This window comes from Hibiscus syriacus, unplaced genomic scaffold, assembly GCF_006381635.1.
Source record: "Hibiscus syriacus cultivar Baekdansim isolate YM2019G1 unplaced genomic scaffold, ASM638163v2 tig00111215_pilon, whole genome shotgun sequence".
NCBI lineage: Eukaryota > Viridiplantae > Streptophyta > Magnoliopsida > Malvales > Malvaceae > Hibiscus > Hibiscus syriacus.
Genome location: NW_024063023.1, coordinates 51,544 through 123,632, shown reverse-complemented (window position 1 = coordinate 123,632; position 72,089 = coordinate 51,544). Strand labels below are relative to the sequence as shown.

At 33.3% G+C, this 72,089-nt stretch overlaps 3 protein-coding genes and 2 pseudogenes across 4 annotated transcripts; all 5 read right to left on the bottom strand.

The window, feature by feature from the left end:
* Nucleotides 1-17,917: 17,917 nt before the first annotated feature.
* On the bottom strand, nucleotides 17,918-19,602 carry LOC120156358 (cytochrome P450 71A1-like). The gene is made up of 2 exons (XM_039167676.1): nucleotides 18,718-19,602; nucleotides 17,918-18,572 (listed from the first exon to the last, which is right to left on the bottom strand). The coding sequence occupies exons 1-2, from the start codon at nucleotides 19,600-19,602 to the stop codon at nucleotides 17,967-17,969; spliced, it is 1,491 nt and encodes a 496-aa protein (XP_039023607.1). The 3' UTR covers nucleotides 17,918-17,966.
* A 6,095-nt stretch (nucleotides 19,603-25,697) lies between these two features.
* Nucleotides 25,698-28,958, bottom strand: LOC120156365 (annotated as a pseudogene).
* Nucleotides 28,959-36,942: 7,984 nt separating this feature from the next.
* On the bottom strand, nucleotides 36,943-39,844 carry LOC120156348 (receptor-like cytoplasmic kinase 176). The gene is made up of 6 exons (XM_039167669.1): nucleotides 39,677-39,844; nucleotides 39,272-39,567; nucleotides 37,809-37,944; nucleotides 37,589-37,731; nucleotides 37,374-37,497; nucleotides 36,943-37,307 (listed from the first exon to the last, which is right to left on the bottom strand). The coding sequence occupies exons 1-6, from the start codon at nucleotides 39,726-39,728 to the stop codon at nucleotides 36,958-36,960; spliced, it is 1,101 nt and encodes a 366-aa protein (XP_039023600.1). The 5' UTR covers nucleotides 39,729-39,844; the 3' UTR covers nucleotides 36,943-36,957.
* A 3,509-nt stretch (nucleotides 39,845-43,353) lies between these two features.
* Nucleotides 43,354-48,794, bottom strand: LOC120156359 (annotated as a pseudogene).
* Nucleotides 48,795-61,412: 12,618 nt separating this feature from the next.
* On the bottom strand, nucleotides 61,413-65,806 carry LOC120156351 (triosephosphate isomerase, cytosolic). Of its 2 annotated transcripts, XM_039167673.1 has the most exons (9): nucleotides 65,688-65,806; nucleotides 65,391-65,466; nucleotides 64,258-64,381; nucleotides 63,888-63,972; nucleotides 63,623-63,755; nucleotides 63,011-63,105; nucleotides 62,757-62,835; nucleotides 61,670-61,752; nucleotides 61,413-61,579 (listed from the first exon to the last, which is right to left on the bottom strand). In XM_039167673.1, exons 1-9 carry the CDS (start codon nucleotides 65,724-65,726, stop codon nucleotides 61,529-61,531), a joined length of 765 nt encoding a protein of 254 aa, XP_039023604.1. In that variant the 5' UTR covers nucleotides 65,727-65,806; the 3' UTR covers nucleotides 61,413-61,528. The 2 variants fall into 2 exon arrangements, with proteins under 2 accessions (XP_039023604.1, XP_039023605.1); XM_039167674.1 differs by lacking the exons at nucleotides 61,413-61,579; nucleotides 61,670-61,752 and adding an exon at nucleotides 62,536-62,687 and having other exon boundaries at nucleotides 62,742-62,835.
* Nucleotides 65,807-72,089: the final 6,283 nt, after the last annotated feature.

Genomic DNA, 72,089 nt, shown 5'->3' with positions numbered 1-72,089 from the left:
CGTGACTTCGTCCTCATACCTATGTGACGTGAATGATGAATTTAAATATTTATTATCTAAGTTTATTTTGTAAACAATGGACATTCGAATCTATTATTAGTTTTACTTTTCTAAAATAAATATTTTATATTTTGCTTATTTAACGAATTAAGATAGATATAATATAATGAATATAAATTTAGTAATCAAAATTTAGTATCGACAATAAATATATTTAGTTTTTAAAATAAATTTATAAATTTGAATTCAATTATATAATCTCTATACAACTCTACAAATATTTAATTTAAGGTTGACGGACTATTAAATTTAATAATTAGAGTCTAAATTTGTAAATGAGTCAACTCAGTAATTTAATTTTATCCACAATTAATTTACTATGTTCACATAGATTTAATACTCCAACTAATTTGATTAAATAAACCCATTGGCAATTGATCAAGTAAGTCATTAATTAATCATTGGACTCATATCTTTAAATTTGTTTCCTCTTCATCTATATTAATACTCCAACGAATGATCTTAACGATAAAAGAAAATATTATTCTTTTTAGATGATTTGTGTTAAAATTTTTTAATAAAAATATATTGTGTCAGACGTAATTTTATTTTAGGCTTAAGGATCACTTTGCCTCTATAATAGATCTAATTTATCATTTTTGTCGCTATGACATTTTCGCATCAATTTAACCATAGAAGTTGCTCAATTACGTCAATGTTTAAAATATTAACTATTATTTAGGATTTTAAGTTAGGGATTAAGGGTTAGAAGTTTAGGATTTAGGGTTTTAAGTTGAGTTTAGGGTATAGGATGATGCAATTAAACAACTTTGAAGGCTAAATTAATGCGAAAATAGCATAGGGATGAAAATGATAATTTGGGTCTACCACAGGGGCAAAAGTAACCCTTAAACCTTTATTTTTGATAGTATAAAAGTATACCATTGCAAGAAAAATCTAAAATAAATGTTAATCTTAAAAATAAAATTTAGGGTAAATTATGTGTTTAGTACCAAAACTATTAGTTTTGATCCATTTTAGTATCTAAAATTTCAATTTTTCAAAACCATACCTAAAGTTTAGTTTTTATTTCATTTTAGTATCTCGCTATTAAAAACTTTAGTTTTTGTTTCGTTTTAGTACCCGTTCGAAATTTTAACATTAAGTTTTGAAAAGTTGAAAGTTTAGGTACTAAAACTGACCAAAACTAATAGTTTAGATACTAAACATGTTAAATTTTTAACGTTGGGGGTAGTAAAATGAAATGAAAACTAAACGTTAGGTATAATTTTGAAAAAAAGAAAGTTTAGATACTAAAATGGACCAAAACTGACAATTTAGATATTAAATACGTAATTTACCCTAAATTTATTATATAGTGATATTTGAGTAAAAAAAGTTAAAATATTGATTATTATTCAATAGAATTATTGATTATTTTAATTAAACCATTTAACTTTATGAGATTATAATAAGGCAAAATAATCTTTAAATTTCATACTTTTTATTCACGCATGTGATGTTATGGGGAGGCAAGGCTTTGAAGTATCCGTAGGTGGTGAAATGGGGAATCTTTTGAAATAAAATAATAATTATATTATTAATTTTTAATCCCAACAATAATTGCTTGTAAGAAAGGGAATCTAATGTGGATAAGACATGTCCAAGGACCATAGGCATTAAACTTCACAATTGTAGGTCATAGATGTTTTAGGTATGCTCCAATATCTATATTTTTGGATCTTAATTTCAATATTTTAATATTAAAAGTATTTTTTTAAAATTTTATTTAACAAATAATTATAGGTGAAGTGGTGGGAGATTTATATATAAATATGTTAATTTTATCATTGAGCAATGAATCTTATAATAATATTCGAGTATAATATTCCTTAATCTATCATTTAATCTGATTTAGATTAAAAAAATTCAATCGACCTGAAACTAAATTCGATTTTTAAAGTAAAAACCTGCACCGATTCGTCATAAGTAGACATAAATATATACATAATTCTCATTTTATTAGATAAAACAAGAACCTAATTTCAAAAATATAAACAAGATCAAGAAAATTATCATGTATATAAATATAAATCCGAATAAAAATTATTTAAAATAAAAAAAATAAGCCTAGTTATAAATATGTGTTGTGTTGCACCACATCATACATCTAAACACATACAAAGTAGAAATGTTTTTTTAAATATAACATTTTATTAAATTTTATTAAAATAAAAAAAGAATAATAAATTATTCCTTAATGTATGATACTATTCCATAGAAACCGTGGTAGTTATGCTATACGGCAGCCTTAATATATGGTTAAAAAAATACGTTACCGAAAATATTATTATTTTTTTAACATTTCCGGTAAAACACTACCTAAAATATTTTTTTTCTATCGAAAATGTTGTTTTTGCTAGCTCATTTCCAGTAGAACTCAATATTAACATTTCCGGTAGAAAAAAAATAATATTTTAGGTAACATTTTACCGGAAATATTAAAAAATAATAATATTTCTGATAACAACTTTCCTTAACTGTATATTAAAGTTGTCGTACCTGATACATTCCCTAGAAACCCACATGACATTTCCAAGGAACAAGAGGGGGAATCCTTGTGATTTGGGGGAGATCATCAAACAAAAGCAATTAATTAATTAATTAATTAAAACATGTGACAATCTTGTGAATCCAGCATGTCTTTGTGAACCAAGCCAGCTAAAATGTATAAATTTATAGTGGTAAATAATACAAATTTATTAAATATATAGTGGTAAAAATCTAATTTTACTTAAGTTTAAAATGATAATTGATAGGGACCTAAAATACTATTAGACCAAAATATGTGAGAGGGATAAGAACTCCAACTCTCTATGCACCTTGGTCCCTTATTTCAATATGTTGTCTCCATTATAATCGAAGAAATTTTACATCTTTTATACGAGTAATATATAAATTAACAACGTTTGTTAAGTCAAGTATCAAACGAATTCGATATCTCTTAAGTAATTATCGAATTTTAATTTTTATAACTTGGGAAAAATGATATCAGAGGAGTTTTATCTCATGTTCAAAATTCAATTCGATTCAATTTTAGATATAATCATACCTGTGTAATTGTCGAAATTGAAGATTTCAAATTAAAAAGAAAAAGAAATTATGGATCTAAAAGATATTTTGGAACTATGGAGGGAGTAATGAGTAGGCAACAAGATCTTGGGTAAAAAGTGCATCAACTTGCACATGCCAATGCCAATGCCAATGCCAATGCCATTGGGGTTGGCATTGTAGCTGTGTAAGCTGTAAATAACATGCATTTTGCTGGGACTTTAGCCCTATGGGGTTGGTTGGCTTCTTCTATCTACGTAATAAATACTAACGCATTAATACGATAACGGATCTAAAAATATTTTTATCGATTGCCCATCCAAATACAATCAATGTCATACATAATAAGTTTAATATGTATATTCGTTCGTACTTTAAGAAGAAATAGAGACAATTTTTATCGATACAAATTTGAAATATTATCGGCGGAATATATCGTTACAAGGTAATATAGATTTAATATGATCTAGAAGATCAATAAACCCTAGCTGCTTTACCCTGTTGATTTTGTTCTTTGATTTTGTTTAGCTGACAACGACATTGATTTTATGTTGGTTTTGTCCGTCGATTCTATTTTCTCTATGTTTCTTTTTTTACTTTTTTAATAAGAATACTTTTACTTTTGTGGCACGTTTTTTTCACCTTTGTGATACGTTTTTCGTTTTCTTTCTAATTCGTTTGATCATTCTTTTAATAATGTTTTCTCATGATGAGATTGACAAACTGCGAATGATCAAGATGATGTTTACTTGTAATTCTATTTATCTTCCCTGCTATGGACCATCAGATTGAATTTGGATGCACGATTTTGCATTCGTAGATAGTTTCTCACGACAACTTTGATTTGCGATTCTAGATGGTCTTTCAATTGCTTAATCCTCTTTTGTGGATCGTTTATCGATGCAGTCAGATTTATTCGTATCTATTATTTGTTCGAGTCTTTTGGTTAAATTTTTTACTTTTTTCATGTATAATCCTTATATGATCTAAAGAGTGACTAATTTCAATATTATAAGAAAATGTCCAAATTATATATTTAGTTGAGTAGGATAGTTATAAACCCTAATTTTAATTTTAAATATTTTCATTATTTTTTAATAATACTATTGACTTCTATTATATATATATAATATTGAAGATTAAAATAAATCTTAAAAGAGTCCACACATAATTTATGTAAGATTAAAATTTGAATAAAATACTAAAATATAGATATCTCCGAACATTAAACCTAAATACGATTAATTTTTTATTTAAAAAAAATAAAAATAATATGGTTAAATTATATTATAGGTCCTTGCACCATACAGAAAATTTTGATTTAGTCCATATACTTTATTTTGGTCTATTTTAGTCATTTAAAATTTTGAAATTTCAGTCCCAACTCAAATGGTTGAAGGACAATATGGATAAATTATAGGGACTCAGAAAGATCAAATTTAAGAACATGAACTAAGTCTATAAATGATGCATGGTACAATAACTAATAGCAGGGCTTAGTTTAACAAATATAGTGACTACCCTTTGAATTAGGACATAAATTTTAAAATTTAATGAGCCTAAGAACAAAAAATGATTAAATTAAGGTACGCTCAAGGATTAAACCCATAATTTATGTATAGTATAGACACTTTGAGATTTTAGACAAAGAAGTATTAGTTAAAGGGTTAAAAGAATGAAGTTATTGGTTCAAACTTTAAAGTTCAAACCCCAAATTCTGAGGTCAATTTAATACAACTATTACCTTTTCCAATAAGATCAAAATCTAAGTTTATATATATATATATATATATATTGTATTTGCACGAATCATGCAATCTCGGTGGTAATGGAGTTGTCGTTATTCTTGAGATCCCGAGTTCGAGCACCAAGAGTACTAGGGGTGTGAACGTTTAATGTCAAATGGTTGAGAGTTATTTTTGAATATATATTTCCTTGTACTTACCTCAAATTAATAAAACAAAAAAAATTTATATTTACGAATTATAATAAATTTACATAATATTTAATTTAATTTAATTGATTGATTAATTAAATAAATATAAGGGATTATATTAAAAATATAAATTATTTAAATGCCCCAGTTCCCATTGACCATAGGATGCAACTTATACACAAAGACAACCTTTTATAATAATTGTCTTGCTATTTGATGGGTAGTTGAGTAACCCTTTTTAACATCCTAAAATGTATATTATATAATTTGTTTTAGCTGATTATTTTTAAATAAATTTATTTAAAAATGATTTTCAAAAGTTAAATATAAACATAAATATAAAATAAGTTATTCTTTAATTTATTAAATACTTTTTAAAATTTTAATATTTCATGTTCTTTGACCTAAAATTGCAAGTCAATGAGAGAGATAAATGCAAGAAAGATATTTTGAATTTTCTTCAATTTTATGGATAAGAGATATTTAATTTCATTACAACCCAAAGTGGAGAACAAGAATTCAAACGACAGCAAGCAACCTACGAATAGACATTGAACACTCAACGTTTCTTGGCTTTACAGTTTGGTCCAATGAAGATACAGTTTCAGGCTTCTACAACTCTTTCGACTCACGAGAAGGTTTGATTGATGGACACATCGTAGAGATGACAAACGGGTCGTTTGGATCGAATCCAAATTGTGTCTACGTTCTATACAAATTAATTTTGACCGGGTTGAATCCGATCTGGATGAATTATTTTCAATTCAGATTACTTTTGATTCGTGTCTACATATGTTAAACTAGAATTTGGATCAATTCTGATTTAGATTGCTTCGATCCAGGTTCTAGATTAAATTTGAGACATCATGTTTGATTCAGGTGTATAAATTCAATGTGCCCAATTTTCATTAAGATCAACGTGAAAAAAATCAACGAAGTTGTTTTGATTTTTCTGTAATTTAATGGACATGAGATATTAATTTCATTACAACCCAAAGTGGAAAAATATGAATCCTAGTGACAACAAGCAAGACAAATTTGGCCCAATAGGTGAGACGCGTAAAAAAGTTAATCCATTAAGTCATCTCCAAAATTAATTTGAGATATACGACATTTATTATAATGAATTGAAACTCGTAACAACTAGGAATGACAAACGGTATAATTTCGTGGATTTCGCACCGTATCCGCTCCATTTGAGACGGGGATGGGTATAACTTTAATGGGTAGTGGGCGGATGTGAATTTAGAAAGTGGTATCCATCGGGTAGTGGGAGGGTGATGGGTTTGAGACCTTACCCGCTCCGCATCCACCCGCTCACTAAATACCCATTAAATTTTAGACTATTATGAATTTAGGTATAATTTTAGGGGTTGTCATTTATGTGTGGCAAAGAACAAAAATTTTATGTGTTTGTCATTTATGTTTTTAAGCTTTAATTATGTCTTTTATTATGGTGTTGTATGTACTTTAAGATTTATATTAACACTTAACTTAGATAATCATTGGTTTATTTTATTATGTAGATGGAATGTAATGAAATCATGTACTTAGTCAATGCAGTATATACCTCCATATTCCTTACCCATAAGCATATTAGATTAATACTCATGAATTCCTATTAATAAGTTTATTGGCACATGATATCATACTGAGAACCTAAGGTATGTGAGTACTGTGAGGTTGTGCACTATTCTGTCACCACAGCTCGTATAAATGCACCGAAGTGCCACGTAGAATTACACCGAAGTGCCGCATAGAATTGCACCGTAGTGCCATATAAGATGTCCCAATAGACCACGTAGAAAATTCCTTAAGAATCATATACATATGCTAAGGACCAAATATGTGTCCCAAAAGACCTCATACATGTTCCAAATAATACATATATGTCCCGAAGGACTGTGCGTAGACCTTCTACTCTTAACATGCCAACTATACCTATAGTTCTTATCTACATAACATTGGTTTTTCTCAATTTACATAGTATATCACATAGACATATCCTTTTCTTACCTTCATCACATAGCTCATATAACTTTGCATACATATTCATTTAAAACATATTACACAATGCACATAGTATGAATTTCTATTACATTTTATAATATGAAATGAATCATGCATCAATGTATTGAATCTAGACTTATCACAAGTCTAGAACTGGATACACTACTATAATCATGTTATGCATATGCACTCACCTATATTTCTTTGCTTTTCCCTCGATCGATCTTACTGGGCAATTGTTCTGGAACTTGTTTAGGCTCTGAATCTACATAAATATAATTTTAAAAATGATTATCAGATGCCTAAACCTCGTAATTAACTTCTAATAGCTTAAACAAATTTAAGGAATTAATGTTTCATTTTTCCTTTAGGGGGTATCGATACCCTACTTAAGGTATCGGTACCCTCATGACATTCTGTAATTTTTCGTTCAAGAGAGGTATCGGTACCCAACTGGGGGTATCAGTACCCTTATGGCATTCTGTAATTCTTCTCGTTTGAGAGGGTATCGGTACCTGTTGAATGGGTACCGATACCCCTAGCCCAGAAATCATGTTTTGAGCTCGAAAATCACTTCATTTACAGCTCCACACTTGATACTTCACTTCCTTTAATATTCCTAACTTTCATATACATACTTAAACTCATTTCTACTCCATAATCACTTCTTTAAACTCAAAATTCTATCCTTTACATGGCATTCAAAAATCACACTAAATTTCCAACATGTTCTAAATTCAATTCTAACACCTCATACTTCTTAATTAGCTTGATGACAAGTCAAATCCAACTTCCAATTCTTATTCTAAACTCTAATCCAAGATTTCATTTAATAACTCCTAATCTTTAATCTCCCCTAACTTCATCATCCTTTGATTTTAAGACAACCTAAGCTTTCCTTAAGCTTAGTTATCATCTAATGATCAATAAGCAACCTTAAATTCATCAAGAATTTAATCACAAGAAAACTCACCTTTAGCTTGGCTTCACGGTGGAGAAGAAGAATGAGGAAGAAGAGAAATCTGGAAACTTTTGTTCTCCCCCAATAGCTTTCCACGTGGGTATATAATTATCCTCAACTAATATTTAATTACTTCCCTGCTAAAAGACTCTTTTACCCTTGTAATTCTTCCTTCTTTGCTAATTGACCCTACACAAAACATTTCAATCAAGTCCTTGAACTTTTCAATTTATCCAATTTGGCCATTGAATTTTTTTTAAATCTCACAATTTAATCACTAACTCGGTATGGAGGATGTTACAGTACGTGTCGAAGACATGTAACTACGATGAACCATATTAGATTTAATTTTGAATATTCCTAACATATTTCACTCTTTGAGGTCACTTTGTGCACCCTTGATCTAAGTGTTCAATTTCAATAATTTCAGGATCTATTTGTAGTAGGAACTGATACCACAACAACGACAACTGAATGGGGAATGGTCGAGCTTCTAAAGAAACCAAGTATCATGAAGAAGGTCCAAGAAGAGGAACCGTGGCGGGAAACAAATCTAAGGTAGACATGGAGGACATCAACAGAATGGAATACCTAAAGTGTGTGATCAAAGAAGCTCTAAGACTACTCCGCCCGTCATCATTCGAAAAACATCGACACCCATTAAATTGGGAGGCTACGACATTCCGTCGGGTACCACAATCATGGTGAATTCATGTGCCATTCATCGAGATCCCGAATGGTGTGAAGAACCAGAATAGTTTATCCCGGAGAGATTCGAGAACAACTCGATTGATTTCCAAGGTCAAGATTTTCATTACATCCCTCTCGGTTTCGGAAGAAGAGCATGTCCAGGGATGTCGTTCCCAGTTACGCCAGTTGAGTATGTGTACGAACCTTCTTTATTGATTCAATTTGAAGTTGCGGGTGCCATCACAATATCTCCTGCATCTTTCTAGTTGTCATACCCTTAACAGTGGGTAACACGAACTTATTGAATAGTCTTCGTAATAAACAAAAATATTATTATCTTTTGATAAATTAATTCAAACAATTATATTTGTAAGATATGTGTATGTTGTCGATAAATTAAAAAAAATCATATAATAATAATCCAACATCACAAACTTTTGAGATATATATATTCTTAGCTTGTCTAGAAGGTCTCAAAATTCAAAAGTCAAATTTGAATTTAAACAAAAAATTTAATGACGTGCGGAAGCATGCCACAAATTTAGCCAAGTGAATGGTTATTCAATAATACACACACATATATATATATATATTGTCATGATGTCTTGCAATAATATTTATTATTTTAAATAAAGTATGAATTAAAACAAAAGCGAAGGAAGATAACAAGGGAAGCAAACACTATTTGATCTAATCATTTGAATAAAGTTTCTTTTAAATGAAACATTTTAAAAATATATATATAAAAATAGATTTTCATCAAATAAAAGGTAAAATATAATAAAGGAAATATGATTTCACCATGAATTTTAAAGAGCTTGAAAAAAAATAAAACTAAAACCTTTCATTGGATACATGGGTTAACTTCCGCAAAAATCTAGCAACTATTAATAATCTCTTTGTATCTATTTAAGCTTAGACGCAATATTGATGAAAGCGTGAAGATTGAAAGAAAAACTAAAGTTTAGTACATAAATTATCAATTTTTGTCTGTTTTAGTACCTAAACTTTCAATTTTTTAACGCTTAACATTAAATTTTGAATAGGCACTAAAATGAAATAAAAACTAAAATTTTTAATGGTGGGTACTAAAATGAAACAAAAACTAAACTCTAGGTATTAAAAAAATAAAGTTTAGGTACTAAAATATACTAAAATTGATAGTTTAGGTAAAAAAAACGTATAATTTACCCATAATTTTAACACGTTATATAAATATTTTTTATGTTGAACAGATGAAGTTTTATTTTAAATCATTGAGATATTTTATAATAGCTTAAAGATGTCATCATGGATGAACTAAGCAAGAGCGATTGTTCTATTATAATTTTATAAGTTCATCATCCTTTCTAATTTATAAATTCACTCATTTTTAACATAAAATTTTATCTTTGTCCTGAATATCATATTATTAACCGATAAAGAAAACAAGACTAAAAATACATGTTAATAATTAGAAATTTCATAATAATAAAAATCCACTTGTAAATTTATAACTGATAATAAAAATATTTGAACTTTTGTAGTTTGTATGCATGTCCCATACAAATAATGGATTGGGAAACTAAGGTGACTCATATTTGCCGAGATCAGAATACTGCAGCAGATAAGCTGGCTGTTATGAGCCGTGGAACCCCGGTGGGTACTCTTGTCTTCATGGAACTGCCTGTTGACCTTGCTCACACCTTGCTGCAGGATCCTCCAGCTAGTTGATTTCTTATTGCCAGATAAAAATAAAATAATGAATTGATGATTTGCATCTAGGGATGGGATGGACCCGAACCCGAGGGGTTACGACCCGACCTAATCGGGTTAGTTTTTTTTTAATTTTGGTTCGGGTTGAGTCGAGTTTTTTAAATGTGATGTTCGGGTTGGGTTCGGGTTTAGGGTGAAAACATCCGACCCGATCCGATCCAAAAAAAATAATTTACCTTATATATTTAGGAATAATTACAATAATACCCCTCTATATATTATTTTTTTTCAATTAAGTCACTGTTTTTATTGAATAAAAATAATATTTTTTATTATTTCAAGTCGGGTCGATTGGAATCTCGGGTGAAAGAGTCATTTTTCTCGGGTCGGGTGGACCAAAAATCCGACCCATGCCCATCCCTACTTGCATCTTAGAAAATTTAGTCTAATTAATTAATTTAGTCAAAACTAATTGGAGTCGAAACTAAAAAACGAAACACACGTTATATGTGATCCTAATTAATACTGTTTTTCATCTCAATTTTTTTTTCAAGGTGAATCTCTACCTCTTTCCTACGTGTAAATAAAGAGTTGACAGGTATTTGAAAGTTATTTTAAAATTAATGGATGTGATTCACTGAGACCATAGATGACGTGGTGAGTCAGGTCTATAAAATAATTTCTCGTGAAGTTGTGGTTTTGATCTCATTGTTTTTTTTAAAAAACTAAAGTATGTTATTTGTACCGAGTTATCCCATAAAATAATTTTTGGAATGTTTTCCCCTGAAATTTAAATCGTTACTTCGTTTGTCTCAAACCGTAAATAATAAACAACATCTTAAGTTGTTTGTACTTGAAATTTCAATAAAAGTAATATTAAATGTTAAATTAAAATATCATACATATTTTAAGAAATAAAAATATGAACAAGTCATCATTCATTTATGAATATACTTGTTTGGTAAAATTTAGATCTCGTATTTTGAATCGGACTTGTCACAACCCTATATAATAATAAAAAATAATTTAATGAAATTAGGGGCCAAAGTGTAGGATTTCAAAACTTACAGCATGTTTTAGAAGATGTGGGAAGTTCAGGGACTTAAACCTAAATTTATCATTTTTATGTCGACTGAGAAAAAAATAATAAAAAGGAGTTATTGGCCGTGGGGTTTGAACCCCTGTCCCTAGGTTAATCTCGCACATCCCTAGAGGTGCCCAAAAAATTCGAATATCAGATTTTACGCAAAAAAATATCTGAAATTTGATTTGAGAAAAACCGATTTTTTTAAATCGAATCGGTTATTTAAAAATCAGATAGTATAACCGGTTTGGGAAAAAATTAGACGATCAGTTTTTTTACCGGATTAAAAACTGGTTTTTATCCGAAAAAATCCGGTATGGGGTTTTAAAAACTAGCCGTTGGGGGTTTAGTGACAGTTTGACACTTTTTTTTTTCTAAAAAATCACCATTTTACCACCCTAAACATGTATAAATAGGTTGGAGATGTATTTGGTTGATTACAACTTTCTCAAATCGTATTACACAACACCTAAACCGGTTTTTTTATATCCGATTTTTTTAAAAAACTGTTTTTTTCAAACCGAAACCGGTTACACCATCCGGCTCTTCAAACCGATTAGGATTCGAACCGGTTTTTTTTTAATCTGGTTTTTTGGCTAGGTGAAAAAACCGAATCGATTTTTATCCGATCCAGATCGATTTTCTATCCGACTTTGTGCATGTCTACCCATGCCCTAACCGTTTAGGCTAGCGTACTGTTAGTGAATTTTATTTTAAATATATACTTAATTTGTTTTAAGTCATGATATACCCAAAATTGATCCCCAAAATCCCAAAAAATCCTTACTATAATCGCCCTCTCTACCTCGATTCCCCGCTGTTCGACCTTCATAACCGCCGCTGCCACCTCCAGCTGATTCGTCCCCGTCCGACACACACCGGAATCGGCCACCAATTTTCACAAAAAAAGTCGAAGAAGTTTCGCCAGAGAAACCCCTCTCGTCGCCTCAGTTAATTGCAAAATCCGACAACCACCGTTGTCCTTTCGCCTTACTGCCACCGTGGCTCTGATCGTCGTCCTCAGACGCTCGAAACCTAACTGGCGAGCCATTGTGTCATCATCGTTTTTGATGCTAACTATTTTAAGTAAGTCTCGATGGTGTTTCATAATAGTTTGGCTTGGTTTTGGTTGATTTTGGGTTAAATTTAGATTGAAATCGGTGTTGGGATGCTCCTAGAAGATTCGATCGACCGACTCGACCTATGTCACCACCGAACGCGTCGACAGTGCACGTGGGATTCATTCGTCGAATCAGGAGCCTTCTGGAACTGGTCCAGTTAGACTGATTCGGGTCGAACTGAGTCAACTCGGACATATCAACCCGTTGACTTTGATCAGAGTTGACCGTTGACTTTGACCAAAGAGTATTTTTTGAAAAGTCATATTTTATGTTTTTCGACGTTCTAAGACTGAATCTAAAGTCTGTTTTGCCAAATTAAAATCTGAAAGCCTTCGAATTGACTGTCAAACCCGAGCATGCATATATACTTAAGTGATTTATTTCGAATAATTAAACTAAGTTTAATGACTGATCAATGATATTGTTATTGAAGGTACATGAGACTCTCACGACCGTTCGACAGCTCAACCCAACTCCTCTCGATCTGTTCAATCTCGTGAGCCAGTAGTTACTCGTATGACCCGTAAACTTTATGATTCCATAGATTAAAAATGTTACTTCGATAGTAACCCAATTTTATTATGAATTAGGTTCGAACATTGCTACAGAGCGTGGTGAAGAATGTGCTTAGTAGACACCTTGACCGACCCCATTTTACAAAGTGTGTTCCTTATGTGCTATATGATGGTTTTAATTGTTCTTGAAATGTGATTTTTTTTTTTAAATTTCTGAATCTTTTATCAACTCAATAACATGATTTACTGATTTGCTGGATTACTGATTATGAACTATGACTGTTTGATATATGTGTTATCTGATTATTTGTTTACATTGGACATATGATTATGCTATTTACGAATCATGGAAATTAGTGTTTACTATGTGAACTATTTTATTGAGATACTATTTTGGGTAGGATACTGGAGTATGGAGGTTCAGTTCTGATCAAGCTGGTAATACCTTATGGGCCTAAGATAACCCTTAGGTAGGCCCCGATAACTTTCTTGGGTAGGCTCTCAAGCCCCAATGTACTCTCTTAGGTTGGCTCCTATACCCAATGGGTATAAGGAAATCCCTTATTGATTCAATTATGCAAGAACTACATTTTGGTGTACAGGAAGATGATATTGATGAGTTTTAAATTCTACTTATCTATGACTTTTAAGACACCTTACTGAAGCACTCTTAATTAGTTTACCTACCATGTTTTATTTGCGTATTGGGACACAATGAGCTCTCTAGCTCACCATTTTTCAAAATGTTTCCCCCCTTTCAGATACTTTTGGATAAGCACCCCTAACCATACACTTAGAGGATCAACACATTCTTACAGAACCTTTTGTTGTAATGTTTCTATCTTCCGAACTGCTTTTATTTCTGGTGACATGTGTCTTTATTTTGATATACTTGTTTTTATGACTTTTACTGCGATATGGATATTTGAAGTATTTTATATAACTCTGTCACTGATGATTTTATATTTACTCGATGAAATTTTTATCTTTTTAACTATACATCCTTTTTGTTAAATAGTGCTTACAATATAGTTTTAAATTATAAAAAATATTCTGGAAATTTTATTGTAATCTGTTAGACCTAGTCGTAACGCATAGACTGAGTCTAAGGGATTACATTTATTTGGTATCAGAGGTTTTGATTTTTAAACCTCAGATTATGAATGAGTCCTAAATAAATAAAAACACTATTTTGAAAACATTTTACAACTTCTTATAAGGTCATGTCACCCCCCCTTTACAAGTTTAAATATGTTAGGTACTTCGGGTACCTAATTTGACCCTAAGTTTAAACTCTTGTGTAGTGAGCCCTGAGATCCTTCTGTATGAGTGTTAGACGTGGTCGTCAGCCTAGCCGCGGGTAAGGTCAAGCTGCTAGGATCATTGACCCGATCGACGATCCAATGGTGGATCCGCCGTTCGCCCTTGGTATAGATATGACGACACCTGTCAGGGGTAGACAATAGAGCCAGATACCAATAGAATAGAGGGTCGGTAACATTAGAGGCCAGACAGCCAACTCCGGTGTATACCACCAGACGTCGGGATGACAGAGACGAGCCAAAGGTTATTGCAGGTACATTTACTATTTATTATGTTCCGTATTTTGCATTACTAGACAATGACTCCACCCACTCCTATGTTTCGAGTTCAGTATCCCGAGACCTTCAAATTTCGATAGAGAACACCGAGCGTATTGTTACAGTGATGACTCCAGTAAGATAGTCAGTGGTTGTGAATATGGTATTCTGGCATTGTTCTTTGGAGGTTCAAGGTGAAATATTCTTTGTCGACCTTATGGAGCTTCCTTTAGAGGAGTTTAATTTTATTCTGGGGATGGATTGGTTGAATGACCATCGGGTCAATCTGGATTGTGAGTACAAGAGAGCTACTGTGAAGACTTCTGATGGACAGACTATTGTGCTAGTTGGTGAGTGACGAGGCTATCTTTTTAATATAGTATCAGTGTTGGCTGTTGACCGTATGATCCGAAAGGGTTATAAGATATTCATTACCTGTATCTTAAATATTAAAAGCTCTTTGTCCAAGATTGAGGAGATTCGTACATTTAGCAAATTTCCCAATGTTTTTCCTGAGGAGTTGCCATGATTACCTCCGAATAGAGAGGTAGAGTTCGAGATTGAAACTTATCCTGGTTCTACACATGTTTCTATGGCACCATATCGTATGGCCCCAAAGGAACTTAAGAAGTTGAAGGTCCAGTTGCAGGAATTACTTAATCAAGGTTTCATCAGACATAGTACCTCACCTTGGGGAGCTCTGGTCCTGTTCGTGAAAAAAAGATGGATCGCTTGGGCTATGCATTAATTATCGAAAGTTGAAAAAGTTGAAAGTTAAGAATAATTACCCACTACCCAGGACTGATGACTTATTTGATCAATTGCGACACTCTACTGTATTTTCTAAGATTGATATTCGCTCGGGGTACTATCAGTTGAAGGTTAAGGGGTCAAATGTTTTGAAGACTGTCATCCGCACTAGATATGGGCATTATGAGTTCCTGGTGATGCCATTTGATCTAACAAATGATCCCGCAGCTTTTATGGATCTAATGAACCGTGTGTTCCGGTCCTATTTAGATCAGTTCGTAGTGGTTTTTATTGATGATATTCTGGTCTATTCCCGAACTAAGGCAGAGCATGATGAGTATTTGAAGATTGTAGACACTCGTTTTTTGCCTGAGTTTTAATTTACTATTATTATTATTATTATAATTTATATTTTTTGTAGGCCCAAAATCGAGGCCCAAATTATAATCGACCCAATACTACAAACAACACCAAGTCCAATGGAGATCCAGACCCAACGCAATGGTTTCAGCCCAGTAAGGAGCCCACTCGTGTGGCCCAAACCCAATTATGGTTTTACCCTTTTTGCTTCAGCCACCTCATGCCATAACCGTTGGATCAAATTTGATCCAACGGTCTAAGTTGACCCAGATTAGGGTTTTGACATAACCCTTAAGATACTAGAAGCAAGCCACTGTCGACTGAAGATGAACCATCCGTCATCGGAGCGAGTGGTACACACGCCCGACCTTTTGCCTCCTCGTCGCATGAGCCGCTTCCGATGAGTTCCCGAGCTACCTTCTCTAGTAAGAGAGCCAAAACAGTAACAAAAAAAACCCTTTCAGTCAACTATCAACCCTAATCCAAACCCATTTAAAAAATATCAAAATCCCACCAAATCTGGGATATTAACTAATTAAATCATTCCCATATAGAAAGACTTCATGATTTTATCTGAGAAATCAACCATAAATCAAGAAAAAGGGAAGCATTTTAGGGGGTGATTCGAACAACATCAACAGAGATCAACGAAAAAAAAAGGAAAGCCTTTTTAAAACAAAAAAAAAAGAAGAGAAAAAAGTTTACCCTTAACAAGATCCGACCACCGCTGCTTCATCGGAGACAAAGCTTACCCCCATAACCGAAGGTAATGACCTTACTCTTATCTAGGTTTTGGGGGGCTCATTATGGTGTTTGAGATGTAGAAAGAACCATTTTTTAGGAGTTGCTTTGGGATTTAGAGTTAAAAAGGTGGAGGGGTCGAGGTAGAAGAAAAGAGAGTTCTTTGGTTCGTTTTTTCTCCCTAGAGCCATCGATTTAAGGCGTCAGGGGGTGGCTTTTGGCCTTCACAGCCGGAGTGAAGAGAAAAGAGAGAAAATGAGATTTCTAGGGTTCATATTTTAGGTGCCTAAAAAATTATAACCCAAGGGGAATTTTAGGCCATTTTTTATCGTGATCTTTAAGATATATTTCAAAAATCATACGACATCGTTTGAAAAGGGGAGGGCATTAATGCTTCAGCGCATGGTTATTTGCAAGAGAGGTCCTCTATGGTTTGTAATCTTTCTATTTTGGTCATCAATGAAACTTTTACCTTCTTTTATTTTGAGCTTACGAATTGTTGAGAATTTTAATTTCATCCTCATTTGTTTATGTGTATATTTATGTTTATATTCAAGTTTTAGCCATCTTACTTTAATTTGTTCATGTTTAGGTATTGTATTTTTTTTATTAATTCACTTTAGTCACCTTTTTCACATTGTTTTGCTTTTGGTCCAGTTTATGATATTTTATTTTATTTTAATCTTGAACATTGTTTTGTGGTTTATTTTCCTTTCTAGTATATCTATTGTTCGGTAAGTTCGATTGTTGCCCCGATTTGTTGTTGATTTTTCTATTTAGAATTACAAGTTATTGTTAATACCATTTAGCCCTTTTAATCACTATATATGTTCAATTACTTTTGATTGTATTCTGGTTTTAGGATTCCATATTTTCCTTTTTAGTCCTATACATATATATACACATACTTATATTACGGGTACTACATTATATATATATATATACAATATTATGGTTTTATATATATTTTGTATGTAATAATGTATTTTATATTTTGTATTACATGCACGTGTTATATATATATATTATGTATTTTATATTACGTGTTTTATATAATGTAATAATGTATGTAAACGTTGTTCTTTAACATTTAAACATTTTGTTTTGTGGTAGACGTACGGGTAATATCCTAATTTACAATATTTGCAATATTGTTTGTTGTAGTAACTTGTTGCTTTTCTTTGGATATATTAAAATCTATTTATAAAAAAAAGGTAAGCGATGTAGATGGCAGAAAATCAACTTTGGTTGAGTGTTAATTATGTGCTTATAATGGTAGATTGTAATTATAACTGTCACACTTATTGAAATTAATTAATACAGTTCCATGCTTGTAACTATTGGTATAGTTCGTAATGATCTACACTTTGTCACATATTATTCCTTAAACTCCGCTATCGAGTGTGTGACGTCTAGAAAGATGAACGAGGCACAGGTACAACACAAAGTGGGTTCTTCCTGGTGATCGTAAGGCCGTAGAGCTCGGTCATGTCAAAATTCTCCGCAGTTTCACCAGCAGGCAACTTCCAATCGAACCAATAAAGAAGGTTCGCTATCACATACTCAACAGACGCAACTCCGAATAACATCCCCGGACATGCTCTTCTTCCGAAACCGAATGGGATGTAGTGAAAATCCTGACCCTGAAAATCGATGGGATTGTTCTCGAATCTCTCCGGGGTGAACTCTTCCGGTCTTTCCCACCGTTCGGGGTCTCGATGAATGGCCCATGAGTTCACCATGACGTTGGTACCCGACGGGATGTCGTAGCCTCCCAATTTAACGGGTGCCGATAATTTTCGAATGATGTTAGGCGGATGTAATCTTAGAGTTTCTTTGATCACACACTTTAAGTATTCCATTTTGTTGATGTCCTCTGGGTCTACCTTAGATTTGTTTCCCACGACGGTTCTTACCTCTATTTGGACCTTCTTCATAGCATTTTCGTTCTTTAGAAGTTCGGTCATTGCCCATTCATCTGTCGTTATGGTGGTATCGGTTCCTGCTACGAACAGATCCTGAGATTATCAAAATTAAACACTTAGAAATGTTAAAAATATTCAAATTTAAATCCCACAGGATTGATGGTATTACGTGTCTTCGACATGTGCCGTACATCACAAAAATTTATGAGAAATCGAAATTTAAAATTGAATAACTAACCATTAAGATTGCTTTGATGTTGTCCTGAGTGAGGTCCATCTCCAACATGCCATCCTTTTGGAGCTGCATAATGATGGAGACGAAGTCTTTTTTACTGGTAACTTGTTCATGATTTTCAAGAGCTCGATGCTCCTCGATTACTTCATCGAGGAACTCATCGAGCTCTTTTGATAACGATTTCATCCTTGGAATATATCCGGTGAGGACATCGAGCCACCACAAGTAAGGAAATATATCGCCGATACAGAAAGTGTTAATGATCAGATTCATTATATTTTTAGCCAAATGTCCGAACCGGCTGCACCCGTCTTCGTTTTCGCTCTCGTGACTAAGAACACACCGAGACACGATGTTACTCGAAACCGACGTAAGCATGTCGCTCAGTACAACCGTCTCTCCTCGTTGACAAGCACGACGGATCTTGTCGACGAGGTGATCGACTTCCTCATCTCTTACGAACTGAAACGAATGCACTCTCCGGTTGCTGAGGAGCTCGACAACGCTCATCTTCTTAACCTGCCGCCAGAACTCGCCGTAGGGAGAAAACCCGAGACCTTTTGCATCGTAGAACATTTCTTTCACCGCCGTCGTCTTTGGCTTGTCGGAGAAGGCGATGTCGTGGTTTTTTACGATCTCTCTAACCATTTCAGCCGATGAAACCACTAGCGTTGGGTTAGAACCCAATTGTAGAAGCAAAAGGGAGCCGTAGTTTCTGGAGAGTTGCCGGAAAGAGCGGTGGGGGAGTTTGCCGAGTTGATGGATGTTTCCGATGATCGGAAGCTTTGGCGGCGACGGAGGCAGATGAAGAGGTCGGCGTTTCGCTAGTTTTAGCAAAATTAAAAGGGAGAAAATGAAGATTAGAGGTAGAAGAAACAATGGATCCATTTTTGCGGAATCGGATGATCATTAATCTTCACTACTTTGCCTTCTTTTATAATATTAAATTATGATAGTGACGAATTTTTACGATTTTTAAAATCAACGAATTAAAATAATTGTATTATAATAATTTCAAGTAATATCATAATTTTAAAAAATGGCAAAAAGTATTAGAGATCCCTGTATTTTAAAAAAAATTATTGTGGTCCTAGTATTTTTTTTCTTAATGTGGTCCTCTAATTCATAAAACAAACTCAATGTGGACCTTTGACTAACATTTTTCGTCGTTGACCATTACAGTACTGACGTAACAGTCCACGGTGCTGATTTGGCAGTTCATCTGTCATGTTTGAACTACCAATTTAGTCAATCTATTATTTCATCCGTCACGTTAATTTACCACCTTGGAAACTCATATCAACACTGTGAAATACCATGTCAGCATCGTTTATAAGCGCATTTATAAACTCGTTTATGAGCTTGTTTATATGTCTGTTTATCGATTTTTTTTCGTTTATAAGTTTATTTATCGACTTGTTAATTTAAGTTCAAGAACAAGTTAATTTATAAACTCGTTTACTTTTTATTTTTATTTTTTACATTTTAAACATTTGATTTTCAACCCAATTGAAGTTTCATTTGCATTTCTTTTCAACAAAAACAATGACATTAGCTTTGAAATCCAATTCAATACAAACCAATTTCTTTAATACTTTTCAACAGGCAAATCATACATCACCTGATCAACATCAAATCAGGCATCAACGGATTAATTTATAACTTCTAATAATTGAAGGACTTTAACAAAGTGATATCCTAGAGAGATCATTCGTGTACTTTACCCTAATTTTTATTTATGTTTAAATAACATATTTATAATTTTATTTTTGAATGATTAGAGTTAAAGTCTATACATATGCATCATTATCGTTGTTCAGTTTAGTTCATGTTCGTGTTAATACGTAACACAGATATTTTAAATAAAATTTAAATTTAATTATAAAAATTTGGGACAAGTCTAAAATATCGAACTTCATCATCAATTTTGAAAAATTATATCCAAAAATAAGATCGATGTCAAACTTGACGAAAAAGAAAAGATATTGAATTCAAAGCCCCAATATTGACTTAGTTGAACTTTGATAAATAGCACCTTACTTGTAATTTTCATCCACTCTACGTCAAAGCACTAAATTCAATGTCTTGCTTTTTTTAAGGGTAATTACATGTTTTTTATCTAAACTATAAGTTTCGGCACATTTTAATACCTGAACTTTTAATTTTTTTAAAATCATATCTAAATTTTAGTTTTTACTTCATTTTAATACCGCTATTAAAAATTTTAGTTTTTTTTTTCATTTTAGTATCATCGTTCAAAATTTAACGTTAAGTTTTGTAAAAAAAGTGAAAAGTTTAGGTATTAAAACAGACCAAAACTGATAGTCTAGGTGTCGAATGTGTTAAGTTTTTAACGGTGAGGTACTAAAATGAAATGAAAACTAAACTCTAGGAATGATTTTGGAAAAATTAAAAATTTAGATACTAAAACAAACTAAAACTAATTGTTTAGATATTAAAACGCATTTATCTTATTATTGGTCTTTAAGGCTTCAAAAAATTATCCAATAATAATAAATGTCTATTAATACTTTACAAATAGATAAATTAAACAAGAAAAAAATAATTATAAATAATTATTACTTTATAATCACTTTAAATTATAAATAGATAAATTAAAAATAAAAAAATAAAATATTATAAATAGATATTCACTTTAAAATATTTAAAAATAAATAAAGACATAAATAACAATGTTGTTATTTTGGGCATGAAATTTCATATTTTAGATCAAGTAGGATGAGCAAAACCCGACTTACTTAAAAAAATTAAACTTTTTTTTAGTTATTCGATTTAACTCAAATTATTGAGTTGGTTTTGAGTTCGATTCGAGTTAAAATTTAAAATTTTCAAGTCACTTGAGAAATTGTAATTTTGGCCGAGTATTTTGATAATTTTACAATTTAATCTATGATTTTTTTATTCCTTCAATTTCTCCATTTTAACTATACTTTTTACTAAATTCGAACCACGTGATCTTAAACCATTATAGAATACCGATTTACTTTTAATTTATCTTTTTGATAATAAGTTTTCTATTTTTTAATTAATCCCTAAACTTTGCATGATTTTCATATTTCTTCAATTTTTTGACTAAATTTGAATCACATGCTCCCATACCATTATAAAATACATATGTAACTTCAATTTCTACTTTTTAAACTAAAAATGTACTCTTTTTATAAATTTAGTCCTTTAACTTTACATTTTACTCAATTTGATCATTTGAATGCAATTATTTGTATTTTTCTTTCCATCAATTTCTTTAACTCTTTATACTCTCATTAATACTTGACCCTCAAAATACCTTTGAAATATAATACTGTAAATATATTTTATAATTTTTTTTATTTGGTATATTATATAATATTATAATGTAAATGAAATATGAAGATATATATATGGTTAAAGAAAGTCAAAAATTGGAATAAATCCGTATCATACACTATAAATAATTGCAATTAAATTTGTATAAAAACTCAAATAACTTTACTTAAATCATAATTTCATAAACTTGACTCGAAAATATTAAATTAAGTTTTAATCATAAAGTACAATTCATCAACTTAAATAATTCAAATTTTTTTACGACTCGATCGAATACTACCCTAACAACAAACATAAACAAATCCTTAGCCCAGAGCCCACGATTTGGTAGGCCAATTATAGGCTGCAAATATAAATCAATTTCCATTGGAATGCAAGTGGGCCTCTAATTAATTTCTGTTATTTTATTTCTTATTTAATTATTTTTTATTATTACTTCTACAAATATTTTAATTTCTTATTTAATTATTTTTTATTATTACTTCTACAAATATTTTAATTTCATTTATTTCAAAAAAAAATGTGCATATGAATTTTTCTCAAAACAATGTTATTTTTTTATGATAATTAATGAGTGGTGTCCAAAGTAAAATTACATTGTAGTCATTTTAATTTCATAATAAAATGGTTTTCTTTTTTTTTAAATGAAAGTTAATGCAAATATTTACATTTGAAATATTTTCACTATTTTAATTAAATTTGAATCCAAATTCTAATTTAAGAGATTATAGATTAAATTTAAAATTGTATTTATAACTCTTAAAAATCGAGACGATGTATAATTTTAACAATGTCAATTTTTAGACGTTGTGAGATGTTTTAACTTTCATTCCACGTAAATTCTGCAGACATAACTATGTCATTTTAAGACCACAAAAGATTTACAAATATCTAGATTGTCAAGATCTGTCACTGATAATCACTGAAATAGTAAAGTATGTTTGGAGTTGAAATTAATTTTGTATGAATTATCAAATTACGTTGTTCGGATTATTCATTTTTCTTATAGTGTTTATATTTAATCCTCTAATTTAGAAAAAAAAATGGATGTTCTCATTTCGAATTTATACTTAATTTAAGGTTCACATCCGAATTCGAATAACATAGTTAAATTATTAAATGTAAAAGGTCTATGTAAATTCAAAAGCATTTTAATGGCTAAGGTATGCATTTAAATGTTTTAATTATGATTAATTTTCTAAATCAAACTACCTAACCCATATTTTATTTATTTGTCTGTCAGATATCTTAACATGGATATAAAGAAGAGTTAATTGCATCACATATCCTCCAAATATGCCCCTTATTTTAAAATCACTCCTTAATTTTTTAAATATTCTAATTTCATCCCTAAATTGTGACTATCATTCTAAATTAATCATCAAACTTTTGAACATTTCAATTTCATCCTCAGACTACGACTTTCATTCTAAATTGGTCCCCAAAATTTTTGAACCAATTTCATCCCAACCTATATACTAATCATGCTCCTGTTAATAAAATCTTTAGGTCAAGTTATTATATATTTGAAAAACAAATTTATATTAAATTATGGTTGAAACTAATTACATATTTGCATGAATTTGGGGATAAAATTAGAATATTCAAAAGTTTAGGGACCAATGTAGAAAGAGAGCCATAGTTTAGGGATGAAATTAGAATATTCAAAAGTTTAATGACTAGTTTTGAATGAGAGTCATAGTTTGGAAATGACATTGGAATATTCAAAAGTTTAAGGATCAATTTAAAATGAAAGTTATAGTTTGAGAACATATGATGCAATTAACTCTAAAAAGATATAAAGTAGTATATATTCAAAATTTCTTTTATCTATTAATAATATATATAAACTCTGTAGAGACATCTGATCGGACTCGAAACATTTCCATGATTGTACACAAGGACTAAAAACCTACTTAAGCGATATCTAATTATATGTTTTTCTTTATTTATCTTTCAAAATTGAAAATTTATATTTTAGTTAGTAGTATATTTATTATCTGAGTGATACTGTTAAAACACATTATTTTCATGATTAAAAATTAAGTATGCAATTTGTAAAAAAATATAATTAGATGTTAATTTTAAATATTTATTTATTTAGAATACAAATTATAAAATAAATTTCAAAAAACATATTTTAGTTTCAAATTTTAAATTACCTTTTTTGGTGCTTTTTTCCTCATCATTGTCCTTCATGTGCATGCATTATTTTAGGATATGCTTTAACTTTTAGGCCAAATTGCCCTTTCAATAAACATTTCCATGTTTTTTATTATCTGAGTGATACTGTTAAAACACATTTTCATGATTAAAAATTAAGTATGCAATTTGTAAAAAAATATAATTAGATGTTAATTTTAAATATTTATTTATTTAGAATAAAAATTATAAAATATTGAATTTTGTTGACATGACATTCACGTCATTTCTTTATTCCGTATTTTATTTTATCTTCTTCATCCAAAGATGGCACTGCAATTATTATTCTCCGACGTCTTCTTTAGCCATTCAAGATATCGATGAACTCATTTTATCATCTCATATTACTCCATCTATTTAAATTTTATCTAAATTACTTTAAAACTCACAAAATTCAATTTCAAACTCAAAAGCCGTGAAACTCTAAACCACTATGAATTATTTCACAAAAAACAAGAAAATTCCGAGACCATTTCATAAATTTTAAAAGAAAAATATCTAATTTCATAAATTTTAAAAGATAAATATCTAATTATAGCGTAATTAAATATTTAACAAAATGACTAAATAATAAACAAAAGTTAAGTGAGTAAATTAAAAATTTTAATATCCAAAATAGGATTAAGAAAAAGTTGAGGGATATAATTTATAATTTATCCTAAAATATATTTAAACTAATTAGTTTAACAAAGTCAATTTGGATTGACTAGTCCAAGTAGTTCAATTAGATTTGATTCAATTCTAAGCTGACATTTTTGAATTACAATTGTTTTGAAGATTAGAATCATTCTTGCTTTGTAGAGGTGCACAAAAAATCCAAATATTCGATTTTATGTAAAAAATATCCGAAACCAGATTTTAAAAAAACCGATTTTTTTTAACTGATTCGGATATTTTAAAACCGGATAGTATAACCGCTTTGAAAAAAATTGGATGACCGGATTTTTTACCGGATTAAAAACCAGTTTGAAAAAAACTGGATAAAAAACTGATTTTTTATCCGGAAAAAAATCCGGTCTGAAGTTTAAAAAAATTGGATGACCGGATTTTTTATCGGATTAAAAACCGATTTTTTTCAAACCGAAATCGATTACACCGGTTACATCATCCGGCCCTCCAAATCGATTATGATCCGAACCGATTTTTTTATAAACCGATTTTTTTGCTTAGTGAAAAAACCGGATCGATTTTTATCCGATTCGGATCGGATTTAAATCCGGCTATGTGCATCTCTACTGCTTTGGCATATGATTTTTAAAATGAAACCATCACATTTAAATAATTTCTGGTTCTAGTCACTCAATTCAAATTTTCAGGTTCGAACTAAATCGAGACCGGGTCATTTCAGGTCGAGGTTGTTATACACATACTACTGAGCCCGAAAACATAGATTCGAACTCTATATCATGGAATCGGATTGCTAATCGAAAATTTTCTGCAACAGGAAGGTGCAAATCTCAAATATCGAAACTAGATTTCACAGTTCTATCAACACGGGGAAAACGAGGACCGAAAACTCGAACTCGAATGTCATTGTTGTGTTTTGATATAACAAACGATGAAGGCAATTCACAGATTTAGAAGTTCCATTCAAAACGATAGACACCACACAAATGTAATTACTAACGAATCCATCACCTGATATGAACCAAAAGGCTAAAATTTTTACTGCTAATCTGCTATGTCTGCGTAAAGGTCAGCAGATCTCGATCTGGATCCAGACGGAGACCTTGAATATCTACTTGGAGACCTTGATGATCTAACTCTACCCGGAGATGGCCAAATCCAGCTCTTGGGTCCTCAGGCGGCTCGTATGAGGAATGCCTCCTATAAATGGAATATTCGAAAACCGAAACAAGCCACATGACTCGAGTTAAACATACAAAAAAATCAGTAACAATGAACTCTCATCATACAAGAATTTTGAGAGCTTGGAGCTGCATAGAAGTATGGCTTTTCCATACAGATAAAACCATCGTACTTGTTCCGATAAAATGTAGCTTCTTTATGAGAGCGAGCTAAGAAAGTTGAAACAATAAAATAGACTTCGACTTACTCGCCATAACCGTTTCTCTCAGCATTTTCATATCCAGGAGAAAATGATCTGTGATCGTAATCACCATCTCGTTCCTGTGGAGGACCTCTTGGAGATCTTGGATGTTCTTCATGCCTTCTACCTGGCGGAACAGAATAATTTCCTCGACGTCTTGGGGCAGGGGAGTATGACCTAACAGATTAATCACCTTATTAGCTAACGGGTAAAAGGATATGATAGAATTTTGACTGCCTACCTTGAGCTGTAGCGGCTTCTAGAACCTGAAGGGTGGTGAGGAGAGCACATAGGGGATGGAGAACGAGACCTAGAACGCTCTGCCACATCAAATGTGTAAGAATTAGTTTACAAGGATTCGATTTCAGATTACATAGGTGGAAAGAAAAACAAAGGATTATTTCTGAATAGATACAAAGCAGACTACTGGTTTCATGACTTCAGTTTTTTTAAGCATCGGAGTCCGCTTTTAGGACATTTCATACAAACTGAAAACTTAGAATTTAACATATAGGACACATTCCCTTGTCCAACAGTCACACATGAGCTTGAATAAGTTAGGAATAACATACCATAATAAGATGATCGTCCCCCATAGCCAGATGGTCCCCTGGAGAATTACATGCCAGATAAATCCTTATACAAGTAGAATAACAGGAAACTTCATGTACAAGAATGTTTGTAAGATATAGAGACTAAGAAAATACCTAAGTCTAGCCTTGTGGCGCATCTCCTCAGGCCTTTCCTCGTCTCTGCAGCCACAACAACCGATATCTCTCTCCCACCAAATATTTTCCCGTTCATGCGTCGTTGAGCTTCGGCGGCGCCATAATAATCCACAAACTGCAAAAATGCAAACCCTCGAGGTTCCCTACAGAAAGGATACACACCAATCTTTTATTTAAGCATGCAAGTTTGCAATGGGAAAAATAAGCCAACTTGAGAAAGTCAAAAAGAAAGCAAGAATGCCATGTTACTATGACAAGTCCATTACTTTGTATATACCTTTACACATCCAATATTGGCTCCAGAAGACAACCACAAACGTGGACCGAGTATAAATAAAAATTCGCTAAGTGCTGACCTTTCCCCCTTAATAGACAATATCAAAGGAACTTCAAAAGAGGCAAGTAACTTGAAAAATCTTCAAAAACTCGTAAATATATGAAGCACTTGATATCGACAATTTCCTTCAATTGGGTCAGGAATCAATCTTCTTCCTCATCATAACCTTTATTGATTTGTGTATTTATATAGTTTTGCTTCATAAAGGAACATTCTTCACATGATCATTACTCTTAACACCCAAGATCACAATATGTTAAGCAATCATAAACAGTAGTCCTTCATCAAATGTGGGCTTGGGCTTGTTTTTACTTCAAAACAATACACCCCCTGACAAACCAGTTCAAATTGTAATTCGCTACAGAAAATGAAAACAAATTAAGAGCTTTTAAGAACTAGAGCGGAAAGCAACTTGAAGGAAATAACTTCCTACGTGCGACAACTAAAGGTCTAGGAGTAAGAAGAGAGCCCAAAGAAGGAAGCAGCACATAGCATGTTGCAAAAGTTAATCAAACCAGCAATTAGAAACATTATTTTGCCAATCCTAAAAGCTTACTTTGCAATAAATAGTAATCCAAAAAAGAATAAAAGTCTTATCAGTTGCAACGTAAAACTAAACTCTTTTCAAGTATAAGACAACTCTTAGCGACATATATGTTTAGGAAAAAGAACAGGAAGCTCATGCTCGATAAAAATAAACTAAAACTAAAACAACTTAGACATGCATAAGCTAGAATGTATAAACTTCCATTAAAACAATACCAACCCTGTATAGTAGTCTTTGGGAATATAAACATCCCTAACAGGCCCAAATCTCTCGAAAGGGATACGAAGTTCTTCGGGCCTGCAAACGTAATCAAACACAAATTAAAACAAATCATTTAACCAGCATTTAGATAATAAGGAAAAAAAGGATGTAGACAAAAGGGCTACCTGCAATCTAAGGGAATGTTTCTAACCAAAAGGCTTCCTTGATTCCGCTCCCTCCTTCTGCCATACCCACCGCCACCACCATATCCCCTCCTAGGAGGACTTCTTTCTCTACCTCCATAGACTCTCCTGGGGGGACTATAGTATTGTGGGCTGTATCTCCTCATCCCCAAAACCTTTCAAAAGCACAAACCATTAAACTACATTTATATATATATATATTTCAAAAGAAGCAAACAAAAGTCAATCATCTAACCTTGTTCTTTTCTTATTTTGAGACAAACCCAGATTTTCCCCCTTTTTCCAAATAAGGTTTTGCTAATTCACGCAATGCAATACCCAACAATTATATCCATGAAAAACGATAAAATTACGTAATTCATAAAATACACAAATAAAAAATCTTGCACAGTTATGAAAACTGATAAAGATTCAAACGAGTAACCTAAGATTTTCTGTTTGGTTGATGAGAAAATTAAAGAACAAAAAAAGTTATTTCAGCATCGGCTTAGTTGGCCTAAACTATATTCCGAAAAATCAAATTTGTATAGCAAAAAATAAAAAGAAAAATGCCCAAAAATCATTGAATTTGGAAGAACGTAGATTTTACCTGGAAGACGGAATTTGAAAAAGCGACAGACTAGAAAAGAAAGGATTCACTTGGGAATTTTGAGATCTGATGTACCAGTATTATGTTAATGCTTTATTTTGGATCGCATTGTTGGGGGCCGAGTCGGCCCATTCGTTTTTGCCATTTTTCCATATCTGATAATTATTATTTTATTATTTCTTAAATAATTTGATAACAAATTAGATATCATATTTGTTGAATCTAATTTGATACAACAACTTTAAAGGAATAATGTTTTTGGACTTAAATGAATTTATTTAAAGTTTTCAAAAATAATTTAAAGCCTATTTAACATTAATTTGAACATAAAAACAGTTTTCTGACAAAGCAATACCGATACTGATATTACAATATCGATACTGCATGAACAATATTGATATTGTTCTTGCAGTATCGATACCAAAGGCAAAAGAAATATCGATACTCATATGGCAGTATCAATATTGTCTGTTGTTTTCAAAGGTGTACAGATTACAATAGGCATGTTTGATACCGATAACTCAAAGGAGTATCGATACTACTTTGTATAATATTATTGATACTATGACCTCAGTACCAATATTGTTGTAGCGCAATGGTCCTTAACAACTAGTTTTATTTAAAAGTCATTAGGGTAGTACTGATACTCTCATCTCAACTATCGATACTCCCTGGTATGGACAGTTTTATTTTTGCAATAATTAAGCTCCCAACGGCTAAAAACGGTCATAAATTCATTCCAACATATAAAAACAAGTTGATGACACTTGAAGAAGGTTACAACACACAAGCAATCCACATCAAGAGAAAAGCTCTTTCAATCTTATTTTTCATTTTCTCTTGTAAATAGAGTATTTTAGTGAGTTTAATTGTGTAAACACCCACCTTATGAGGATTTCTTATTTACAATCTTTTATTCTTTTGTAAAAGGGGTTTTGGTTATAGTTTAACAATTGAAAATTAGGAATCTATAAAATGTTACTTTTGAGCCTAGAAAAAGAAAGAATAAATTAGTGAATTTATTAGAAATCCTTTACGAGGAACTAAGATAGTGAATGTGGACTTCATTAAGAAAGTTGAACCACTATAAAGTTTTGTGCATTTCTTTCTTATCCTTTCTCCTTGATTCTCAAAATTTTAAATTGTAAATTCACTCTATCTTGAACCCTTTTTCAATTAATTAATAAAACCTCAAATCTCAACAATATTATATAATAATTTAAATTTATTTTAAATACTAACATCGTTCAGAATGTGTTCATAAAAATAAAATTGAAACATTAAATTTTAAATTTAAATTTCATTAAGTGATTGTGTAATCATCAATTTTCAACTATTAATTATTATATATTATTATTATTATTACAAATAAATAAAATATTATTAAATATTTATTAAAAACCCAACAACCAAACCCAAAATACAAGGGCCCAAACTGAAATCCAAACCTAGACCCAAACCAAAACCCTAGCCTAACCTAACCCTAATCCTAACAAATCTTATCATCAAGCCGCCGACTGAGCTCACCCCACGTCTAGTCGCGCCGATCATCGCCGCCGTCAATGCCTAGCCGAACCAGATCATCAATAATATCAACTAAACCCAAAAAATCTAGGGCATTTAAAAACCAAATCATCACAAACAGTGATGGTTAGAGAAGAAAGTAGGGATTAGGTTTTTATTTATTTATTTTATTTATCTTTGTAAGAAATTGGTATAAGAACCCAACAAAATCAATTTGAAAGGGACTTTTCCCCACTGATTTTCAAAGCAATACAAAATAAAAGAAAAAAATTTCAAAGGTAATTTTTTCCATTTTTTAGCAAGTTTCGAATAATAACAATAAAAAAAAAGAGGTTCTAAGAGATCACCTGTGGGGGAGAGAGAGTCTCATCAGATCTCAGTTCGTCGGGGTACGTCGATGGTGAGGTGGTCGAAAAGTTTAGGGATTCTAGTGGGTTATAGGGCCTTGCATGTTTGTTTTTGACCTAGATCTAGGCATTAAAGGGTAGATCAGGAGGTTTTGGGTTGGTTTGAGTGTGCTTAATCGTCGAAAGTCGTTAGAGGTAGAAGAAGCTGAAGGGTCAAAAACTATTTTGTGAACTTTAGGGTCGTTATTTGTTAGTTTTAGGCTTAGATCTGTGTAGAGGGGTTTAAAATGAGGGATCTAGGTTAATTTGGGGGTTGGTTTTGCATAGTGACCGAAACGGCGATCGGTAGCATTGATGGTGGGGTTTTGACTCTCGATTGAGAGAGAGAAATGAGGGTTTGAGAGAGTTTTTGATTTTTTTCCTGAAAGGTTAGAATGAAAAAAAGGAAGTGTATTTTATAGAGGCGTTTAAGGGTTATTTGCGTTTAAGTCCCTTGTAGTTAGTCGTGTTTTTGCAATTTGGTCACCTCAAGGATCAAATTTGTTATTTACCTTTTTTTCATGTATGTTTTGTATTGTTGGTATATTTTTTTAGTCCCCTAGTTTTATCGTGTTTTTTGCATTTTGGTCACATGCAATGACTATTTAATTTTTTTTTTGAAATCTTGTTGTCCTAATTGTGTAATGTTCGCATTTTTATTTATTAATGCATATTTGGCTTATTAAAAACGGAAAATCACATTTTAATCCTTCTTATTTTAGCATGTTTTTACACTTAGGTCCTGAATTTATTTGTTGTTTTGCATGCTCAATTTTTAATTTATTTAAATTTGGTCCTTTTTATTACATGTTCAAATTATTTTTCTTTAATCCTCTATAATTTAATGTCAATTCAATTTAGTCCATGTATATTTAGTTTTGATTAAAATACATGTTGGTTTGTTTACTTCTTTCTTGCATTTAATTTATTTAATTGTTTGTTTGATATTTAAAATGCATGTCACCTTTATATTTATTTAATTTAATTAGCTTTTTAGAATTTGCCCCTAGATTAGATCTTTAAACTTAAAAATTGATTTAGTAATTAGGGTCTTGCCTTAATTTTAATTAGGAAACAATTCGATTCGAGTTTTCGCATAAAATGTCTGATTACTCGAGTCGAACATTCGAATCCTTAAATTGTTAATCATCAATCAATTTTAAAGCTCACCTAATTTAATCTCTTAATTTTTAATAGTTAATTAGGATAATTATTAGCGCCTTGAGTTATTGGTTAGTCCTTAAACTTTAGGCATTATATATTTTGACCTTAAATTTTAAAGTCTTACATTTAGGTCTCTAGACTTTAGTTTCCTTGTACATTAGTCCTTAAACTTTAGGCATTATAGATTTTGACTTTAAATTTTAAAGTCTTACATTTAGGTCTCTAGACTTTAGTTTCCTTGTACATTAGTCCTTAAAGTTTTAATTAGAATTTTTAAATTAATATAATTAAACAGGTTATTAATTAGAGCCTCCACTTTAGGTTAGATTTCAATATAGCCCCTTTAATTTAAGGAGTAATCTGAGTTGCCCTCACCTAAATGTTCAAGGGACCATATCGATTATTCGATTTAATAGCTGGTTTAAAATCAAGTAGGATTAATATTAAAGCCTAAATTTTTAGGTTTATGCCTCTAGGTTCTTTAATTTTCATAATTTGACACTTCAAGATAGAGAAAGCCTTAATCTACCTTTAATTTAATTAAGATTAATAATAAATTGTTTGATTGCATCTTATTTTAAAACCTAAGGCAATGTTCACTTATTAGGGACTCGATAGTATATCTCCCGCAAGTATGCTCAGGGGTGACTATTGGTGATTCCCAAAATAGGTCGAAATCCTTTTTAAGATTGTATCATAATTTCTAAAATATCGAGGCAATGTACAATGGGCATAATAGTTGATCTCCCACATTCATGCTAGAGGGAGAATGTTATTGGCTTTAATAAACGAATATATTTTTCAACTTTGCATCTGTAATGATTTTTAAATTAAATAAAGTTCAAACTCATAATTTTCGATTCTAAATATAGATTAATCAACTAGGTACCAATTTTTTAGTGTTGTGGGGGTGCTAATCATTCCACACGCGTAACTGACTCTTTAACTTGCTTTCTGGTTTTTGTAGACCCTAAACTTGGTATTTTTATAAAATAAAATATTTTATTAAAATTAATTGATTTTTGATGTTCCAATCACACCTTAAAATGATTGGTGTCGACTCCTCACATTTCCAAAATCTTTTCAAAGAAAACCCATGGGCAAAAAACGGTGTTGACAATATGGTGACTCTACTGGAGACACTTTTGTTTTTAAAACAACTTAAGAGTCGAGCCACGAGTTGGTTACCCAATATTTAGGATTCTAGAAATTATGAGTTCGATCTTATTTAATTTACAGTTCATTATGTTATTTTAAAAAACACATTAAAATTTTAAAAAAATAATTAATTAAAAAAAAGAAAATAAAGTATTTTTCTCTGGTTAATGTTTACACTTCTGTGAATATTTAGGACCGTTGCATATCATAGCTCTAAACCCGAGCTTAATCCCAAATTATTTAAGTAGGGGGAAACATCACACCTCATTATGAGCACTGAGCTTCCTTGTGTAGGAATGACAATTTACCTTTGGAAAGCATCCTAAGTTGCATATCCGAATATCGGTTGTGAGATACGCTTTTAGTGGTGTGATCCTCTGAGCTGAATCCAATCCACAAGTCTGTAATGAGCCACTTGTCCATCTACCCATATGTCTAAAGTTCAAGTACCATACTTCAAAAAGTACGATGGAGGTTCAGTAGACACCCTGACCGACTCTATTTTATGAGGTGTGTTCCTTATGTGCTATATGCATGTTTTATCTGTTTTGAAATGTGTTTTTTGAAATTACTGATTTAGCAAACCTTTAAACAACTATGATATGATTTACTAGTTTTTGATTTACTGGATGATTTCTTATAAACTATGATTGTTCGATATATGTTATTTGGTTACCTGTTTCACTAGAGGATATGAATATGACGTTTTACGGATTATTGATCTCACTGTTTATTATCTGAATTGTTTTATTGAGAATCTATCTTGGGCAGGATACTGGAGTATGGAGGTTCAACTCTGATCAAGTTGGTAATACCTTATGGACCTAAGACGACCCTTGGGTAGGCTTCGGGGCCTCGAGAATTTTCTTGGGTATGCTCTCAGGCCCTTAGGTGCTCCCTTAGGTTGGCTCATATACTCAACGAGTATAAGGTAAGCCCTTATGAATGCAGTTATGGGGAAACTGCATTTTTGTGTACGGGAGGAGGGTAATTATGAGTTTTAAATTCAACTTATCGATGACCTTTTATGATATCTTACTGAAACACTCTAGATTATTTTACCTACCATGTTTATTTGCACTATTGGGACACACTAAGCTCCCTAGCTCACCCTTTTCAAACTGTTTTCCCCTTTTCAGATACTTTTGGATAGACATCCCGAACTAGACACTTGGAGGATCGACACATTCTTACAGAATTTTTTGTTGTAATGTTTCTATCTTCTTAATTGCTTTCATTTACGGTGACATGTGTCTTTATTTTGAAATACTTATTTTATGATTATTACTGCAATATAGATATTTGATGTATCATATATTACTCAGTCACTGACGGTTTTATATATTTACTCGTTTGGTTTCTATCAATATTAACTATGTGACCTTTTTGTTAAATATTGTTTATAATATGGTTTTAAATTATCGAAAATGTTATAGAAATTTTAATGTAATCCGTTAGACTTAGTCGTAACGCATAGGTCGAGTCTAAGGGGTTACAAATAATAAGAAGAAGAAAAAAGTGAGTTGAGCCCTAAACTACAAATGCATAAACTATAAAATATTCCTTGAGATTCCACCTATCACAAAGACATAAACTAATGGAATATTCTCCAAGTGAATAGGTCTTCTAAGTTCTTCCAAAGATTAGACTAATTTTGGTACAATAAGCCAATTAGTTAAGTGAGGAAAAAAACTGTTGAAATAGTCGCCGTCGAAAATTATTTTCTCAAATATATTAATTATATTAATATAATCTTTAAATTCATTTAATTGTTTTCAGTATATGAACTTAATTACATGAAAATTTTACATTGTACTTTTTTTTTAAAAAAAAATCAACACATAAATGTTAATATTATTAATAATTAAACTTTTTAAATCAAGTTGATCGCAAGCTTTAAGTCAAGTGTCAAGTCGATCGTTTCGGCTCGTTAAGAAGTCGAGTAGAGTATTTATCGAGCTAGATCGAGTTGATCTCGAGTAGCTCACGGTCTATCCCGTCTCATTTACAACCTAGACAAAACCTTGTTCTTAATGTTTAATATGGACATATATATAATATAGACCAAGAGTTAAATCTAACAACCACCACAATTTTTAGGTGTTACAATGAGCGGATAAGCGTAATTGTCTTTTAGTCTTCAATTCTAAGCCTTAAAAAGTTCTTGTTGCAAGATCATTTTAGGTATAAAAAGATCATAGCTCCTCTAACTTCATTCAAATCATCTTCTGTGTATAATCAATAATCTCGAGACGAAAACGATGAACTCCGCCGCGAATAATGTCACATTGGTTATATTTTTCTTCGTTTGCATTTGGTTCTTCCCGTCGTTAAACGCCATGCCGGACATCACCAAAACATGTGAGCAGACTAAGCACAAGGAACTTTGCATCTCGAGCTTCAAGGAATCATACATCGGGAGATATCTTCCCGACAATGCCAAGTCGGATTTAATCGCGTCGATACTCATCAAAATCGTCGTTAATAATGCCTCCGACGTTTCCCGAAACCTCAAGACTACCGTACTTGAGGGTCCTGTGCCACTAACGCCCGATGTCAAGGCGAAATACGGTATATGCGATCATGAAGTCGTATCGGCTATGAAGGAACTCGATAAGGCCCGTACGGCCATGGAATCGAGGAATCACAAATCAGAGAAGTTCAACATGAAAGCTGCCGTGGCTAACGTCGACAACTGCGAGAAGGAATTGAAGCAAGTGGAATCGCAGTTGCCAGACAAAAAACAGTTTGACGAGGTTATCATGCTCAAAAAACTACTGGAAAATATCGAAGACGTTCTCAAAACGGTAAAATAAAATTACGGGATGTTCTTCGAAGATCGAACCACGATACTATTATTGTAAGTAGACATGTTCAAAGAGTCGAAAAGATGATGAATCCGATGTGATTTCGGACTCGAAACGAGCTGTTGTTGTTGGTCCGAGTCCGGCCCGATTGTACTTTGATGGGGTTCTTTGATGACATATTTTTAATATAAAATAATTTTTTTTCTCAAGTTAAAAATAATTTTAATATAAAAAAATTGCAGTGTTGTAGTGGTTATTAATTATAGGGTAAATTACGTATTTAGTATTTAAATTATCAGTTTTACTCCGTTTTAGCTCCTAAACTTTTAATATTTTTAAAATCATACCTAATATTTAGTTTTTGTTTCATTTTAGTACCCGTCATTAAAAACTTAACGCATTTAATACCTAGCTATCAGTTTTAGCTCGTTTTAGTACATTTACCTTTCACTTTGTTTTTTTTTCAAAACTTAACATTAAATTTTGAATGGTGTACTAAAATGGAATAAAAACTAAACTTTATGTATAATTTAAAAAAATTAAAAGTTTAGGTATTAAAACGGACAAAAAATCATAATTTAAGTACTAAACACATAATTTACGCTTTATTATGCTGAATCGATGTGATAATACAACATTTTAGGTATGAATGATGACATTACAAAATATCTTAAAATTAAATTTAAAGATTTAATTGATTTTTATATAAAGTTTAAGAATTAAAAATTAAAATTTTAAAAATTATTCAAAATTTTAAATTATTAAGAAAATATTAAAAATATTAAAATAAAAATTATCAGAAATTATAAGATAATAAATTATTAATTTTTAAAAAATTAAAGTTTATATATACATATAATGCTACAAAAAATTAATACTTATATTGAAAAAAATCTTCCTTCGTCCATGCAAGTCTACTACTATAGATTGAACATATTTTCAATAGAATCAACACTGTTAAAATTATAAAATATTTTTTTATTAGTCCGGGTAAATACAAAGTATTATCTATTCAAAGACTTAACCATTTGATATTGAACGCTCGGACACCACTTTATCGTCCCCGGAATCTTTAAGTTGCTCTAATGCTTTCACTACGGCAGCCATTTTCGGCCTATATTTCGGTTCTGTAGAAAGGCATTGCAGTGCGAGATAAGCAGCTTTTAACGCAGCTTCCTGCGTGTATTGCCCTTTGATACGACCATCCATCACTTGGAACATCTTGCGTTTGCTGGTAAGATAAGGCTTGGCCCAGTCCACTAAACTATGTTCTCCCGACGGTCGGTTCTTGTCCAACGCTCGTTTTCCGGTTAACATCTCGAGAAGAACAACCCCGAAGCTATACACGTCGCTTCTCGCGGTTAGATGGCCTTGATAAGAACCAAGTAAGTTAAAATTTGATTCGAGTTAAAGACGGTGTCGAGTTAAAAAGCTACCTGTTGCGATATACTCGGGGGCTGCATAGCCGTGGGTGCCCATGACCCGAGTTGAGACGTGGCTTTTATCGCCGGTTGGTCCATCCTTGGCCAGACCGAAATCAGAGAGTTTTGCATTGTAGTTCTGTCGTTTTACATAGAGAACAAAAAGATATGAGAAAGCTGCGAGAACCGAAAGTACGGATAAAGAATTTCGCTTGTTAAGTCCGTGTTACCGAATCGAGCAAGATATTCGATGTTTTGAAGTCTCGATATATCACTTTCGCCTCATCGGAATGTAGAAACGCAAGACCCTTGGCGGCACCGAGAGCAACCTTCATCCGGAGGTTCCAAGAAAGTGGCTGAAAATAAGAATTCCCTGCTTCATTGTAATAAGATATATGAGACAATCGAACTGATTAACAAAAGGAAATTTTAAATGAATGAAAAACTCACTTCTAAAAAGATGGTTCTCCAAGCTTCCTTTCGGCATGAACTCGTAAACCAGAAGCCGATGATCATCTTCTAAGCAGTAACCGACTAATTTCACAAGATTGGGATGATAAAGCTGCCCCAGATAGTTGATTTCAGCCTACAAGCCACATGAATCATTGAAATTAACAAACTATTTAATCAAACAAAGTAGTATTTCTTGACATCGAACAATGTTCCAAGAAGTTTATTCCTTTCACCGTCGTCGTTCGACTAACCTTTTGGTGGAAGTTTTCATTCTCAAATCACATAAAATTAAGCAAGCCTATTTGTGCAGAGCTTAATCTAAGCTCTAAGCAATGATTTTGAAACTACATTAGACAGACTCGAGCTGATACGGATATGTCTCCAACTCTGATACAACTCTGTTCATTTTATTTCTAAATTTCCTTGTATCTGGAGAAGCATACCGATAAGCATGTTCAATTATCAGTCGAATACAGGCTCATACCCCATATCCATATGGTAAAAGCTTAATCTAAGGGCTAAGCAATGACTCTTAAACTACAGCAGAGCTCTGAGCTCTCATATATACCCACCGGTCGAGCATTTGACAGCGACAGCAAACTATATCTTTAAAGAAAGTAGTAGTTTTTAACATCTAAGGATGTTTTGGTAAGTTTATTCTTTTCACCATTGTTGTTCAAACCTAAGTTACTCGGACTTTGCGGATATGGATATGTCTCGTACAGGAATATGTTCAGAATTTTCTAGGTTATCAATACCCCGTACTCAATTACGTCTCGGATACAGGTATCATACTCCATACCCCTTTACATAGTAAAAGCTTAACCCAAGGGCTAAGCAATTATTTGGGGAAGATACACACACATAAGATAATAAGTTCAATAACAAACTATTTCATCAAAGTAGTACCATTTTACATCTAAGGATGTTTCCATAAGTTCATTCTTTTCACGATTGTTGTTCAATTCAACCCTACCTCACACAGACTCGGGCGAATTTGACATAACTATGTTCAAATTTTTATAAGCTTTCCATATATGTGGAGAATCACACCACACCTATATGTCTATGTTCAACCCTACTTTACACAGACTCGGGCGGATTCAACATAACTATCTTCAAACCTTTATAAGTTTTCCATATATGTGGAGAATCACACCACACCTATATGTATATGTTCAGCCCTACCTTACACAGACTCGGGCGAATTCAACATAACCATCTTCAAACCTTTATAAGTTTTCCATATATGTCAAGAATCATACCACACCTATATGTATATGTTCAAACACTACCTTACACAGACTCGGGCGGATTCGACATGATTATGATCAAACCATTATGTCGAGAATCATACAACACCTATATGTATATGTTCAAACCATACCACACATTTATGGTAAAAGCTTAATTCGAAACTACTGCAAAGCCTTTTAACAGGGGGAATATATAAAACTCACCAGCCATTCATGGTGGCCTTGAATACCCTCCTGGTTTAGCCTTTTAACAGCAATAACCATGCCAGTACCAGGCTTGGAAGCCGCAAATGAATTCTCATCGATCCAACCCTTGAAAACACAACCGAAACCGCCTTCGCCGAGAACACTATCCGGTCGGAAATTCCTGGTGGCTGTCCTTAATTCACTGAAATTAAAGCTCTTCAAATTGGAAGACTGCAGAATCTCCCCCTCGGTCCTAGGCACCGAAACCTGGCTGCTTGAACCACTCGTTTCATTAACACACCTTGAATTGGCCCCTGCAACACATCAAACACATAAACATCTCAAAATAAGTTGAACCCTGAAACCTTGAGCCCTGAAAACGTGAACCCTGAACCCCGATGAACATCTCAAAAGAAAGCATACCATGGTGAGGAGGGCTCTCAGCTTTAATTCTGGAGCTAAAGCAAGACCCCATGAGAAAAATAAGCTCTGGGTATTTTGCTATTTTCTGATTCTTTCAATCCACGAGGAAAAAGGAGAAGAAAATAGAGATTAGAGAGAAGAATTTGAGGGAAGGAAACCCAGAAAACAGTGTGAAAGTTGAAATGGTTTTTATATGTCACCCACAAGAATCAACTTATCCTGTTGAAAAAAGTTCGATTAATTAAACAAAAGATAAAAAGAAGAATAGAATAGAAAACCCATCATTGTAAAAGTCAGAAATGAATGTGAAAACGAAGATTTGAAGAGCAAACCAAGTTTGAGAAACGATGGGCTATTTTTTTTTTTTTTTGGCTTTACATGTTTGTTTGTATGCTTTCTTTTTGTGAGAAAGTTCGAACACTTGTCGGATGTGAAAGGGTTGACTTGAGCCACTTGGCGGTAAGTTCATGTATTACTTATATACATTCATTCCCTCTGTATAAAAGGGTAACTACACGTGTTTAATCATTCACGTATTTTTGTAGTTATATTTTAGTCATTTAATTATTTTTTTAAATCATACTTAACGTTAAAATTTCATATTATTTTGATCATTATCCGTTAGAAAATAAAGGTGCTGACGTGATAATTCGTAGTAGTTGATAACTTGGTGGATAACGTGATAGATGTGATAAATTAGTAACTCAAATATGATAGAAGGATTGCCACTTCAGTACCGTAGACCGCCACGATAGCACTGTGAACTACCACGTCAGCACTGTAACAGTCAAACGATAAAAAAATGTTGGTCAAAGAGCCACATTGAGTTTGTTTTCTGAGTTAAAGAGCTACACCTAGAGAAAAATAATACGAGGGCTCACATTAGTTTTTTTCCAAAAGTACAGGGACCTCTTATGTATTTTTTTTAAAATAAACATAACTACTGACGTTATATAATTTTTAGTTTTTTCAGACGATGATATGACATTACCTTACGATGACATGTTAGTATTACTGTTAATCTTTTAACAGTGGGTAACCAAAATATAACGTTATGTATGATTTAAAAAAAAAGTTTGATGACCAAAACGAAACCATAAAAATAAGTGGTTGAATACATAATTTACTCTAAATAAAATCCAAATCATATCAAATAACTTTACTTGATTATAAATAACAAATGAATTAAAAATAATATAAACTTAATTTAATAATTGAATAATTTAATTTAATATAAAAATTTAGGGATGAATTCCGAATCTAAGTCATATTTATAGTTTCTAGAAGGAATTTAAGGAAAAGAAGAATTGAAACATTTATGTATATTTTTCAATGGTCAATAAGGTTGGATGAGAAAGCAATAGGAACTTGAAATTAAAAATAATTATAAAAAATTGTACCAATTCAAATAATAAATGTTTTTAAGTATTGAAATTAATTTGGTCATATTTTTTTTGGGAATTTTTCAATGGTCCCTCACATGTTTTCAAGCATTAAAGATAAATGTACAAATTTAGTTAAAATTGGGTAACGTTGCTGATAAAAAAGAATGTTTTTTTCTTAGAAGATTTCGAGTTTGAGCAGTTATGTGTGTAGAGTATGTGTTATCGTCAATAACTAAATCATCTCACATTATTAAAAGTTAATTAATTAAAATACAATATAAATATTCGACCATTTAAAATTATAAAAATTATCTATAGATATTATTATCGGTGCCAAAATTAATACAACGATAATTTTTTTTAAATGAACAGACAAATCTAATTAAAAATCCTCTCATAACTAGGGATGGGTATGGATTCGGTTGGGTCGGGTTTTTGGTCCACCCGACCCGAGAACAAAGAATCCTCTACTCAATATCCGTCCCGACCCGACCAAAATAATATTTCACCAGACCCGATATATAACTTCAAAACTCGACTCCAACCGACCTGAATCGAACCAAAATAATAAAAAATATTATTTTTATTAAATAAAAACAGTTACTTAATTGAAAAAAATAATACATAGAGGGATATTATTGTAATTATTCTTAAATATATAAGGTAAAATTATATTTTTTCAGGCCGGGTCGGATATTTTCACTCTAAACCCGAACCCGACCCCGACCCAACCCGAACATTACATTTAAAAAACTCGACCCAACCTGATCCAAACTCAATTTTTTTAAAAAAACCCAACCCGATCAGTCGGGTTCAGGTCACATTTCCATCCCACCTCATAACTTAGTCGAGCCGAAGCGATCAAGAAAACGAAAGGGAAAAAGAGTGCCCGGAGAAACACAAATGATAAATTATTAGTGTAATTACGGGTTTAATCCTTATATTAAGTCAAAATTGAGATATATTTTTTTGACTTAATCAAATATGATTTGATTATTCTATTTTTAAAATATTAATAAGATCAAATTGATAATTATGTTATTGTTATTACTATTAACAAAAACATGTTATGAAAATCTTTAATGGCTACTCACATAGTTAAAATATATAAAATTCAAACAATAATGTGCAATTTTAATAATTTTATGAGTAATACTTAATATTATTTAAAAAATATAGACCATAATATCATTTTTAATAATTTTATAAAAAAAATATAAATAAACAAATTAAAATATTTGAAGTTACAATAGACTTCTATAAAATAACCAACAATGTTTAAAATTTAAACCATTCAGGAGGTGAGAGGGATTGTTATCCTTCTCAAATTATTTAACATAATAATATTTTGGGTAAATTACGCGTTTAGTATCTAAATTATTAATTTTGATCTATTTTAATACCTAAACTTTTAATTTTTTTCAAAATCATACCAAACGTTTAATTTTTGTTTCATTTTATTACCCGTCATTAAAAACTTAGCGAACGGACTAGTTAGTCGCCACATCTACAGTCTGTAGATTATCGTATCCGTCGGTCGATGAAGCCCAAGTTTTCCAGCTCGCATCTGTTCGACCCCTTAACATGATTTTGACCTTCGTTTCACCGGAAAATGTCTTCCCAAATCAATAATGGACTCTGACTTCTTTATCATTCGATCTCCATCGCCAACCATCCGATGGGTCTGAAACTAGACTATAATACTAGTCGACTAGTCATTCTATTGTGGTCCACCGTTCGAATTGGTCATCCATCCACCAGAGCTATACCCGGTCAACCCATTCTTTTAGTTTTTAATGAAGGGCACTAAAACGAAACAAAAACTAAACGTTGGACGTAGTATTGAAAAAAATTTAAGTTTAGGTACTAAAACGAACCAAAACTGATATTTTATATACTAAATGCGTAATTTACCCTAACTAGATCTTTTTAGTATTGATCAAATAAAAAAATTCTCCTGGCTTTTAGATGTTAATATCTTTTGAAAAGTAAATTAATAATATTATATTCCATAAAATATACTGGTCCATGGAAACATATTGCCAATTGCAAAGAGGAATGTTGATGTTTGTTGATGAGGAATAAGATTCACGTGCGGTTAGATATTGACTTTTATCAATCTCTTTCGATTGGTATAGTTTTAGAATTCAACCCTTCATGATGATTGAAAGGAAAATCAACGTAACATACATAGAAAATAATTGAATGTGAAAAGCTAGTCTTGTAAATTAATTAAACGTTAAGCGAATCGTTCATGAGCCGTGCGGCGGGAGATTCGTTTATGTTCGTTTATTAATTAGATTGCTTTTTCAAATCTACCTTTCCATCCCGGAAAGACTTGACCGGTCCGGTCGATGTTTCACGGCCTGTGGAGTCCCTTTTAGTTAACCGACTACTTCGAGTCGGAAGTTGTAAGGACTGGTGTGAGATGTCTTCCAGGACCCGTTTCAATTCAGCCTTAGCTCTCTTAACAGATTGCTCAGTAGCCCCTCAATGAACACGTAAAACTTCCGTTCTCCTGGTCCTGGGATCCAACCAGGTGGGAAATACTGGCCCCTCGTAGTAATGGCAGCTCCAGTCCATTCTGATATTGGGCCCAAAGTTTCCTTGTGGGTAACCTTCCATCGAGCATTTTGGGGAAATTCACTAATCTCCAAGTCGGCTTCATAATGTGCAGCATAACATCAGCTTGAATCTTTGCTAGGTTATGCTGTAAATTGAGAGCAGCTTGCAGTGCAGCTTTCCGGGTAGCCTCTTCATTTGGAAGACCAGGTAACCCACTACCAGGAACAACTGCTGCAGTACCGGGCATTGACACACCGAGTACACCGGGAAGAGAAATAGGCAATACAGCATTTGGAAGCAGCTGAGCAGATGATAGAGGATTCTGCATCAAACCAGTACTAGCTTTGGAGGCAGCAGCCATGGCAGCTATTTGAGCAAGTGCTGTCTGTTGTGATATGTCACCACCTGCCTTCCGAACCCCTTCATCTTCTGAATCTGACTTGTCTTCCTCAAACCCGTATTCTTTTGCTTGAGCTTTCTTTGCAGCTTTTCTCTTTTCATCCTCCTCTTAATTGAATTTAAAGCCACTTCCACCATAACCTGTTCCATGGGCCTGCTCAAGTCCCTGATTTACTTTTGCCATAAAGCCATCAGCAAGAGCTTTCAGGTCATCGGGAACAACTTGCTTGGAGAGTTCTAAAGCTTTTACAAGATCCGGTACATATCTTGCATCATCCCGACCCAGCTCTACCAGTTCTACCAACACGGTGAACATAATTGTAACACCCCCAATCCGTATCCGACCCGGATACGAGTCCGAAGTGTCACATTGTCTTTTCAAACATTTATTCATATAAAATAGTGAGTAATTTAAAAACTTTTATAACATTGAACTTATTCAAAACGTTTACAAAACTATTCAGAGCTTATACAATATATTCTTTTGATTACATGCCAACTAAAACTTTATTTATTAAAATACGTATTATTCACCTCTTTTCTGATCTGACATTTGGTAAGGAGAACTGACCTGTCTTGCTCCTTATTGCTCTTTACTCTTCTCGAAACCTACGTGTAAAACAATCACACGCTAAGTCGTTGACTTAGTGAGGCATATAAACATATAATAAAAACCATAGAACATTTCATATAACAAAACACATACCTGTACAAATACTATCATTATCATTAACATATCTATCATATAATATCATACATTTTTCCAATCAATACCCATTTCATCCGATGAATATGTATTCTAAACATTTGATCATGACATTTCAATATGCATGTATCTATTACACGATAACATATATAATCATATCATGCACATACGAAACTTACCTTCTTGTACCACTTTCACTTTAAAGTTTGTATTTCAATTGCCCATGTATATTATTGAGAATAGAGGTATGTGAGTACATTGAGGTTATGCACTAATGTTGTCACCACAGCTCGTATCAATTCCCTCATGGGGCACCGAACCTTAGTTCAGTATTCGTCCCGTAGGACCACTATGTCCCGAAGGACCACTGTATATGTCCCGTAGGACCACTATGTCTCGAAGGACTACTCCTTAAGAACCACATACATAATACAATGGCTCCAATAAGTGTACCGAAGTACTACATATAGGTTCCACATAATTACATACATGTCCCAAAGGACCACGTAGAACCCTCGACTCTTGGCATGCCAACTATACCACTAGCTCTCATATCACATAACATGGGCATTATCATTTATAACAGTTCATATCACTTGTTCCTTTTCTTCTGTCACATACCATCTGTATGTGTAAACATATTTCTCATATCATATAACATTTATCACAAGTGCAGGTAATCACTTATCACATAGCTTCTTTTCATATTATCACATAGTCACATAGTTCACTTACACGTAGATCATTTCCATATAATTCACATGTCACATATCTCATGTTCTTGTATTCATATAACATATAATCACATAGACTACTTTCACATCACATAATTCATAGTTATGATTTCATATATTTACCTAATTACAAAGCTAATTCACATATACATGTTTTCATATAATTTCTATCATTTCTCACCCAATCACATTTATTCATGTAAACATACTTATCATATCTTGTTCACATATGATCATACTTCATATAACATATAGAACACCTAGAACACTTTCACATAGCTTATATGGTCTAAATATATATCATTTAATAGTATTTTTATTTAGGTAATAATTTAATCTATTTACTTAATTCAATTTCATAATTTCATTATAATTTTTTCATATAGCTCCATAGATATTTAGCATATAACTTATATTGTATATTCGTATCGTCCCTTTATATTCAAGTTTCCTAATTGATATACTATTCCCATTTCATTCTATAATTCAATCTTATTTAGTTCCCTTAACTCTCATTAAATCAAAAAGCTCTATTACACTAATTCCCATAATGGATCATACCACTATGTACTTGTCCAATTCATGTTTACCTAGTTCATATCACTTCTCATGAACTCACTCTCATCATCTTTTCCTATTCTTACATATTTTATCTCATAACCATGTATTCACATAGCCTTATATTTCATTATCATATTACTTATATTTGTTCTCCTATGACTCTTCATAAACATCTATTTTCATTTCCCTACATCTCTGACTTATCTTCTATATTCATATAATTTCATAACTTATTTTATATTCTCTCATTAACACTTAACCGTATTTTTACATAAATCATATAGCACATACAAAAATAAACATATCAATTCATATAATCAAACATACATACACTTCATATCGTTAACATACTTATAATCAAGACTTAATGAGCTATTACTATAAGAATAGACTTATCACAAGTCCAAATTTCCATATAATCTATACAAAGATGCACTCACCTGGGCCTCGTTGTTTTGAATCAATCCTAATCCTTAGTTTGTTCCGGAACAAGCTTTCATTCTATATCTACATAATAATACATTAATACTTATCAGTATACTGATTGATATATTCAAAATTATCACTCCTTAGGCTCAGAGAAAAGCCAATTTCATCTTTTAATGAAGGTATGCATCGATGCACTACACTATGCATCGATGCATAAATCCTATTCGATGTTTGTATTTAATGGGGATGCATCGATGCACTCCTTATGCATCGATGCATAAATCCTATTCGATGTTTTCTTTTTAATTAATGCATCAATGCACTGCATGTGCATCGATGCACCTTAAAACAATTTCTGGGATTTATCATCGATGCATCGGTGCACAATGAATGTGCATCGATGCACATTGCCCAGAACTGACATTTTAGCACGTAAATCATCAACTCTTCCCTTAATTCTTCTATTTTAAGCCCCTCTTATGACATTAAACTCAACTACCATTACTTGAACCAACTTATATCCATGTAAATCATCTTTAACCTCAAAATCCTATCTTCCTTATGAGATTCAAGAATCATACCAAATTTTCTATATGTTCTAAATCCAATTCTATCACTCCAAATCTCTTAATTTAACCATTGACAAGTCAAATTTAACTTCCAATTTAAGAAATGAACTCTACTTCAAGATTTCACTTTTCTACTTCCTTTCTTTAATTCTTCATATACTCCTCATCTTATGGTTTTAAGATAATCTAAGCTTTCCTTAAGCTTAGTTATTATCTAAGGATCAATAAGCAACCTTAAATTCATCAAGAATTTGATCCACAAGAAAACTCACCTTTAGCTTGGCTCTCCCACGTATGAAGAAGAAGAAAGGAGAAGAGAACTCTGGATGTTTCTCATTTCCCACGTTTATATCACCTTTAAAAGAAAGATAAAAAATCTTTCTGGTCAAATGACCATTAACCCTTAATATTTAATAATTACTAAATAACCTTCATCATATATATTCAATAATCATTGAATTATTTCATTCTTATACTTTAGTCACCAAATTCTGAAACTTTACAATTTGGTCACTAACCCGGTATTGCAGATGTTACAATAATCCTCATAATGATTTGGTGCATCATACTTAATCACTAATTTCAAGCTCCTTTACACCTAAACCCTAGCTGCAACACTAGTTGCAATCAACAAATTGCAGACGTTGCTCTTAAAATCAGAAATGGTGGATTCCCGATCAGTCTGATCCTTAGCCCCATGAAGTGACAGGCAAGGGTAACCATGTTTGAGCAAGTCCCTGAACAAAGCATCACACTTTCTTGGGTGTGGACAAAAATTAGAATTTTCCCTTTCTCATACCATTCACCTAGAAGCTCTAACAATCTTAGGAACCTTTCACTTTCTGGCCTCATCTCGACCAATTGAGTTATGTCCTTATTCACAACACATCTCCCACCGACCTGTATTTCAACAGGTTTATTCAAAGCTTAAAGGGCCAAAATCTCGACTTGGCGAGGTAAAGTGGCAGAAAATAGGACGGTTTGGTGATCAGGTCGAATATTTTGAACAATTTGAGTAATTTGAGGTTCAAAACCCATATCAAACATTCTGTCAGATTCATCCAGAACCAAGTATGTCACTCTACGCAGATTGCTAATTTTCCCTCCACTGGTACGAAGTATATCAATCATCCTACCTGGAGTACATACAACAATCTATGTTCCCAACTTTAAATCACTAATCTGCTGGGCAACACCAGAACCTCCATAGACAGGGACGAATCTGATTCCCAATGCCTTGGTAAACTTCTTTACGTCACTAAGAATATGTTGACAAGCTAGGTTTCTAATTTAGACAAATTATGTAATTAATTAGGATTATAAATAGTCTTACAATCTCTAAGTTTAAAGGATTTAATTCTTCCCTAGAATATGCTACTTTTCTAAGATAGAAGTTTCCTAAGATAAACTACTATTTGTATATATAGCCGTATATTTTTTCTATGAAGAGAAGAACCAAATCACTTCTTTTTTGACATGGTATCAGAGTTAGTGTAGCTCATTTCCAGTCGATGTTATCCCTTCTAACCAGAGTTTCAAATCGCGATCGCGGTTGTGTTTTTAAGTCATTTCGGGTTTACTGTGATTGTGACCGTCGCGGATACTATTGCGGCCGTCGCAGACGCTATTGAGCGCTATTGCGGGTGTAGAGGGTAACTCGGTCGGCGACGAAACCGTTATATCGCGAACGAAATCGCATTTTCGGAACGTTTTTTAAAACCTGCTTCTAACAACTTCCTTGCTTGTCTCAAAATCATTCTTTAAGTACATAGTGCTAACATGGTTGAAGTAGTCGACACTAACAGTTCTGAAACTGCTCAAGAAGTTACAATAAATGAAGGGAAATACTCTAGTTCAACGGAGGTTTGCAGAACATACAACCAGCTGACAGACTGAATGGAAAAAATTACCTTAAGTAGTTTCAACTAGCTCGAACGTTCCTAAAGGAGATAGAAAAGTTAAGTCATATACTTGGGTATGAATGTAAAATAGGGACCCTAGGTTTGACGCATGAGATGAACAAGATTCACTGGTAATGTCCTCGTTATGGAATTTCATGATTCCAGAAATTAGCGATACGTGCATGTTCCTGAACACAACCTAAGAAATTTGGGAGGAAGTAAAGCAGACATATTCAAAGGTTTGAGATGCAGCCCAGATCTATAAAATCAAGACCAAGATCTCATTTACTAAACGAGGAAACAGATTAATCACCGAATATTCTAACTTATTACAGAACCTGTGGCAAGAAATAGATCATTATCAGTGTATTCAAATGAGATGTGACTATTCTAAAAAGGCTTGTAGAAAAAGATCGAATCTACGATTTTCTTGTTGGACTAAACATTGAGTTTGATGCAGTAAGAGTCCAAATCCTTGGAATGGAAGATCTGTCATCACTAAATGAGGTAATCGTAATCATAAGTGTTGAGGAAAGAAGAAGAGTGATGATCAAAAAAGTAGAGATGAGAATTCAAACCTGGTCACAAGGACTGTAACCGAGAGGAAATTTGGTCTAGAACAAATGATGCATGAAGATAATAGGAAGACAATAACTAATAAGGATTCCCTATGGTGCATTTACTATAAAAAGCCTTGTCACATAAGAGAGAAATGTTGGGAAAGTCATGGAAAACCACAAACAACAAATAAATTTTTCAAAAAAAGAGGACCATCAAAAGGCAAGGACGTGCATATGCAACAAAGCAACTTGCTGAAGATTTTCAGGAACAACCTGTCTAATTCAATAAAAAAGAGATTAAGAAGCTTAAGAATCTGCTAGAGTCTCTAGAAAAATCCTCTTCCTCATGTACATGTAGTATTGTTTTCTCAGGTATATCCTCTTCTCAAAACTCTAAATCCTCAGATACACCTACCCAAAGTTCTTGGGTAATTCACTCAGGGGCTACATACCATATGACCAATTCCTTACTTAGGTTTTTCACCTATACACCTTGTCCTAACAATAAGAAAATAACAGTAGCAGATGGCATAACTATAACAGTGGTTGGACAAAGAGATATTATCATAAGTGAAACCCTCACTCTAAAAAATGTGCTTTAGGTTCCTAAGTTGTTTACCAATCTTATTTCGATCCAAAAAATCACCAAAGACACCAACTGTTGTGTTCTCTTCCACCCTATCAAGTGTATTTTTCAGGAACTAAAATCGAGGAGGATGATTGGACGTGCTAAAGAAGTCAATGGCTTATACTATCTTGAAGACCCTGGTGGACAAATTAGTGCCTTCAGTTCCTCACCATTATCCCTAATGTCATAATCTCAAACCAATAAAGACTAAATATGGCTTCATCATCTTCACCTTGGTCATCATTCCTTTAAATTTAAGGGATTTAATTCTTACCTAAAATAGGTTATTTTCCTAGGATAAGAGTTTTCTAAGATAAACTATTGTTTTTATATATAGTCCTATACTTTTTCTATGAAGAGAAGAAACAAATTACTCCTTTTTTGACCGTCCAACCCATATTTGTTTTTCCATTGGGGACAAGACCCTTCTTGTCATCTAGATACATACGCCCATGCATGTAATTCACATTGTTCCTAGTTTTTTAGGGTAAATTACATGTTTAGTATTTAAACTGTCATTTTTTATTCATTTTAGCATCTAATCTTTCATTTTTTTCCAAAATCATACCTAAAATTTAGTTTAATACCCCGCTATTAAAAATTTTAGTTTTTGTTTCATTTTTATACCCCGTTTAAAATTTAATGTTAAATTTTGAAAAAACTGAAAGTTTAGATTGTAACCCCCTAGACCCGGCCTATGCGTTTCGACTAAGTCTAGTGGATCACATTATGATTCTTAAAGACATTTTCTGAAACCGTTATTCAATCAATGTAAAATCACATTATAAATGTCATGAAATAAATTATACCATCAAAATCCAACTTGTAAATATAATACCAATAAGTAATAAATTAATTTAAAACAGGTCTTCAAAATCAAAATCACAATAAACCGAACAGTAATAGCAAAAGTGTCAGTATCCTAAAATACGATACTTTAAAATAAGGTTCTTGTCACCAAAATAAAGTCAACTAGCAAGATAAAACATTACAATCAGATATACTTCAAGAGATATGTTGATCCTCCAAGTGCTCGAACCGATGTATCTAACCAATAGTATCTGAAAGGGGGGAAAACATTTTCGAAAGGTGATCTAGGCTCAGTGTGTCCCAATATAACCTTAAAATCACAATAGGTACATTAAACAAATCATAGTTCAGTAAATCTCATAAATTCATAAAAGAGTTTAACTTTTGAAATCATAGTTTAAACTTTTCTTGTACACCATCAGTAATTTCCAAACTATTTCCATATAACTTACTCTAAGCACACAGCAAACAGAAAGCCAACCTAAAGATAAGCTTTAGAGCTTATATCCTTAAGCCCGTAAGTCCAAGTCCATATAGCTTACCCTAAGCACACAGCAAGGGAAGCCAACCTAATGTATCTTGGGGCCCCAAGAGTCACATTAGGCACATTCTCTTTATTAGCTTGATCAGAGCTATACTATTGTAATTCAATCCAAAAGTTCAATTGCACCGTGACACAAATTCCATAAATCATCACATTAAATTGGTGCATCAATAAAACAGTAACCAAAGAACTCAGTGTACCTCATATTAAAACCAATAAAACAGTTCAGTAATAATTAGGGAAACACCTCGAATAGGTTCAAATAGTAGATCTACTGATTGCTGGTTTCACCACGCTCTGCTATAGTTTTCGAACTATATTACTTATTAATATAAACTAATATAATTTATAACATAAATTTAATCTTATCTTATACGGGTGATCTAACGATCCGGAGAGTCTTTGTACCTTCAAACAATAATAATTTATCAGCCCCAAATCTTACTTAATTGTTCAAAGCTAAATTCTTAAGTATATAAGCATTTTCAGGGTTTGACTATCAATTTAGAGGATTTCGGGTTTGAATTTGGCCAAATGGATTGGGGAATCAGAATGAGGACGTCGAAAAACATAAAGTATGTCTTTTCAAAAATTTAAATTCTTGGTCAAAGTCAAAGTCAACCACTTTGACCGTCGATTTGGAGGCCTTCGGGTTCAAATTTGACGAAACAAACTTCGGAAACGGATTCGGGACGTCAAAAACTATCAGAATAGGTATACTCGGAAAAGATTAACGGTCGTTTAATGGTCGGTCAAAGCCATTTTAGGTTTTAGTCAAAGGAGGTCAACGGTCAACGGTCGAGTCGGGTCGGGTCGGGTCAACGGACAGGTCGGGTCGGTCGGGTCGGGTCAGGTCAGACCGGTCAAATCGGCTTTTCAGCTTCCACTCTCCCTGCGGCGGCGTGTGTGGCGCGTGAGACCTCCTCTGGAGCTCTAAAAATCCCGAAAAAATTTCTAAAAATTATTTTGAGCGATTTCGAGATACTTACAAAGATCGGTTCAAATTTTTGAACGGCGGAGAGCTCGATTTCAACTCGACCGAATCTTTGACTGCTCCATCTCCTCACGCGCTGCCGTCGACTGAGACCGAGGATGACACTGGCGGACTCGAAACGGCACAAGGAACACGATGATGCAGGAGGTGTCGTAAACGGAGCAACGATCGACGGTGAATTTGAGATTTTCCCGGCGATAGAGCTAAAAAAAAGTCGATGCTTTGACTTGAAATTCCCGACGTTTGGCAGCGTTTCGCTTCAATTAATTTAAGGGGATTGTTCCTGACTCGATAACGAACACGATGGTAATTTCAAAACGACGATCGGAATTCGGACGGCGTCGGGATCTAAGTCGGAAATCGACGTAGGGGGAAGGGAATTTGGGAGCAATTGAGGTGTGGTTTTCTGTTTTGAAATAGAAAACCACGTTTATAACATAACATACCTAACTTTCTTGGGTAATTCAGGGCTTGGTCCCTGAATTTTCTTTAACTCTAAACAAGCTCCAAGTTTTAAAATCTTTCATTTAGTCCCCACAATTTACCGATTTTCACAATTAAAACCTCTAATTTCAATTAAAATTATTTTGAAAATATCGGGTTGTTACAATTCTCCCTTCTACAAGAAATTTCGTCCTCGAAAATTTACCTTATGAGAATAGTGAGAAACTGAGCCTCCATTGACTCCAATGTCTCCCAAGTAGCTTCTGAGGGGCCTCGATTACTCCATTGAACTTTGACCATTGGAATACGCCTATTCCGAAGAACTCGCTCATCTCTTTCTAAGATCTGGATGGGCTCCTCCTCATATGACAAATCAGGTCTCAGCTCTACCTCATCAAACTTGAATGATGTGATCTGGATCTGGACGGTATCGCCTTAACATAGACACATGAAAAACATTATGAATACGACTAAGATGGGAAGGCAACTCAAGGTGATAAGCAACAGGTCCAACTTTCTTCAAAATACGATACGACCCAATAAATCACGGATTCAGTTTACCCTTACATCCAAATCTCAATACTTTCTTCCATGGAGATACCTTGAAAAAAACCTGATCTTCAACGTCAAACTTTATATCCTTCATCCTTTGATCTGCATAAGATTTCTGCCTATCAAATGCCTCTTTCAGACGGTCACGGATCAATCTGACTGTATCTTCCGTCTCCTGCACTAACTCAGGTCCCAAAGTCTTCCTATCACGCAACTCAGTCCAACAAATCGGGGTGCGACACCTACGCCCATAGAGTGCTTCATAGGGTGCCATACGAATGCTGGTCTGATAACTGTTATTATAAGCGAATTCAGCCAAAGGCAAAAAGTTCTCCCAGCTACCACGAAAATCAATTACACAACCCCGTAACATATCCTCCAGAATCTGAATTACTCTCTCAGATTGACCATCAGTTTGTGGGTGGAAGGAGGTACTATAATCCAATCTCGTACCCAAAGCCGTATGTAGTGCCTTCCAAAATCTCGAAGTAAATCTCGGATCTCGATCTGAAATGATAGATAACGGAACACCATGCAATCTGATAATCTCTGAAATATACAACCTCGCCAACTTGTCCAACGTATAATTTATTCGTACAGGAATGAAGTGAGCTGACTTTGTAAGTCTGTCAACAATCACCCAAATTGAGTTCTTTTTCGAATGAGTCATAGGTAAACCAGTAACAAAATCCATAGTAATACGCTCCCATTTCCATTCAGGAATCTTGATAGGTTGTAACAAACCTGATGGATGTTGATGTTCTGCCTTAACTTGCTGACAAGTCAAACACCTCGCCACAAAATTCGAGATGTCCTTCTTCATGCCGACCCAATGATACCTCTCTCTCAAATTCCGATACATCTTATCTCCACCGGGGTGCATAGCATATGGACTACTATGAGCCTCAGTAAGGATAGTCTGCCTCAACTCAGCATCATCAGGCACACAATACCGACCTTTGAAGCATAAAACTTCATCCTGATCAAGGGCGTAATCTGAGCTTGTCCCCCTGCTCTACTTGTTCAAAGATGGGAAACAATGAGCTATCAAGGGGCTGCTTAGCCTTGATCTCATCAACCAAGGTCGGCTTAACTTGCAATTCTGCTAACAGAGTGACATCGTCATATAAATTCATCCTGGCCATTAAAGATCTCAACTCTGTTACCACATTTCGACTCAAAGCATCCGCTACAATGTTAGCTTTACCAGTGTGATAATCAATCACGCAATCATAATCCTTTAAAAGCTCGAACCAGTGTCACTGTCTCAAATTAAGCTCCTTCTGGGTCAGAAGATACTTTAAGCTCTTATGATCCGTGAAAATGTAACACTTCTCTCCATAAAGATAGTGTCTCCAAATCTTCAAGGCAAAAATTACTGCTGCCAACTCCAAATCGTGAGTAGGATAATTACACTCATGCGGTCGCAGTTAACGGGATGCATAAGCCACCACCTTACTTTCCTGCATTAGAACACAGTCGAGTCCTGAGTGTGACGCATCACTATACACTGTAAAATCCTTCCCGGACTCTGGTTGAATCAATACTGGTGCTTGAGTCAATACCGCCTTTAATTTCCTCAAAGCTCTCCTGTTGTGCCTCACCCCAGTCAAAGGACACATTCTTCCTTAACAACTTTGTCAAAGGAGAAGCAATGATCGAAAAGCCCTCAACAAAACGTCGATAATAACCAGCCAAGCCCCAAGAAACTGCGAATCTCAGAGATATTCTTGGGTCGTTTCCAATTCACAATAGCTTCAATCTTGCTTGGATCGACCTGAATACCTCGCCCTGAAATAATATGCCCCAGAAACGACACTTTTTGAAGCCAAAACTCACACTTGCTTAGTTTGGCATAAAGATGATACTCTCTCAAAGTTCGCAGAACGATCTTCAAATGCTCGTCATGCTCTGCCTCAGTACGAGAATAGATCAGAATATCATCAATGAAGACCACCACAAATTGATCCAAATATGGTCGGAACACCCGATTCATCAAATCCATGAAAGTTACAGGAGCGTTCGTCAAACCAAAAGGCATCACTAAGAATTCATAATGACCATATCTAGTGCGAATGGCCGTCTTTGCAACATCAGATCCTTTAACTTTCAATTGATAATACCCCAAACGAAGATCAATCTTAGAGAATACAGTAGCTCCTCACAATTGATCAAATAAGTCATCAATCCTGGGTAGTGGATATTTATTCTTTACCGTCATCTTGTTCAATTTCCGATAGTCAATACATAATCTTAGCGACCCATCCTTCTTTTTCACGAACAGAACTGGAGCTCCCCAGGGTGAGGTACTATGTCAGATAAATCCTTGATCGAATAATTCTTGCAATTGGACTTTCAACTCCTTAAGTTCGTTTGAAGCCATGCGATAAGGTGCCATAGAAATAGGTGCAGATCCCGGATAAGTCTCAATCTCGAACTCTACCTCTCTATCAGGAGGTAACCCAAGAAACTCCTCCGGAAAAACATCAGGAAACTCGCTAACTGTACGAATCTCCTCGATCGTGGACAATGCACCTTTGGTGTTCAAAATACAAGAAATGAAAGTCTTATATCCCTTCCGAATCATACGATCAATTTCCATCGCTGAAACTATATTGGAAAGATAGTCGCGACGTTCGCCAATTAACACAACAGTCTGACCATCAGAAGTTTTCAGAGTAGCTCTCTTGTACTCGCAATCCAGATTTACCTTGTGTTTAGTCAACCAATCCATCCCAAGAATTAGATTAAACTCCTCTAAAGGAAGCTCCATAAGACCAACGAGAAAAATTTCTTCCTTAACCTCCAGAGGACAACGCCGAAATACTTTATTCACTAATATCGCCTGTCCTACTGGACTCGTAACCGTAACATTATTTTCAGTGTTCTCGATCGGAATCTGAAAGTTTCGAGATACCGAGCTTGATACATAGGAGTAAGTGGAGCCATTGTCCAGTAATGCAAAGTATGGAATGGAATATATAGTAAATGTACCTGCAATAACCTCAGGCTCATCTCTGTCATCCCGACGTCTAGTGGCATAAACCAAAGCTGGTTGTCTAGCCTCAGAAACTGTTGGCCCTCTATTTTGCTGAGGTCAGGCTCTACTGTCTGTCCTGGATGCTGATCCTCGAGTCTTTCCTTGACTATGATCTCTAATTGGGGTCTGTACTATAGTCTGAGAACGCACAGGAGCCTGGGTAGTGGTCTGCTCAAACGAAGCTAGCTGAGGACAATCCCTCCGAAAATGACCACTAGATCCACACTGATAGCAAAGACCCATCTTCTTACGACACTCTCCTGTGTGTTGTTTACCACAAAACTCACAGAGAAACCCGTGATAATACGATGAGAAACCTCCTCGATTTGCCAACTAACGGTGAGGATGCTGCAGGCCTGAAACGTGTATTGCTTCTCTGAGGGACTGAAGTACGAGTCCTTTTCCCGGACTGTACTGATGACTCGATAGGGCCTGAAAATTTCTTAGATCGTTCATGTTCAACACGCTCTCTACCAGAAGCTAAAACCTCCACCTCTTCAGCATCTTTGGCTCTGCCTACCAGCACATCAAATATCTCATCCTGATGGGTTACAACTTGCCTACGCAGCTCGTATCTGAGTCCAAGGGTAAATTTACGACATCGATCTCTCTCAGTAGGTACCATACTGAATCCATACTTCAGCAACTTCAAGAACTCGATCTCATACTCAGAAACAGTCATGTCTCCCTGAACCAGGTCTTGAAACTGCTGACGTCTCTGAGCTAAGTAGCGCTCTCCCAGAAAACGACTCCGAAAGCGATCCTTAAAGAAATTCCAGGTCAAACGATCGGTAGGAACACTACTGGTCACTGACTCCCACCAAGTATAGGCATTGCCATCTACCATCGCCACAGCACCCTGATATCTCTTAGTTGAGTCTAAACCCAACTGATACATGCGTCTCTCTGTATCCTGGAGCCAATCCTCAGCTTCAGTAGGAGCTCCACCAATCTATCCCCCAAAAGTTCTAACTCCATTGGCAATCAAAGTCTATGAAATAGGAACCTCGGATACAACACCAGTAGCTCTGACTGCTCCTTGTATTAATTGCAGAAATTGTCTACCAAAATTCTCATCCAATGCAACTCTGGTAGACTCGGACTCAATATTCGTCGCTCCTGTGATCGGTGTAGTCATGCCAATACCAGCGGCAGGAGGCAGATTCGTTGGGGTCGTAGGAGCATGATCGCCTATCGGAGGTGGGGGATCTACTCGTATCTTATCGATCGGATATGCAAATCCAGCCACTCGACCTCGTTCACGGCTAGTTCGACGACCACGTCTAGCACTCATTTTGATGGATCTCAAGTTTACTACTGAAGATAAAACTTAGGGTTAGATAAGCACTTGGAGTCTCGAACACAGTTAAAATCTTAATAACTTTGTGACATGGCTTTTGTAACTTGTTTTGTAAAATATTTCAAAGCGTATTTTCAATGTGGACTCATACACAGTCCGAGGGTTAAAAACCAAAAGCTCTGATACCAATAAATGTAACCCCCTAGACCCGGCCTATGCGTTTCGAATAAGTCTAGTGGATCACATTATGATTCTTAAAGACATTTTCTGAAACCGTTATTCAATCAATGTAAAAATCACATTATAAATGTCATGAAATAAATTATATCATCAAAATCCAACTTGTAAAATATAATATCAATAAGTAATAAATTAATTTAAAACAGGTCTTCAAAATCAAAATCACAATAAACCGAACAGTAATAGCAAAAGTGTCATCATCCTAAAATATGATACTTTAAAATAAGGTCCATGTCACCAAAATAAAGTCAACTAGCAAGATAAAACATTACAATCAGATATACTTCAAGAGATATGTTGATCCTCCAAGTGCTCGAACCGATGTATCTAACCAATAGTATCTGAAAGGGGGAAAACATTTTCGAAATATGAGCTAGGCTCAGTGTGTCCCAATATTACATTAAAATCACAATAGGTACATTAAACAAATCATAGTCCAATAAATCTCATAAATTCATAAAAGAGTTTAACTTTTGAAAATCATAGTTTAAACTCTTTTCTTGTACACCATCAGTAATTTCCAAAACTATTTTCCATATAGCTTATTCTAAGCACACAGCAAAAAGAAAGCCAACCTAATGATAAGCTTTAGAGCTTGTATCCTTAAGCCCGTAAGTCCAAGTCCATATAGCTTACCCTAAGCACACAGCAAGGGAAGCCAACCTAATGTATCTTGAGGCCCCAAGAGTCACATTAGGCCCATTCTGTTTATTAGCTTGATCAGAGCTATACTATTGTAATTCAATCCAAAAGTTCAATTGCACCGTGACACAAATTTCATAAATCATCACATTAAATTGGTGCATCAATAAAACAGTAACCAAAGAACTCAATGTACCTCATATTAAAACCAATAAAACAGTTCAGTAATAATTAGGGAATACACCTCGATAATAGGTTCAAATAGTAGATCTACTGATTGCTGGTTTCACCACGCTATGCTACAGTTTTCGAACATATTTTATAATAACACTATATTACTTATGGGTAACATAAATAAATCTCTAAAATCATAAAATTTACGGGTCTTACGGGTGAATACTGGCACACATGGTTTAATTGATCTAGAAGAGCTGGGTCGAGCTGTCGAACAATCCGGAGAGTCTATTGTACCTTCAAACAATAATAATTTATCAGCCTCAAATCTTATTTAATTGTTCAAAGCTAAATTCTTAAGTATATAAGCATTTTCAGGGTTTGACTATCAATTTGGAGGATTTCGGGTTTGGAATTGTGGAATCGAAACAGGACGTCGAAAAACATAAAGTATGTCTTTTCGAAAATTTAAATTCATGGTCAAAGTCAAAGTCAACCACTTTGACCGTCGATTTGGAGGCCTTCGGGTTCGAATTTGGCAAAACCGACTTCGGATTCGGGACGTCGAAAAATTAGAATAGGTATACTCGGAAAAGATTAACGGTCGTTTAATGGTCGGTCAAAGCCATTTTAAGTTTTGGTCAAAGGAAGTCAACGGTCAACGATCGGGTCGGGTCAACGGACGGGTCGGGTCGGGTCAGACCGGTCAAACCTGTTCGAACCGGTCAAAACCGCTTTTCCAGCTTCCACTCTCCCTGCGGCGGCGCGTGTGGCGCGTGAGACCTCCTCTGGGGCTCTAAAAATCCTGAAAAAATTTCTAAAAATTATTTTGAGCGATTTCGAGATACTTACAAAGATCGGTTCAATTTTTGAACGGCGGAGAGCTCGATTTTTACTCGGCCGAATCTTTGACTGCTCCACCTCCTCACGCGCCGCCGTCGACTGAGGCCGAGGATGACACCGGCGGACTCGAAACGGCACAAGGAACACGATGGTGCAGGAGGTGTCGTAAACGGAGCAACGATCGACGGTGAATTTGAGATTTTCCCGGTGCTAGAGCTAAAAAAAAAGGTCGATGCTTTGACTTGAAATTCCCGACGTTTGGCAGCGTTTCGCTTCAATTAATTTAAGGGGATTGTTCCTGACTCGATAACGAACACGATGGTGATTTCAAAACGACGATCGAAATTCGGACGGCGTCGGGATCTAAGTCGGAAACCAGCGTAGGGGAAGGGAATTTGGGAGCAATTGAAGTGTGGTTATAACATATCATACCTAACTTTCTTGGGTAAATTCAGGGCTTGGTCCCTAAATTTTCTTTAACTTTAAAACAAGCTCCAAGTTTTAAAATCTTTCAATTTAGTCCCCACAATTTACCGATTTTCACAATTAAAACCTCCAATTTCAATTAAATATTATTTTGAAAATATCCGGGTTGTTACATAGATACTAAAACTGATCAAAACTAATAGTTTATGTACTAAACTATTAATTTTTAACGGCGGGATACTAAAATAGAATGTAAACTAAGAATTAGGTATGATTTTAAAAAAAAAATGAAAGTTTAAGTATTAAAACGGACCAAAATTGATATTTTAGATACTAAATGTATAGTTTACCTTTTTTAATTAATATTTTTTTAATTTTGTATTATTATTAATTACCTTGACGATATTATATATTTAGATTACGACATGTGACACAATTTAAGAGTGTAATGTCATTAAACTAACTGAAAATTAAAATTTAAGAAACTAATGTAGATAAAATATCAGAGACCAAGAAAAATAGTTTATCAAATTCAAGGATTAAAAGTTATTTTATCCCAAATCAAATCCGAGTTCAACCCAAGTTTCAAACCTCAAACTTTGAGATGAATTGCTTTGAGATGAATTGAATTGAGAATAGGGATAGGTATGGGTAGTTGAGTTGGATTTAAATCCGTAAATCCGAATCAACCCAAAAAATAAATCTCCTTAATCTAAATCCGACCCAACCTGAGTTTAGAGTGACTTTACTCAATCCGAAATTTGACCTGAGTTTTTTAAATAAAATCCAAACCCAACCCAAACTATCTCGAAATAAACGTATTTATAAAAATTATTAATTTTATTCAAAAAAAATAAGGATATAATTGAAAAATATAATATAAAGAGATGTATTCTTTCAATTATCCTTAAATATATAACAAATAAAATTATATTATTTTTCAAATCGGGTCAGGTCGAATATTTTTAACTCTAAACCTAACTCGAACTTGTACCTTAAAAAAGCCAACTCAACCCGACCCGAACTTCAATTTTTTTATATAAAAAAAAAATCTTACCCAATCGGATCGGGTCAGAACCCATCGAGTTCGATCTCATATCCATCCCTAATTGAGATTAACTCGACTCGACCTAATTAAAGCCAACGCTATGCATCACGAAAGTTCTTAATTGCCTTTCAAAATTGATTTTCAAATTACAAGAGAAAATAACCATGGGAATAAAACTTACTAAAATGAAAATTGCATTACTCGGGAAATAGTAAAACATGTTGATTAATTATACATGCAAATCCAGTTTAAGGGTGCTGAGCATGAATTATTATTTCCTTGAAAGTTAGTGCTTCATTATTTCAATAAACAACTCTTATTATGGGAACAGATCCTCTCTACCTTCCATTCCCAAACCTTAGGCGTTCTTCTTCACCTCGGCGGACTTTATAATGTCTATGAACTCCGGCTGCCGATGATACGACATAACAATGTCAGTATAAGCCCGAAATAAAATGGAACGGAATATTACCGATAACGAGTAGTAGACATTATTTACCTTGAGTGAAGCTCCACCAACCAAGAATCCGTCAACATCTGGCTGAGCCGCTAGTTCCTTGCAGTTTGCAGCGGTAACGGACCCTGGAAATAATACGGCGTCCAGTTCATAACAAATGCAAGAAATCAGGAAGAAAAACACGAGTATGCAACCTCTTAAGGGCGGTTGTATGAGCCACAATTGAGTTCAAACCGTCTGTTCATTATTGTTAAGAGCTATGTACTTCGACTCGGGTGTGAATTTAGATACGAGTATGTGTCTGACGTGGGTGTCATGCATTCGGAGGGTCTCGTACTCGTATCTGAATATGAGTGGAGCATGTGGTGGACAACTGGACATTCGTACTCGAAGACGAATGAAGTGTTGAAATGTATGTTCGAAGACATTCACGGAATACAAGAAATCTTGCTCGCGCAAGAGATTTTATATCCTTTTCCATCATAAAACCATAATGAGATAGTCATGTCAGTTGTTTGATCAACTGATGATTTCCCTATAAACCAAGAAAGTGGACCTCAGACCAGTAGAAGAAAAAAGGATGGGGAACCGAGGTGCTGTTATTGCTAAAACTGGTACCCTAGTGATATCTTCCTATAAACCTCGTAATATAAAGGTCGATAAGCTTCGAATCTAAGGTTGAAATCACAACAATGTCATTTTAAGAATTCATATTGGTCAACTTGCTTTGAATGAGATCATTGACCGTGTTAACTCATGTCGACGGGCAAGCTCGGTCGGATTTTGTAGCCCTTGCTTCTTTAAGGCACGAGTGCACAACCAGCCAAGTTGAAGTACATGCTAGTTATTAGAGATATGTTATACGTCACAAACTATCCTCCAAAGGCAATATAGAGTAATGTATGGTTCCTTGAGAACTGAGAAGCACTAGAAGACATTTAGCTTCTCAGTTAAACCGTAAATAAGGGCAAGTCTTTTCTCAGTATTTAAACAGAAGCATTTTTCGTTTATGAACTATTAAGTTGAATATCTTAAGAATATGAAGGCTCTATAAGAATGGCCTACCTTCTAAACTGTCATTAAATATTATGAGATTTACTTGCGGTCAAGAGGCAAGAGTGTGAGATACCTCCGTAAATAATTCGGGTCGATGCAGCAACTTCAGGACTAACGTTTGCTTGAAGCCATTTCCTCAACTCAAAGTGTACCTGTCACGTACATGAACATAGTAAGTAAACCTTCACAAAATAAAAACATGTACAAGACAATCATCATTGAACCTAGAAACAATTTACGACCTAAGAAATTTATATTGTATACATCTTAAAAGCAAATACAAAACACAATGATAATAAGGTTCTAAAACAAAAACACCTAACTTACTTCCTGAGCTTGAGCTGGAGTGGCAACCTTCCCAGTTCCAATAGCCCACACAGGCTCATAAGCCAAAACGACATCTGTCCAGTTTGATATTTTTGCTGCCATTGGGAATTACAGAGGAAATCAGATGTATAGTTAGATTGTGTAGCAGTTAGAACTCAAGTAGTGATGAAAAAACAGCATCGGTTAAAAGTGTGCGATGAGGATGATGACAAGGTGAGTAACTACTTACTTTCACAAGAAGTTCAATGAAAGACAGTCCTACGCAAACATCATTAATTCATTTTCAAAATAAAAGAGAAATTTTTGGCACAAGATAAACATGCAGCAACAGGCCTTATATGACAACAAGAACAATGCAGAAAGACATAAATATTTTATAATGTTTAGATTCCAAAATAGAACTCTCAAGAGAAATGAGAATAAGTCATGCAAAGAAATCACAGCAAAAAATGCATGCAATACAGAACAAATATAGCATCTAAACAATTAACAAATGTCGGCAACACCGAGCAACTAACAGGTTCTGCTACCTTGGCATATATAAAAATAGAGTATCACCCAGAAAACTGCACCAAGGGATTCATAAATGTAAAGAAGGCATTAAATACATACCTGCAATTGCTTTAGTTTGTTCAGCAACAACCTCCATGGTAGATCCAGCTTCACGCTGCTCAAGTGTTTCCCCGATACAAGCTATTACCTTCAAGCCTTGAGTAAGTGCATAAGCAACCTTATCCCCAACGAACTAAAACAAAAGAAGCAAAATTGCAACTCAATAAAATGCTAAAAGTTAAAACGAGCAAAAGTCAAACATAGTTACTGATCAATTGGAGGTATAAAGATGTTAGTATTTATAGTCTGATCAAACACTAGTTACCTCATTTGATTCCTTCAAAATAAGTCTCCTCTCAGAATGTCCAATAATAACCCAAGGAATGCCCAAATTGACAAGCATCTCGGCACTGAAAAATAAATGGAAAATGATAGCTTAAAAGATCTGTTAACTGCAAAGTCAAACCAGATTATTGGCAGTATCATTTTCCCAAAAAATACATATATACATCATCCTTTGATTTTAAATATTATATTTTTTCATATGAATCAGCAAACTGACAAAAATGTTTGCTACAGCAAAAACAGAATGACATATTAATCTGAAGAATCAAAGCGCGAGTTGATTACAGAACGAATTAAATGGATTGAAAGAATGAAAGGCAACTAATAGTAGAAAGGAAAAGAGGGCATACCTAACCTCACCGGTGAAAGCACCTCCTTTCTTCACCCAACAATTTTGAGCGGCAACATGAAAGTCAGGCCTCAGTGAAGTTTTGACCAAAGGAAGGAACACAAATGGAGGGCTAACAACAACCTCTGCACAATGATAGCATTTTACCTCAAATTAGGCTTCCACTGTATCATTCCTTTGAGTTTTGATAACAATAAAACAGAAACTAGCAGTAGCAAAGAAAACAACAATTACAACAACACGAGGCAAAACGCTTTTGATTCAATTACAAAACCAATGCTTATAAAGAAAATCAGTAAAAAAGCTGCTAGTTAACTGTATAATTAAATGAATCCCAAAGAAAAACCGGGGGGAAATGAATGAAACTGAGTAGTTCAATGATGCATACTCAATAATTTTCTTTTTAATAAAATTAAAAAAGAAAATAGAAAACAATTTGTTACGAATTTAAGTCTTTCCAACAAATTTTCAAATAAAGAAGCCTTTAAAACTGCAGTATGGCATAAGCCTTTGAAAAAGAAAAGAAACTGCAGTTCAACAGATCAAGTTCAACGAAGATCACAATAACTTTTTAATAGTAGTTTGAGAACATGAATTTTAAGTTTTGAACTTCATTATAAATTGTGAAAATGAAATGCACTGCATAATATCAATATAATTATATTTCCTAAAGGCAGGGGTTTAAATTGAGGTAGCGGCTTTTCGGTTATGTTGTGTTCATAGGGGTTGCAGATACAAGGGAAACTATTGTGGCCATTGTGGATATCGCTATCATGATTTTTTTTCTTCTAAATGAGTTGATAATAAAAAAAAACTGATTTTTTAAAAAAATATTAAAATTGCGGAATAATGCGGAAATGGCGGTCTGCTATTGCAATGATTGGCTCTACACGGTAAATAGCGGCCGCAACCCACCGTTATTGGTGTGATTCCGCATTATTTTCAGCCCGCGACAGAGGTCTTGGACCTCGTCCCTGCCTAGAGTTATAAAACATGTACTTCAAATTCACAAATTACTACACATATTTCAGATTTACCACTGAATAGTCAGTCACCAATAAATCCATGAATTAGGAATCCAAACCTCCAAACTAAACTCGAAAAGCTTTTAAAAAAATCAATCCATTAGCTTACCAACAACATCCTCAGAAGGCACCTCTCCAGCATTCAAAGTACTCACGATCTTTTTCACTTCCTCCTGAGTTCCATTCTGCAAAAGGAATTTATTGCTTCAAATTATATTGAAGATCCATCACGAAACGAATAAAAACTTTCCATAATACAATGAAATAACAATTGCGTAACTCAAACATTCATTTTCTTCAGAAACCAATAGAAAATAGATCATGAGAAACTAATCTCGATCTAAATATCAAAATATTTCCTAAAAAAATTGAAAAAAATAATGAAAAATCCGAAGCAGAAACTCACGCATTTCCAATTTCCTCCGACGAAGAACTTCCTTGCCATATTTGATTTTTCTCGAGGATCACGAAAATCAACGGTGCTCTCAGCTCGAAGTCTCCAAACAGAATTTTGGCCTTAGCTTTGGTGCCTTACGGATCGATATATCAATAAGAAAAATAGTATTGAAGTGAAAATACTGTTTTGGCCTTAGATTCGGATATTCTTTGAAGAGATTAGGGGTTATTAAGTAAAACAGCATAACGGATCGGGTTTTCGGATCTTTAGGCATGGGCCCCACGGGAATAGGTACGGAGTCAGGCTAGAGACCACGTCATTAGCTGAGAGGCTAACAATAAACGCCCACCACCCAATTGCCAATAGGCAATAGTCATGCGTTTTGCGTGCCTCATGGGCCATGCCCGACTGTGGTTAGCGACCACATATTTTTAAAGCAAAAAAGCAACAGAGGTTTGAGAAGAAAAAAAATCAATGTGCCCTCATATTGTTTTTCGTTTAATATGGTATTTTAACTTTAAAAATAAATTTAATTTGGCTTTTTATCAACATTTTTTATTGTTTGTGATTATAATATTGAGCTGTCAGTTTACATTGATGACATAGTATTTTATAGTGTTGACATGATAATTTATTTGTTTTGTTTGAGTTATTAATTTAGTTAATTTATCATGTCAGTAGAGGTGGTAAATGGGTCATTCGGATCGGGTTTGGGTCGAGTCATTTTGGTTCGAGTAATTCCGGGTCTATAATAAATTTGGTTTAATTTTATTCGAATCGGATTTGATTCGGATCTAGTTTGGGTGTATAATAAATCGGATCGGGTATCGTGTCAGGTTAATTTTTGGGTCGGATGATTATCGAATCGGTTGATTTTTGGTTCGAATCAATATCAGATCGGTTGATTTTTTGTTTGGGTCAATATTGGATCGAATGATTTTTGGGTCGGATTAATATTGGATCGGTTGATTTTCGGTTTAAGTCAACATTTAGATCATGTCAATTCGAGTTGAATTGGTTATGAGTCTAATACAAAATCAAGTATATATAGAATTATTGATATATTCTTGTAAAAATATGTTTTGTTTGTTAATTTTATCGTTTAGACCTAATTTTAATTATCAATCGTTTAATATTTTGAATTAAATCATCATTTAGAGATGATAAATCGATAATTTGATATAAATACGATCCTATAATACATATTAGAATTTGTTATCAAAATTTTCTATGTGTTAGAATTTGTTATCAAATTTTTATATTAATCCCGTATGAAAAAAAGCTTATAATGATAACTATTTGATAAAGAAATATTTTTTTATTAAAAAACTTTATTATCAATTATAAATATTATTTTATTAAATTTAAAAAAATAGTAAATAACTTTATTTTTTAAGTTTTAGTCGTAACATAAGTAAATTTTATATTATTTTTATTATGAATATAATATTATTTCTTTGTTTTAGTTGTTTTCTATTATTTTTATTATAAATCTAATATTTTTATTATAAGTAAGATAGGTAAAGTTTATTAATTATTGTTTTCAATCTTACAATTATATTCTTACTTTTATATTCTTCTTAAACTTTTTATTTTTATTATAAATCTAATATTTTTAATAAATTACCAATTTTATTTAAATTAATTTATTATTTAAAATAAATTTTATCATTTAAATTAAAGTAAATTTCCTCATATATATTCAAAATTAAAAAAGATATCACTATTTAGGTTAAAGTATAATTTTATTTATATAGAATTTCTTTTATGTATTATTTACAAATACTATATATATATATATATATGATGTTCTTCTTTAACTCAAGAAATTCAAAATTCAAGAATTTCCTCTATCATCGCTCAGTCATGTTAGTTTTAATCGTCGCTCAACTCCTGTAAGTTCCAACTGTCGTGCACAAACGTCTCCATTTCTGCATTAACTCTCACACGCAGACGGTTCTTCACCTAATGCCCAACTCCTCTTACCTTATTGCACGAGTACCTTACCCTAGTATCGTTTGCTGCCGTAATCGATAACTTCTAATTTCCAAATACATCATATTTCACTTTTTTTAAAGATTCATTTTAATTTAATTTCTTTAGTTAGTTATTTTAATATCATATCATTTTATTATTTCCATTATTATTTACAATTATCACTATTAATTCATTACTAAAATCTGTTACGATAGTTATTATTATTCTAAAAATTAATATTATTTTCTACTATAATTATTAATAAAAAATTTAAGTGCATGAAATTTTAGTAATCAAAGTGGTAACGTCAATATTTTTTTTATCTTATTGTATATCTCATTCATGCTAATTCGAATATCTTATTAGTCAGTCGAGAAAAATTCTTATTTGAAAAAAAGACTTATTCTACGCTACTCTAAGTAAATTTCTATATCGTAGTACATTATTTATTTAAAAAATTTCTATTCAGATTTTTTGATTTTATATTATTAATAGAATTATGTGTATTTATTACATGTTTATTAATATATTTGTATGATTCATTATGTGTCTTTGACGTGCATGTAAGGTTCAACTTAATTTTTTTTTTTTTTTTTGCTTTTATAGTCATGAATTCTAATGTTAATGCATGTGAGGTTCCGAGTAATACCAATAATGTTGTAGCAGAATCACAATATTTTTCTAAGATACGAAGACAGGTTTGGAAACATTTTCTCGTTATTAATTCTACATAGACTAAAGATGAAAAAGAGAGGGCACTTTGCAAACATTGTAAGAATGTTACCTTTATTTGTAACACACATTATGAAACCTCCAATATGCAAAAATACATTGAAAAATGTAAACAATATAATAGTTTTAGAACATAGGGACTGTAAGGTAATGTTTATGACCAAAAAATTTATAGAGAGTTGGTAGCTAAAGCAATTATAAAGCATGGATATGTTTTTCAGCAAATGGTTATTGTTGATTCTTTTTTTCGTCACTATCCAGACACCGAAGAATGAGAAATGCTTAAAAAATCGAGATATTTTAGAACTATTATTTAATTTAACTGAGTTATTTTCAATAAATGATTATCTTACTGTGAATTTTTACTTTGGGAATGTTTGAAAAAAATTATGCTTTTAAGAGCTGACAAGAAGTAATGGTGTAGTTTTGAAAACAATGACAATAGAAATTAAGAAAAAGTTTGATAAGTATTGGTTAAACTAGAGTGAGGATGACTATGGCACATTGTTTAACTTTGCGGTGATTCTTGATCATCGTTGCAAGTTGTATTTTCTTAATTATTATTATGAAAAATTATTTGAGGATGAAACAAATGCCATTTTAAAAAATCCGTGATGTAAGATTTAAGTTAGAGATGTTTTTTAAAAAATATGTTTCAGAAACACACATCTCACATGAACTGTCCTTAGAATTGAGCTCGAACTCAGATACTTTGAGCATGTCATCTACACATGACAAGCGCAAATTCGACCTTTTTGCAGTAAGTTTCTTATATTTTTAACTTTTTTATTTTTCATTTAATGTATTTTATTTTTAATATTTTTTTATAATTTATATAATGCAAGTTATATTAATTTTTTTTATATTTTTACAGGACTGTGACAAGAAAGAGGCCATGTTTTCTTATTGTGCCAAGACACAATTAGATGTTTACTTAGACGACCCCAAAATTTATAGGAATTCAGAGCTTGACATCCTTAATTTTTGGAAAGAAAATGAACATCGATATGGACAACTTTCTCATCTTGCTAGGGATATTGTTGAACTATGTTTCGATATAACAATTTAAGGCAAAATGGTTTTTGGACTTGAATTGAATTTACAAAATGTTTTTGGACTTAATTGAATTTATTCAAAGTTTTTAAAATGTTTCAAAAATAATTCAAAATCAATTAAAATTTGGATTTGAGCCAAAAATATTTTAAGGGGTTTCAAGATTGCCCAGAAGGTATAGATTCCCCCCCAGGAGGTACAGATACCCCGGGTACAGATACCCCCCCAGGGGGTATAGATTCCCCCCTGCAGGTTTTTGGCTTCAAGAAAATAGAATGTCCAGGGGGTACCGATTCCCCCCTAGGGGGTACCGATTCCCCCCTGTTCAACAGCCCAACGGTCATAATATTTGAATATTATGAAGGGGTATCGATTCCCTATGAAGGGGTACCGATTCCCTCCATTCTGGGCAACCTTTTTGAGTAGAAAAATCATTCCCAAACGGCTCCAAAACATCCCCAACGGCTATATACGACTTCAAACTCATTCCAATCTATAAATACAAGCTGAGGACACTTGAAGAAGTAAGAGAACAATTATCCAAGTAATCAAACACAAGAGAAGAGTTTTTCATTATTATTTCATCTTTCTCTTGTAAATATTTTGTTCTTGTGAGCTTAATTCTTGTAAACACCTACCTTAGAGAGGTTTTATTGTTTACATCTTTTATCCTTTTGTAAAGGGGAAAGGTTATAGCTTAGCCCGTGTAAAAGCTAGGGAAAGGTTCTAGTTTAGCCCGGAAAAATTAGGGAGTTGTAAGGTTATCTCTTTGTCCTCAAAAGAAAGAACAAATTAGTGAATTTGTTGGAAAATCCTTGGTGAGGAGCTAAGGTAGTGGACGTAGACTTTGATTGAGAAAGTCGAACCACTATAAATCGCTGTGCAATTCTCTATCTTTCAATCTCCTTACTCCCTAAATACAAAACCGTTCCGACCCCTCTTTGCAAATCGTTCCGGTTGTCGTTTCGAGCTTCCGAAAATCCCAACAATTGGTATCAGAGCCTAACTCGTTAAGAAGGTTTAACCACCTTGAGACGATCCTCGAAGAAGCTCTACCAATTCCCGACACAACCAAGAAGATGGCTTCTACCTCCGGCTCGTTCCACATGGAAGACTCCCTACCAACCGACAAACCTCCATACTTCAATGGAGTCAACTATCATCATTGGAAGAAATTAATGAAAGTATTCATCCAATCCAATGATCTTGATGCATGGGAGATAATCGAAAACGGCTACGCTTCTCCAAAGAAGAAGGAGAAGAAGATGAGTGACAAAGAACGGAAGAAAGCTCAACTTAATGGCAAGGCCATGCACATGTTGTTTTGTGCATTTGGTCATGAAATCTATGAAGGGGTTTCTTCATGTTCAAGTGCCAAGGAGCTTTGGAATAAGCTTGAGGAAATCCATGGAAACAAGAAAGAAGAACCAACAAAGGTGGTGTCTCTAATGGCTTGTGAAGAGCCCGAGGTATCTTCTAACTCAAATGAATTTAATTCATATACGTTTGATGAGTTACAAGATGCTTTTAATAGGTTATATTCGGAGTTTGAGACCATGAACTCCAAATATAAGAAAATAATTTCAAAATTTAAAATCGAAAATGATTTTCTTTTGAAAACAAAAATAGATTTTGAAAGCCAAAATGAAATTTTGAAAAAGGATTTAGAGCTTTCAAAAATAAAAATTGAAAGTTTTGAAAAAGAAAATTTTGATTTAAAAGTTAAGCTTGAATGCTTAACAAAAGAAAAAGAAATCATTTAAATAATTCATTTAGTTCAATAATGACAATATGCTCACATTGTCATTATCATGGTCATAAGGAACATACTTGTCCTTTGAAGAAAGGAAAACGTTTTAAAATTAGGCAAGTATGGGTTCCAAAAGGAACAAGGGGCATTGAAACTAACGTCCAAGGATCCAAAGCAATTTGGATACCAAAATCGAAATGAATGTCTCTTGTAGGTGTGTGGGAGCAATTGTGATGAAAATAATGATATTCAAGATGCTCTAGCCACACATGAAAAAGGAATGGGTAACCTCTAAGCTTAATGCTTTTAATTTGGTTATTTGGTTGCTCATTTGATTTTAAGCATGCATGAGTTTTGGTTTTAAATGATTATGCATCATTGTTTTAATCTCATGTATGTTGAAAAGATGATTATGATGAACATTTTAAAGTTATATTAATTTTTAAGAATTTTTAGTTCATCATAATAAAATTTTGGTCAAAATTGGTTTTAATGCAAATGATATCTCTCTAACAATTGATATCAATTTTTCAAATAATTTAATTTTACAAATTTTAAAATTTTGACCTAAATTTAAATGATTATGCATGTGGTTTAAATGAAAATGATATCTCTTTAACAATTGATATCAATTTTTTTTAATGCATAACATTTTTCGAAAACTTTATGCAAATGCACTTAATTTTAACAATTGATATTTATATCAAATTTCAACAATTGGTATTGCATAAAGTATTTAGTCTTGGATAAATTGAATTTCATGTGCTACTAACTTGTTTGTTATTCTTTGTTGAAATTCAATTTTGTTTAAGTGTCAAGTTCTTAAAAGCTAAATTTTGATTGGAATGCATTTATTAAGGGGGAGCTTTTGATTTTTCAAATGATTTTAAATGTAAAAT

Excerpts from the sequence above, each read along its gene's own strand:
- LOC120156358 (XM_039167676.1), bottom strand. The coding sequence starts at position 19,602 with ATGGATCCATTGTTTCTTCTACCTCTAATCTTCATTTTCTCCCTTTTA. Across the intron at positions 18,573-18,717 it reads ACATCAAAGCAATCTTAATG|GATCTGTTCGTAGCAGGAAC; the intron begins GTTAGTTATTCA and ends TGATAATCTCAG.
- LOC120156348 (XM_039167669.1), bottom strand. The coding sequence starts at position 39,728 with ATGGGGTCTTGCTTTAGCTCCAGAATTAAAGCTGAGAGCCCTCCTCAC. Across the intron at positions 39,568-39,676 it reads TGAGAGCCCTCCTCACCATG|GGGCCAATTCAAGGTGTGTT; the intron begins GTATGCTTTCTT and ends GATGTGTTGCAG. Across the intron at positions 37,945-39,271 it reads AAGGCCACCATGAATGGCTG|GCTGAAATCAACTATCTGGG; the intron begins GTGAGTTTTATA and ends TGTGGCTTGTAG.
- LOC120156351 (XM_039167673.1), bottom strand. The coding sequence starts at position 65,726 with ATGGCAAGGAAGTTCTTCGTCGGAGGAAATTGGAAATGC. Across the intron at positions 63,973-64,257 it reads GCTTTCACCGGTGAGGTTAG|TGCCGAGATGCTTGTCAATT; the intron begins GTATGCCCTCTT and ends TTTATTTTTCAG. Across the intron at positions 63,756-63,887 it reads TTTTGAAGGAATCAAATGAG|TTCGTTGGGGATAAGGTTGC; the intron begins GTAACTAGTGTT and ends CTTTTGTTTTAG.